At 43.1% G+C, this 72089-nt stretch overlaps 4 gene segments (V, D, J or C); all 4 read left to right on the top strand.

Annotated features, from left to right (window-relative positions):
* The first annotated feature begins 19709 nt into the window (after window positions 1-19709).
* On the top strand, window positions 19710-38710 carry LOC130366321 (Ig heavy chain V region 23-like). The segment is given in 3 exon segments: window positions 19710-19770; window positions 21828-22008; window positions 38572-38710. Coding segments are annotated over 3 exon segments (354 nt in total).
* A 12331-nt stretch (window positions 38711-51041) lies between these two features.
* LOC130366168 (immunoglobulin heavy variable 1-3-like) lies at window positions 51042-51536 on the top strand. The segment is given in 2 exon segments: window positions 51042-51084; window positions 51163-51536. Coding segments are annotated over 2 exon segments (417 nt in total).
* Window positions 51537-62363: 10827 nt separating this feature from the next.
* Window positions 62364-63945, top strand: LOC130277097 (immunoglobulin heavy variable 5-10-1-like). The segment is given in 2 exon segments: window positions 62364-63017; window positions 63097-63945. Coding segments are annotated over 2 exon segments (513 nt in total).
* Window positions 63946-69354: 5409 nt separating this feature from the next.
* Window positions 69355-70191, top strand: LOC130366013 (immunoglobulin heavy variable 5-10-1-like). The segment is given in 2 exon segments: window positions 69355-69714; window positions 69794-70191. Coding segments are annotated over 2 exon segments (441 nt in total).
* Window positions 70192-72089: the final 1898 nt, after the last annotated feature.

Below are 72089 nucleotides of genomic sequence, written 5' to 3'. Positions count from 1 at the left end.
AAAGAACATACTTTGTGCCCCCAATATAGCCTTCTTAGAACCTCTTTTGAGTTATACAGAGCTGAAATAAGTACTGTATCTTTGTATGTCTCTGAATTTTTTGGGAGGAAAAGAAAAAATATTGAATTCCTTTATTATACCTTTATGCTATACTATGGAGCTATTCCTTCCTAGAAAATATGAACAGGTATTTATAGTATCCCAATACACAATTGTTAGCAAGCAAAACCTAAATACAACCTTTATATTTAGGCACAAAATACAAAGTAAATCCTGCTCTTTTAAGCACTAACCAGCAAATTCATCCATATCTGGTGGCTTACTACCAGCCACCCAATAAATAGTCATCAGATATCAAAATGTTCCCTTTGAGGCCGAATACTTCATGAATCTAACTCCCATCAGAGATTTAAGTTTATCAAAGTTTCAGCATTCTAACTGTATTACACCTATTTAAAGCTGCCTTTAACACCTATGCTCATTTGGACAATACTGAAAACCAAAATTGGCCAGGAAGGGAATGACAGGCCTTACTACCAACCTGCCTATTGTTTGCTAGGGATCTTAAATAACCTTGATGAGCTTTAGGCTTCCTGAAATCCGGTGGCTACATATGACACCTACCTGGGGGGAATATAGCACTCCTCATCCACCATTTCTGTCAATGTCTACAAATAACAAACTAATTCTAATGTAGTCTAATTTAGCAGTCATTCTTTTTTGTCTGTTCAATACTTCTAGCTAAGCTACTAAATGTTTGTAGACAGATGGAAGAGAACATGACTGCAGAATCTTATTGTGAAGATGCATACAATTCCATTAAGAGCTACAGAAACAAAACTATAGGACATTTTTAATCATGACCTTTTGCAAAGTTTCTTTATTTCTTATGATGTATTTAGATTTTGTCAAACGAATGCACCTAAATTAAACCATGAGCTTAAAGGGGTACCCCGGCGCTAAGACATCTTATCCCCTATCCAAAGGATAGGGGATAAGATGCCTGATGGCGGGGGTCCCGCCGCTGGGGACCCCCCGTGATCTTGCACGCAGCACCCCATTATAATCAGTCTCCGGAGCATGTTTGCTCCGGGTCTGATTACTGGCAGTCACGGGGGCCGGAGCATTGTGACGTCACGGCCCCGCCCCTGTGTGATGTCACACTCCGCCCCCTCAATGCAAGCCTTTGGATAGAGGATAAGATGTCTTAGTGCCGGAGTACCCCTTTAATGCATTTTAAGCATGAGAAAGAATACCTAGAGAAAACAGCATTTGGGAAAAAAATAAAAGCTAACCCAAAAAATGTACCCAAAGTAATGAACTATTACACAAAGAGCATTGTTTGTTGTGCATTTTATATTTCTCTATTCACTTTGAGTTAACATTTGGCCACACCATTTTTCTGCTAAAAAATAAATAAATAAATAAATAAACACAGGGAAAAAGTGAGTAGGAAAAACATAAAAAAGTTTTTTTTTTTTTTTAAACACTATGGGGAAGATTTATCAAAACCTGTCCAGAGGAAAAGTTGCTGAGTTGCCCATAGCAACCAATCAGATCGCTTCCTTTATTTTTCACAGGTCTTTTCAATAATGAAAGAAGCGATCTGATTGGTTGCTGTTACGCCTAGCGCTCCGGGTCCCCGCTCCTCCCCGGAGCGATCACGGCGTCTTTCTCCCTGCAGCGCCCCGGTCGGTCCCGCTGACCGGGAGCGCTGCACTGTCTTGGCCGTTGGGGATGCGATTCGCACAGCGGGACGCGCCCGCTCGCGAATCGCATCCCAGGTCACTTACCCGTCCCGGTCCCCTGCTGTCATGTGCTGGCGCGCGCGGCTCCGCTCTCTAGGGCGCGCGCGCGCCAGCTCTCTGAGACTTAAAGGGCCAGTGCACCAATGATTGGTGCCTGGCCCAATTAGCTTAATTGGCTTCCACCTGCTCCCTGCCTTTATCTGACCTCCTCCCATGCACTCCCTGGCCGGATCTTGTTGCCTTGTGCCAGTGAAAGCGTTTAGTGTGTCCAAAGCCTGTGTACCTGAACTTCTGCTACCCATCTTGACTACGAACCTTGCCGCCTGCCCCCGACCTTCTGCTACGTCTGACCTTGCCTCTGCCTAGTCCTTCTGTCCCACGCCTTCTCAGCAGTCAGCGAGGTTGAGCCGTTGCTAGTGGATACGACCTGGTTGCTACTGCCGCAGCAAGACCATCCCGCTTTGCGGCGGGCTCTGGTGAAAACCAGTAGCCTCTTAGAACCGGTCCACTAGCACGGTCCACGCCAATCCCTCGCTGACACAGAGGATCCACTACCTGGAAGCCGAATCGTGACAGTAGATCCGGCCATGGATCCCGCTGAGGTGCCGCTGCCAAGTCTCGCTGATCTTCCCATGGTGGTCGCTCAGCAATCGCAGCAGATTGCCCAACAAGGACAGCAGCTGTCGCAGTTGACCGCCATGTTACAGCAACTTCTGCCTCTGCTACAGCAGCAACCATCTCCTCCGCCAGCTCCTGCACCTCCTCCGCAGCGAGTGGCCGCTCCTAACCTCCGCTTGTCCCTGCCGGACAAATTTGATGGGGACTCTAAACTCTGCCGTGGATTTTTGTCTCAGTGTTCCCTGCATATGGAGATGTTGTCGGACTTGTTTCCTTCAGAACGGTCTAAGGTGGCGTTCGTAGTAAGCCTTCTTTCAGGAAAGGCCTTGTCTTGGGCCACACCGCTCTGGGACCGCAATGATCCTGCCACAGCCACAGTCCAGGCCTTCTTCGCTGAACTCCGGAGTGTCTTCGAGGAGCCAGCCCGAGCTTCTTCTGCCGAGACTGCCCTGTTGAACCTGGTCCAGGGTAATTCTTCCGTTGGCGAGTACGCCATACAATTCCGTACTTTTGCTTCTGAACTATCCTGGAATAATGAGGCTCTCTGCGCGACCTTTAAAAAAGGCCTATCCAGTCGCATCAAGGATGTGCTGTCCGCACGAGAGATTCCTGCCAACCTCCAAGAACTCATCCATTTGGCTACCCGCATTGACATGCGTTTTTCTGAGCGACACCAAGAGCTCCGCCAGGAAAAAGACTTAGATCTCTGGGCACCTCTCCCACAGTATCCGTTGCAATCTACGCCTGGGCCTCCCGCCGAGGAGGCCATGCAAGTGGATAAGTCTCGCCTGACCCAGGAAGAGAGGAATCGCCGTAGGGAAGAAAATCTCTGTCTTTACTGTGCCAGTACCGAGCATTTCTTGGTGGATTGCCCTATCCGTCCTCCACGCCTGGGAAACGCACGCACGCACCCAGCTCACGTGGGTGTGGCGTCTCTTGGTTCCAAGTCTGCTCCTCCACGTCTCACGGTACCCGTGCGGTTGTCTTCTTCAGCCAACTCCTCCCTCTCAGCCGTGGCCTGCTTGGACTCCGGTGCCTCTGGAAATTTTATTTTGGAGTCCTTTGTTAATAAATTCAGCATCCCGGTGACCCGTCTCGTCAAACCGCTCTACATTTCCGCGGTCAACGGAGCCAGATTGGACTGCACCGTGCGTTACCGCACAGAACCCCTCCTGATGTCTATCGGACCCCACCACGAAAGGATTGAGTTCTTCATTCTCCCCAACTGTACCTCTGAGGTCCTCCTCGGTCTGCCTTGGCTCCGGCTTCATTCCCCCACCATTGATTGGACCACCGGGGAGATCAGGAACTGGGACTCTGCCTGCCACAGGAAGTGCCTCTCCCCCCCTCCCAGTCCCGTCAGGCAAGCCTCTGTGCCTCCCCATGGCCCCCGTCCTGGTGTCACACTGCCCCGTGCCAGGCCTCTCCCTCTGCCCTCCCTCCCCATTCCCACTCCTGCTGTACTGCCTGCCGTTGAGGAAACCCTCCATTCTTTCCCGGTGTCCTCATCCCAGGGGAGGCAGTTACCGGACAAAGAGAAGGGGAGACCTAAGGGGGGGGGTACTGTTACGCCTAGCGCTCCGGGTCCCCGCTCCTCCCCGGAGCGCTCACGGCGTCTTTCTCCCTGCAGCGCCCCGGTCGGTCCCGCTGACCGGGAGCGCTGCACTGTCTTGGCCGTTGGGGATGCGATTCGCACAGCGGGACGCGCCCGCTCGCGAATCGCATCCCAGGTCACTTACCCGTCCCGGTCCCCTGCTGTCATGTGCTGGCGCGCGCGGCTCCGCTCTCTAGGGCGCGCGCGCGCCAGCTCTCTGAGACTTAAAGGGCCAGTGCACCAATGATTGGTGCCTGGCCCAATTAGCTTAATTGGCTTCCACCTGCTCCCTGCCTTTATCTGACCTCCTCCCATGCACTCCCTTGCCGGATCTTGTTGCCTTGTGCCAGTGAAAGCGTTTAGTGTGTCCAAAGCCTGTGTACCTGAACTTCTGCTACCCATCTTGACTACGAACCTTGCCGCCTGCCCCCGAACTTCTGCTACGTCTGACCTTGCCTCTGCCTAGTCCTTCTGTCCCACGCCTTCTCAGCAGTCAGCGAGGTTGAGCCGTTGCTAGTGGATACGACCTGGTTGCTACTGCCGCAACAAGACCATCCCGCTTTGCGGCGGGCTCTGGTGAAAACCAGTAGCCTCTTAGAACCGGTCCACTAGCACGGTCCACGCCAATCCCTCGCTGACACAGAGGATCCACTACCTGGAAGCCGAATCGTGACAGTTGCTATGGGCAACTCAGCAACTTTTCCTCTGGACAGGTTTTGATAAATCTCCCCCTATGTGAAAAACAAACAACAACACAAAAAAAATTACTCAATGGCTAATTATATCCACCATTGCCATTCTGACAGCACCGGGTCCCTGCTGCTCTGCATTCCTCTCAACACTAGGAAGTGCACACCCAGTAAATCACTCATCACAGAGGTGACCCTCCTTATGTCAAGACCCAGACTAAGATGTGCTTAGCAGTGGCACCAGACACCATGTGAGTGGCAGCGGTGGCAAGTGAGTACAGGCTTTTTTTTTTACCCTAGCCTGACCACAGTAAAAAAATTCCAGACAATGCCTATAAAGCTTTTATCTGAAGAAGGCAGTAGTTGTTAGGCCATGCATAGCCGAAAGTCTGTCCCAATAATTGATATAAGATTATATATATATTTTTTTAATTCGTCCATTATTATATCATTTTTTTTTATTTTATAGATTTTTTTTTTACTTGTTTTGGAATAATAAACAGGCTCTCACACAAATCATTTTTGACTTTGGCTCAAAATGCTGAATGAAAAATTTCCAGAAAAACTGCCACAAAATGCTTATGTAAAAGCTTTTGGTCTTTTTATAGTCCGTACTTGAAAGGACAACAAAGGACATTGGAAAACTAGAATACATGTACAGTGTTTATAAATAGACTAGGGGCTATGCTAGGTCTAAAACCCAGAAGCTCTTTCCCAACCCGTCATCCTGGTGATCACATGATCAGACATGGGAGTAAAAGAGGCAATGATATTGCTGTAAAATTTTAGCAGGTGGTGTCATAAGTGGTAAGGTATACTGTTCAGAAGACCATATTTATGTAAGTCTCCTATGGATATTTATTATCTGTATAACTGAGGTTGGGTTCACACTATGTTTTGATAATATGGTCACCAGATCCGGTTGGGGGGAGTGAAAACCGGGTGCTCCCATATCCCAGCCAGACCCGACCCCGATCTCATTAATTTGAATGAGCTGACCGGAGTCATATAGTTACTCCGGTCAGCTAATTTTGCCCCGTATCTGGTTTTCTGACTGGACCTAAACCCGTGGTATACTGCAGTTTTAGTTCCGGTCAGAAAACTAGATACGGGGCAAAAATGAGCTGACCGGAGTCACTATCTGACTGAATGATATCGTGGATATCAAATGAATGATATCGAGGCCGGGTCCGGCTGGGATACGGAAGCGCCTGGTTTTTATTCCCCCAAGCCTGATCCGGTGACCGTATCATCAAAACGTAGTGTGAACTCAGCCTAAGAGAAAACTTTTAGGCTAGGTTCAAATGACAGAGCTTACAAAGTGGCCACAATGAGGCTTAAACACAGTGACTTGCTTGTCTGTGCCGTTTGTGAATTATCTTCAGCTACAAGGCAGTTTTTAACTGCTGTGCAGTAACGGTGTGTTCACATGTGCAGATTTTTAATTGTAATTGTTGAATGCCAAGCCAGAAATAGCTCAAAAATGTTGGATGTATATCAAGGAAACAATGGGACTTCTTTTAAGATCCATTCTGGCATTGTGTTTCACTCACACAAGGTCTTTGGCCGGCCCTGACTGTAATTATTATTGGAATCATTTTTATTAAAATTTGCCATGTACACTAAAAAAAATGTTTTTCTACTAAGTACAATACAATTATTATTAACTTCATGCTTGCAGCCATTACTACAGTACAAAAAAGAAATCTAACTGCTGAAACTTAGGGTCTTTCATGCTTCACTGCTCATGGTTCCGTGTGAATGATCACGTACAAGTCATTTCTAGAAATATCAATAATTGTCCTGTTTTCTGTTTACTGTTCATTATAGAGATGTGGCACAGCTGCATCCTGATTTCAGTTTTCATGTTAGAGAGCATTTTGTGAAAGGCCGCTAGGTGTCATTATATACTCATCTACTAATTCTATTTCTATTGTGTCAGATACAACTACTGTTATGTCAAGCACTCTTAGTGTCCAGAATGGAATTATGGATAATTTGCTTGTCCATTTCAATAACCCCCATAGATGTTAATCTTACTGTATTATGGCCTAAACAGAAAGAATAAATTCAAGGGACCACAGCTTTTTATATAAGTGAGGGAGATAAAGCTGGGACTCACACTTATCAGACATTATTGGACTATCCAATGAATATGCCATGACTTTCTAATTTGGGAAATTGCTTATATAATAATCTCTAGCATGTGTTGGCTGTATGACATGTTTATAGAGTCCAAAGGTTAAAGCATCTGTTGTAAACCAAGATGCTCATATGGATTTAGCTCTATAGTTAATCTGAAAAAGGGCATGAATATGCTTAAAGGGGTACTCCGGTTGAAAACAAATGTTTTCAAATCAATTAGTGCCAGAAAGTTATACAGATTTGTAAATTACTTTTAATGATTCATATTAATCCTTTAACTACTTATCAACTGCTGTATGCTCCAGAGGAAGTTGTGTAATTATTTTTAGTCTAACCTGAGTGCTCTATGCTGACACCTCTGTCCGTGTAAGGAACTGCCCAGAGTAGAAGCTAATCCTTATAGCATATCTCCCCTGCTCTGGACAGTTCCTGACATGGACAGAGGTGTCAGCAGAGAGCACAGTGGTCAGACTGGAAAGAACTACACAACTTCCTTTGTAGTATACAGCAGCTGAAAAGTACTAGAAGGATTGAGATTTTTAAATAGAAGTAATTTAAAAATCTGTATAACTTTCTGGCACCAGTTGATTTGAAAACATTTGTTTTCCACCAGAGTACCCTTTCAAGGAGGAAAGTCCTGTAAGTAAGTGGTACTCCTTCAGTGTTGCTGTAAAATAACTTTCTTTTATTGATAAGTATTGTGGTAGTAGTGGCTAGTTTAGGGGACTGTACAGTGGATATTCTGCAGCTGCTTGTTTACCATTTTATAAACATTTTGTAGATGCCTTTTTAAGCCATACTGCTTGTAATTTTTTGGGCATAATAAAATCGGTAGAAAACTTGTTGTCAATGTTATTAAGAACAGGCCCTGTTCATACATTTTGTTTCAGTATCAAAGACAAAGGGTTTGGGTTTCTGTAGGTAGGCCCCTGTAGGTAGTTACCCCCTGTGAGTAGGTCCCTTGTAGATAGTAGCATCCTGTAGGTAGTAGCTCCCTGTAGATAGTAGCCCTCTGTAGGTAGTTGCCTCCTCACTATGATAACAACAACAAAAAATCTAAAACACACATACTCAACTTCCCCTGCCGGATCCTGCACAGTCCATAGCAGGGTCTCTCCTCTTCCTGGCTGTCTTGTGGTTACCAGTCTGCCTATGCTGCTAAAATTCTGCCTCCACCACTGCACAATACTGAGACTGCACTCAGGCCCTGCGTCAGGACAAAGTGACAGTGGCACATGGAATGCCATAACAATGTATATACATGACTTTGTGATCTGGGGGAGGGACCTGGCCCAGCGGTTCTTGCAGTGTGAGCAATGGGGAAGGCTGTGGCTAATTGGAGGCACTTCAGTGAATGGAAGGAGCTGCTATCCTTAGCCTCCTGTCACTGATTTTTGCCTATCCACCTAATGTTTACTTGTTTTTACCATAGAACGGCTCGGAACCGGCCAGCCCTGCAGGACTGCTGCTAGCAGGAACATTAGTGCATTCTTGCAGGACTTGAGCCCTGATTTTAGGAGACATCAAGGGAGAGATGCTGCTAGCATCATATCACATCATTGGAGATAAGAGAACAGTAGGAGCATTTCAAATGTCAACAAATGTAATTAGATAGTATACAGGAGAAGGATGGCTGTAAGACATGGGGAGGATGCAACCCACATCCTGATACACTGGGGAGAGGAGTCATGTTGGGGACTAAGAATGAGAGGGGATGATATGCTGGAGGCCATAAATAAAGGGGGAGCCATGTTGGGGACAAGGAATAAGTTGGGTTGTCATGCTGGGGATCAAGGCTGAAATGGGGAGCCATGAGAAGTAATGCATAGGACAAGGAACAAGATCTGAAGCCAGAAGGGGACCAGAAATAAAATAGGGAATCCTGCTGGTAACAGGGAACTAGATGGGTAGCCATAGTTGCAATCAAGAATGAAATGAGAATGCATGATGGAGTTCTGGAATAAAATGAGAAGCCATGGTGGGAACGTTGAGACGGGAGCCATTCTGACAATAAGATTGAAATAGAAATGAGACAGTGGGGTACCGGGGATGAGATAGTTAGCCTCGCTGGAACTAAAAAATGAGGTGGAAAGTGATGCTCGGGGCAAAGGATGGGAAAGTATACTATGCTGGGGAAAAAAAGTCAATAAACACATGATAAATGCCATGAAGTTCTTTTATCATTTATCATTATTTATATTTATTTCAGTGCTGTACATGTCTGCTGACTTCATTAGAAAATTTAACCCCTTAAGGACCCAGCCAATTTTCACTGTAGGACACGGCCAATTTTTGAACATCTGACCACTTTCACTTTAAGCATTAATAACTCTGGGATGCTTTTTAACTTTCATTCTGATTCCGAGATTGTTTTTTCGTGACATATTCTACTTTATGTTAGTGGTAAAATTTTGTCGATTCTTGAATCGTTTCTTGGTGAAAAATTCCAAAATTTGATGAAAATATTTAAAATTTTGCATTTTTTTTTAACTTTGAAGCTCTCTGCTTATAAGGAAAATTAATATTCCAAATAAATTATATAATGATTCACATATGCAACATGTCTACTTTATGATTGCATCATAAAGTTGAAATGTTTTTACTTTTGGAAGACATCAGAGGGCTTCAAATTATAGCAGCAATTTTCAAATTTTTCACAATTTTCAAAATCGAAATTTTTCAGGGACCAGTTCTGTTTTAAAGTGGATTTGAAGGGCCTTCTTATTAGAAATACCCCACAAATGACCCCATTATAAAAACTGCACCCCTCAAAGTATTCAAAATGACATTCAAAAGGTTTGTTAACCCTTTGGGTGTTTCGCAGGAATAGCAGCAAATTGAAGGAGAAAATTCTAAATCTTCATTTTTTACATTCGCATGTTCTTGTAGACCCTGTTTTTGAATATTTACAAGGAGTAAAAGGAGAGAAATCTTACTAAAATGTGTAACCCAATTTCTCTCGAGTAAGGAAATACCTCATATGTGTATGTCAAGTGTTTGGTGTGTGCACTAGAGGGCTCAGAAGGGAAGGAGCGACAGTGGGATTTTGGAGAGTGAGTTTTTCTGAAATGGTTTTTGGGGGGCATATCGCAATTAGGAAGCCCCTATGGTGCCAGGACAGCAAAAAAAACAAAAAAAAAAACACATGGCATACTATTTTGGAAACTACACCCCTCAAGGAACGTAACAAGGGGTGCAGTGAGCCTTAGCACCCCACAGGTGTTTGACGAGTTTTCGTTAAAGTTGGATGTGTAAATTATTATTATTTTTTTACTAAAATGCTAGTTTCCCCCCAAATTTACAATTTTTGCAAGGGGTAATAGGAGAAAATGCCCCCCAAAATTTGTAACCCCATCTCTTCTAAGTATGTAAACACCCCATATGTGGACGTCAAGTGCACTGCGGGCGAACTACAATGCTCAGAAGAGAAGGAGTCACAACTGGCTTTTGCAAAGCAATTTTTCCTGAAATGGTTTTTGGGGGGCATGTCCCATTTAGGAAGCCCCAATGGTGCCAGGAGAGCAAAAAAAAACCCCTCATGGCATACTATTTTGGAAACTACACCCCTCAAGGAAGTAACAAGGGGTACAGTGAGCCTTAAGACCTCACAGGTGTTTGACGACTTTTCGTTAAAAGTTGGATGTGTAAATTATTTTTTCTTTTTTTTCACTAAAATGCTAGTTTTCCCCAAATTTTCAATTTTTGCAAGGGGTAATAGGAGAAAATGCTCCCCAAAATTTGTAACCCCATCTCTTCTGAGTATGGAAACACCCCATATGTGGACGTCAAGTGCACTGCGGGCGCACTACAATGCTCAGAAGAGAAGGAGTCACATTTGGCTTTTGCAAAGCAATATTACCTGAAATGGTTTTTGGGGGGCATGTCCCATTTAGGAAGCCCCTATGGTGCCAGGACAGCAAAAAAAAAACACATGGCATACTGTTTTGGAAACTACACCCCTCAAGGAACGTAACAAGGGGTACAGTGAGCCTTAACACCCCACAGGTGTTTGACGACTTTTCGTTAAAAGTTGGATGTGTAAATTATTTTTTCTTTTTTTTCACTAAAATGCTAGTTTTCCCCCAAATTTACAATTTTTGCAAGGGGTAATAGGAGGAAATGACCCCCAAAATTTGTAACCCCATCTCTTCTGAGTATGGAAACACCCCATATGTGGACGTCAAGTGCACTGCAGGCGCACTACAATGTTTAGAAGAGAAGGAGTCACATTTGCAAATTTTGCTGAAATGGGGGGGGGGGGGCATGTCGCATTTAGGAAGCCCCTATGGTGCCAGGACAGCAAAAAAACAAACACATGGCATACTATTTTGGAAACTACACCCCGCAAGGAATGTAACAAGGGGTACAGTGAGCCCTAACCCCCCCACAGGTGTTTGATAAATGTTCATTAAGTGGGATGTGAAAAGGAAAAATTAGATTTTTTTACACAAAAATGCTGGGGTTACCCCAAATTTTTCATTTTCACAAGTGGTAAAAGGAGAAAATGTCACTGTAAATTTGTAAGTACATTTTTTTGGAGTAAGGACATACCTCATGTCTGGGTGTAAACAGCATGCACACTGGTCTCAGAGGTGCTGGAGATCAGTCAGGGTCCTTGAGCTATGTATTTCTCCTATGGAGCCAGAACAGTGGGACCCCCCCCCCTCAAGGGGCATTACATGGGGTAAATAACTGGAGTACACTAAATAACTAAAATGGGGTACAGTGGGACATAAAATTATAAAACAGGTTATGTTCCCAGAATGATGATCCAGAGCATAGCCAAAACTAAAAAATATGCCCACCCCAAACCCTATGCTCTGAATCATCATTCTGGGAATGTGATGTGTGTGGCCGTCCCTAACCTGTTGCCTCAAATGCGCACCCCGCTCAGGTGGAGAGAGCGCTGCGCATTTGAGGCAACATAAAAAGTCCCTGATGATAGTGACTCAGTGACCCATGACCCATTTTTTTATAAAAAAAAATACCCCCAGAGGTCTTATCAGTTTTTTTTTTTTATTAAACATTTTTTTGGGGCAATTTAGTAGTTTTATGGGGTTAAAACTTGGAATGTACTCTGGACTTGGTACATTGGGGTCAAATTGTGGAAAATTAAAATGAAGAGGGAAAATTTTGTACTCCATGGAAGTGTGATACCCCCTAAAGCAATCCTTAATGCAGAGGCCTGGCTGATCAGGGCAAGTGTCACATTGAGTGATGGTGCCCTTCCGAATCCCCCTCTTGTAACACACTCTGCATCTTTTCTGGGCTCGTCCCTTCTTTCCAGTGTGGGGGACCTCCCCTGAAAAGTGTTGGCCTGGGACGATCCTGGCACCTATATTTCCAGTTCCTTGGGAAGTCCGGCCTGCTCTTTCCCGGTCGCCAAAGATCAGGACCTTTAGGACTTCTTCTTGGAACTGGAGGAATGTCCCTGTGTTGCCAGCGTACTGGGACAGTACAAAAGAGATGTACATGGCAACCTGTACCATGTAGACCTCAACTTGCTTGTACCCTACCTGTGTTTTCCTCATGGCGTTATATGGCTTGAGGACTTGATCAGAAAGATCAACTCCCCCCATATACCGATTGTAGTCCAGAATACAATCGGGCTTGAGGACCGTTGTTGTGGTACCTCGCACAGGGACAGGTGAGCTGCGGTTACCATGAATAGTGGTCAGCATAAGGACATCCCTCTTATCCTTATACTTGACCAGCAACAGGTTTTCATGGGTAAGGGCACGGGACTTACCCTTGGGAATAGGTGTCTTAACAAAATTTAGAGGGAGGCCTCTCTGGTTTTTCCGCACGGTCCCACAAGCGGACGTCGATCTGGCGGCAAGGGATGTGAGCAGAGGGATGCTGGTATAAAAGTTGTCCACGTACACGTGGTAACCCTTATCCAGCAATGGGTGCACAAGCTCCCAAACGATTTCCCGCTAACACCCAGAGTGGGGGAACAATCTGGGGGTTCAATACGGGAATCTCGTCCCTCTTAAACTCTAAACTTGAGAGTGTACCCGGAGGTACTCTCACAAAATTTATAGAGCTTCACCCCATATCGCGCCCACTTCGAGGGAATATACTGGTGGAAGATGAGTCTCCCCTTAAAACTGATAAGAGACTCATCAACCGAGAGCTCCCTAAGCGGTACGTAGGCCTCCAAAAATTTGGCCCCAAAGTGATCGATGACCGGCCTCACTTTGTAAAGCCGGTCATAGGCGGGATCACTTCGGGGTGGACATGCCACATTATCTGCATAATGCAGGCATTTCCAAATGGCCTCTAACCGCTTCCGTGTCATGACCATACTGTAAAGCGGGGTCTGGTATAGGACGTCCCTGCTCCAGTACTGTCTGACACTTGGCTTTTTGACCAGGCCCATATGCAGCAAGAGGCCCCAAAATGTCCTCATTTCTGCTGCACTGACGGCGTACCATTCATTGGACCTGGCCAAAAAATAATCCGGGTGGTGGGCGATGAACTGCCTGGCGTACAGATTCGTCTGCTCCACCATCAGATTGACAAAACTGTCACTGAAAAAATAACTGAAATAGTCAATTTCAGTGAATCCAGAATTGTCAATCCAGATTCCGGAGTCACCAACAAACTCCACAATCCGTGGCTTATAAGCCTCTGGGGGTCTCCAGACAGGTTCATCGGAAGGGGGGTCAGACTCCTAGTACGAGCGGCATCACCACTCGCACTAGTGCCGGCCACTGGGCCACTATCATGGGGGTGCGCGGCCTCGCCTGGAGGCGTCTCCGCCACCGTGCAGGGGGTTCATCATCAGTACTAGATGATGAGGAGGACGATGAAGAACACAGGAATGTTGGATCTTCATCGTCCTCACTGGCAGATTCGGAGTCGGAGGCAAGAAAAGCATATGCCTCTGCTACCGAAAATGCCCGGCGAGCCATAGCCTTTTTTCGACGGTGGCGGGGGGGGGGGGGGGAGGCGGTGTGTGTGTGTGTGGGGGGGGGGCTATGTACTGCGGGATGCCTGCTGAACGATTTCAGCAGGCATCCCTGTCCAATCTCCGCCCGGTGCACGGCGGGGACCGGAACTGCCCATGACGTAACTGTACGTCATGAGTCCTTAAGACCCAGGGTGTCGGGACGTAACGCTACGTCATGGGTCCTGAACGGGTTAACCTGCATTCTGTGTATATTTTTTTCTTTTACAGGACCCTCCCCATGAAGGATCACTTTTTGCGCCAATTTGGGTGGTCGGCTCAAAAAGCTTTCAATGTATTTGATTTCTATGCAATATATTAAACCACAGTTGTTAAAAGGTTCACAATACAGATTATCATGATGGATGTCATTATGTGTAATTTTCTCTCTTTTGTCCCATATCTCCTACCCTGCAGGCTTCCTTCATAAACTACAAAGGACCAGCTCCTAACAGCTCAGTGGACCAGCTCCTAACAGATCAGTGGGCCAGGTCATAACAGCTCAGTGAGCCAGGTCCTTACAGATCAGTGGGCCAGTTCCTGACAGATCAGGGGGCCAGTTCCTAACAGATCAGTGGGCCAGCTCCTAACAGATCAGTGGGCCAGCTACTAACAGATCAGTGGTCCAGGACCTTACAGATCAGTGGGCCAGCTCCTGACAGATCAGGGGGCCAGTTCCTGACAGATCAGGGGGCCAGGTCATAACAGCTCAGTAAGCCAGGTCCTTACAGATCAGTGGGACAGTTCCTGACAGATCAGGGTTCCAATTCCTAACTGATCAAGGGGCCAGCTCCTAACAGATCAGTGGGCCAGCTCCTAACAGATCAGTGGGACAGATCTTAACATATCAGGGGGCCAGCTCCTAACAGATCAGACGGCCAGCTCCTAACAGATCAGACGGCCAGCTCCTAACAGATCTGGGGGCAAGCTTCTAATAGATCAGTTGGCCAGCTCCTAACAGATCAGTGGGCCAGCTCCTAACAGATCTGGGGGCAAACTTCTAATAGATCAGTTGGCCAGCTCCTAACAGATCAGTGGGCCAGCTCCTAACAGATCAGTAGGACAGCTACTAACGTATCTGTGGGACAGCTCTTAACATTTCAGGGGACCAGCTCCTAACAGATCAGTGGGCAAGATCCTAACAGATCTGGGGGCAAGCTTCTAAAAGATCAGTTGGTCAGCTCCTAAAAGATCTGGGGGCCAGTTCCTAAAAGATCAGTTGGTCAGCTCCTAACAGATCAGGGGGCCAGCTGTTTAGGAACCTTTTGCCAGTCATTTCACTTTTAGTAAAATAGTAGCTGACATGCTGATTCAGTTTACTTTCATTTTCAAAGATTCCTGTAAATTTTTTGCATGGCTGTTTTTCTGAACATATCTTGTGGTGGATTCAGTTACACTCTTCTTTTTTTTAAGAAAACTGTCAAACATCTGTGCTTTACTTTAGACATGTAATACTATGAACACACCAAAGAGGGCAGCCTATACATGTGTATTGCTTGAAATGAGAAACGTGCTATTTTCTCAATGTCATTAAAGGGGTACTCCGGCACTAAGACATCTTATTCCCTATCCAAAGGATAGGGGATAAGATGTCTGACCGCAGGGGTCCTGCCGCTGTGGACTCCTGCAATCTTGCATTCGGCACCCACCTCTTTGAGCTGCACGCCGCGCTGCCAGCTCACAAACTGCCGGGTGCCGACCACGGGCCGGAGTATCGTAGACTTGCATAGCGGGGGCGGGGCGTGATCTCACACGGGGTCGGAGTTGTGACATCACGATACTCCGGCCCCGTGGTCGGCAACCAGCAGTTTGTGAGCTGGTAGCGCAGCGTGCAGCTCAAAGAGGTGGGTGCCGAATGAAAGATTGCGGGGGTCCCCAGCGGCAGGACCCCCGCAGTCAGACATCTTATTGGATAGGGGATAAGATGTCTTAGGGCCGGAGTTCCTCTTTAAATGAATCAGTCTAACATTAAGGAATTGCATATTTAGCATTGGCCCCAACCTAAAAAAGTAACAGACGATTCCATTCAAAATGAAGAAAATTGTCAGTTAATAGTCAGTATGTAGCCATTTTATTAGTAAAATATTAAGAGGATTAACAAAGCTGGATAAGAACACATATAGAGGCCATGATCCTGCTTCATCACTGTGATAGTGTCACTGGTGGTAGGACAGAGCCATCTTCCCCTCATATCAGATCCAGTCTTCTCTTTGTGATAACTCGCTCTTGCAGATAGGTGTGGTTGCAGTATAGAGGCAAGGAAATAGTAGTTTTCAAATCAAAGTTCAGTGTTTTATTCACACTTGGCAAACAGCAAACAGTCCATGCCATACGATAATAAGCAAGTCGTTTCCAAGCCTCCAGGCAGGCTGCTCACCAGCTTCCAAACTTGGAGAAAACGCAGGGAAGATTCCTCCTCACCACTCTGGCAGAGTGAGCTCCAACATGCAAATCCTCCTCAGCTCGTGAAGCAGGCTGCCTTTAAAGGGTAGTTCTCATCAAATAAACTTTTGATATATTTTAGATTAATGAATGTTGAATAACTTTCCAATAGCATGTTAATGAAAAATATGCTTCTTTCTATTTGTATTTTTCCCGATCAGTCCTGTCAGCAAGCATTTCTGACTCATGCTGGAGTCTTAAACACTCAGAGCTGCCAGCCTGCTTTGTTCACAGCCAATCATTCTGTGAACAAAGCAGGCTGGCAGCTCTGAGTGTTCTCCTTTGTGAACAAAGCAGACTAGCAGCTTATAGTGTTTAGGACTCCAGCATGAGTCTGAAATGCTTGCTGCCAGGACTGGTAGGGAGACCCCTAGTGGTCATTTCTTCAAAGGGGAAAATTAAATAGAAAGAAGCATATTTTTTAATAACATGCAATTGTAAAGTTATCTGCATACATTAATCTATAATATATCAAAAGTTTTTTTGATGAGAGGTACCCTTTAAGGCCAACAAAAGGCGGCCTGGATTGTGGGGAATGATCCCCACCCTACACTTGACCATTCCCAGTAAGAGCCATCCCGGATTGGCCTTCTAGCCATACTACGGCCATAGTGTCAGTCTCCATCGCAGCACAGACACTGAATAAATACCGGCTCTTACTTCACCAAGGCCAGGAGCCTTGGTAACACATATTGACCGTCCACTATTATCCCCTTCACCTTCTCACATCTTTTAAAGGGGTAATCCAGGAAAAAACGATCAGGCAGCTGAGTATAACTTATTTTTTTATGCCAATTTGAACACTTTTAGACAAAAAAAAAAATTCTAGCGCCAAACAACCCCTTTTTAAACTAGTGCAGAAGCTAAAGGAAGGTGTCTGATTCTTCCAAACACTCCGACCATGTTTTTGACATAACACACTTGATTTTTACCTGGAGTGTTTCTTTAAATAAGCAAACCTTATAATTTAAAATTGAATATAGCATAGTCCCGAATTACCATGAATTTATATCATGTTTGTAATATAGGCTTGTCATACTCTAATCTTGTGTTATAAAACATGAGAAAATCTCTTGCAAACTTCACAATACTTTTTAGGAAAAAAAAATCCGAATAATTTTCCTGGATGCTCTCATTTCCCTTCACTGGGATGTTGGTTTAATATAATGTATAATGATGACTAGTTAGCGAAAAATCGAACCACATGAGGGTGATGTTCTGTTGGTAAATAAACCATGGTGCATGGCCTTCTGCCATGACAACTGAGCAGTACAGCTAGCATGCAAATGAGATGTGCCACCAGCTTAAATAGCCAAAAGAACGAATAATTATAATTATAGTATTATATGTACTGTATATACTGTACATTTATTCAAGATGGCACTGTATATATTATATGGCATTTTGATGTTCATATCAGGTAAAACAGCACAAGGCCTACATATTGCTGTTAAAATATACAGAATTTTTTTCCCCCTAAATTTATTTGCACAGAACTATATATGTTATGTTTGTTTCTACAAGCCTTGCCACTGATGCTGTCGTCTGTCAGAAAGAATCAGAGCATAAACTAGTGGGAGACTACATTCTGTTACAATGTGAAACCAGTGGTTATGATATAAACAAGCACCATTTTTACTGGTTTAGAAAATCTCCAATGGAAGAATTTGTATGGATTTCAGGGTTTACAACTATCTACCTGATCATCTGAGCCAAACACTTGTCCCCGGAGGTTGCATGGTATGATTGGAGTACTTGTAGTAATAGAATAGAAATTTCGCCCATGTACCCTCCTTTATTAAAGGAGTACTCCACGTCTAGACATATTATAACCTATTCAAAGGATAGGGGATAAGATGTCTGATCGCTGGGATCCCGCCACTGGGGACCCCCATGATATCTCCGGCGGAGGTCCCCAGCGACGTCCCCAGTGACGGGATCCCAGCAATCAGACATCTTATCCTCTATCCTTGGGATAGGGGATAAGATGTCTAGGGGCGAAGTACCCCTTTAAGAAGAAATGTTCTAAGGAGCATTTGACAGGATCCTATCAAAATGTGACATCAATGTGACATCAAAAAGTGACATAGGAAGCAGAACATAAAAGAGACCAAAATCGTGATAATTTCAACATTTTAACACTATAAGGAACAGGCAGGTACACATGCATCTTGCCTGTATCTTTCTTGTTTTATTGTACAACAAGTAATTTGAGTTAAGCTTAGTAGATAACTACAGATAAAGCAAGTCCTTACATATAAAAGTAAGGAAAAGCTTCTGGCAGCTGAAAATCACTGTCTTTGTAGAGGGCAGGAGCTTCTTCAGCATCCTGTACAGTACACACAGTGTCCCATGAAATTAAAATGGAGATGTCCCTCACCTAGTGTTTAAAGAACCAGCAAACCCTGGCACAGGTAAAGAGTAGTACAAACATGTAGTACCTCCTTGTTCTGTAGGGAGGCGCTACCAGACAGCCAGTCACTGTGTGCACTTACCAGTGAAATGTCCATTCTGATTGATCAGTTCTTCCATCCATTGATACATTTTGCAGATCTGGACTGCCCATAGCATTGTATGTTATGTATTGTTTCAAGTTACAATGGCCCAAAAATTACCCTTGTATGTTAAGAATATTGTAACCTGAGGCCATTGTTAGTTGAGGATCCACTATATTAGTCTTTTAAATACAGCAGGAGGACAGTGCTTTACCCATAGTCCAATGGCTTTTTGTAAATATTTGCCTGACTTATAGTTTCACAATCCTAACCTTGTTACTAAGAGAAGCCTCCTGAATACATCCAGGATTGGCTGCTGAAATGCAGAGGGGTAAAAGTTGAAAATTTAGCTGGTCACTAAAGCCCTTGCAGGGCTGATCATTAAAGGGTACAATGTTGCAGATGCAATGTTGTGGTTGTTGAATCAGGTGGAAGATGCAGGTAAGGTATAGAAGGTACATTTTATCTATGTGAAGCTGATAAACCTAAGGGTAGGGAAAAGACTTAGCTTTGATGGCCAACCTGAAGGTTATGCCAGTTGTAATGAGTAGAGCTCATGAAAGAGAATCTTCATTTGAGCCATTGGCCCAGATTTATCAAAGAATGTCTACGGTAGAGCTATTTTCCCATGTTTATTTGAGTGGTGGGTTTGACTAGCGTGCATCTTATTTATCAAGAATGTGCAGCAGGATGAAGAATTTTGCACAGATCTGTTGTGGTGGGAAAAGCTCTACCACATACACTTTTTTCTGGACTTTTTCTTGTGAGGGAGGCTTTCCCGGGTCATGATTTTGGCAGGTTAGGATGTGTTTTTTTTACTTACTTTCACAGAGCTGCTATGACATTTTTACTTGCATTTTAAATGCTACAATCAAATTTGATTGTGGTGTCTAAGGGGTTAAAGCCGGGCATCACCGCGGACGGTGATGTCTGGCATTAGAGATGGGTCCTGGTGGCAGATAGCCACCAGGACCACCCAGCTATGACCCGCACTCAGCTGCTGAGCATGTGTCATAGTAGGGGAGTGGGACACTGTCGTCCACAAGAGGTTAAATGCTGAAGGTAGAAGTGATTCTCACGCCTACTGGTAGGTGGTGTAGCTTTGTGCCTAAAAAAGTACCTTTGCGCACAAAATAGCGACTTTTGACAAAAGTCGCAAATGATAAATACGTGACCACTGCATGGTCAAAAAGAAAATGTTCTACGGGTAGGAAAAAGAGTAAAACTGTCTATATGAAAAGATGCATAAAAGTCTCTAAATATGCTGCTTGCGCCTGAACTGCGCCTAAACATAGACACAAAAAATGATCTAAAAGCAATGATAAATCTTCCCCATTGACTCTCCTACAGTGGCTCTAGTGGACTGATAAGACAGTACACACCATCTCTAGATTGCTGTCTGACCACTTGTTGTGGGTCAGAAAGCTGGAAGATCTTACTATATGCATCAATGGATAACTGTCTGACATTGTACCTAATTCCTGCTGGGTTTGTTCTGGACACATGCTTGTGAATGAAGCTGTGCCCTTTAACACCCTTAATAAAATATCGACTTTTACATATGTTTACTGCAGTTGAAGTAGAGCTGGGGAATACAATATCCAAAAGTCATACTTGGTTGCATGTAACAATTGACCCATGTTTTGTCTCCCCTGTTTTTTATACATAGACTGATTTTGTTTAACCCACTTCCTGTACCCGCAAGAGCCAAATCCATGTTCACTGGGGCTATTGAGAGTCACAGTGGCCTCCTGTCAACCTTACTTTACCTATTCATTTTAACCATGACAACACCACTCAGATATTGCCAACTGCTGTGAAAACCTTATGGTACATGCTCACGGGCAAGTTCCCCGCTGCAGATTTGTGTTTTCTACTACGAAATCTCTGGAGTAGAATCTGATGCAGCCAAATAAGACTTGGGAACTGACTGTTAAGCTGACCCTGTCTTTGTACTGACTAATTGAATTAAGAATCCTATAAAATACCAAAAAATAAAAAAAAGTATCAATAAGAGCCCCATACTTAGAAAAAATGGCAGTTGTCTGCTATGACTTCTGACCATTTTAATGGGTACTCCGGTGGGAAATTTTTTTTCTTATAAACTGTCTCCAGAAAGTTAAACTGATTTGTAAATTACTTCTATTAAAATGTATTAAGCCTTCCAGTACTTATCAGCTGCTGTATGCTCCAGAGGAAGTTGAGTTGTTCTTTTCTGTCTGACGAGAGTGCTCTCTGCTGACACCTCTGTCTGTATCAGGAACTGTTCATAGTAGGAGAAAATCCCCATAGCAAACCTCTCCTGCTTCAGATAGTTCCTGACATGGACAGAGGTGTCAGCAGAGAGCACTGGGGTCAGACAGAAAAGAACAACACAACTTCCTCTGTAGTCTACAGCAGCTGAAAAGTACTAGAAGGATTAAGATTTTTAAATCAAAGAAATTTAAAAATCAGTTTTTATTTTCCTGGCACCAGATACTTTGGAAAAAAAAATCCATGGTAGTACCCCTTTAACCATTTCCTGTGGAGATCATTGTATGTTACAAAAATAAACCATTTGTGAAAACATTATGAACAAGGATAGCAGCACAAACTTAAAAAAAATCTAAAAGCCTAAAAAGTTTTATCTTAGCAAACACTGTATATTATTTATACAAAAATGCAAGAAAAATAAAACCCCATGTGTTATAAAAAAAAAAAAAAGTACCTAAGATTTTGTCCGTAGAAATCAGTTAAAGTGACTTAGCCATCGACACATATAATAAGCAGGTCATAAAAAATAAACTATGATACATGTATACTGACAAACATCAGGCTAAAATACTACATCAACAAAAATGAATTTGATGCCTGAGGTGTGGATATGTAAATATCATTGACAATATGCAAATAAGAAAAACACTAAATATATTTACAAAGCAGTACAGCACTTGAAAAAGGAGAAACCTAATGGTTAAACACTTAGTACTTACTAGTTACTCTGGTGCAATTGCTTTAACCACTGATATGGCATTATATATTTTGTGTATATTTTTGCTGTATGTCTCCGGTAAGTATACAGTACAGGGAAAAAGCTTTACATAAAATATAGTATGGTTCTTGTCTATATACAGTACATAGTAAACCATGTCTCTTATTTTTAAGATCACCCAGTAGGATCTGCTGCTGTGTTAAATCAGAAAAAGACAGAGACTGCACAGACTGGAAGATCAATTACATTAGAATGTGAAGTCCTTGGGTACAACATCAATGATCACCACATGCACTGGATTAGACAATATCCTGGCAGAGCAACTATGGAATGGATAGCCGCTTTTAGAACAGGGTATACCACTTATATAGGAGATAAGTTTAAGGACCGTGCCACACCATCCACCAGTGGATCTACAGGTCTGCTTAAAATAGATCACTTGGTAGAGTCAGACACTGCTGTTTACTTCTGTGCCAGAGACACCATGAGGAAGTTCTGCCTGCTCACTGTCAAAAAAAACTCACAATGATGTTCAGTCATGTTTTATGTGCTTTCTAACCATAGAATAACACTTGATAATTTTCTGATTCTTTAATTTCATGTTTATGGAGCCTTTGAGGGGACAGTGCTGCATCATATATTTACCATTTCCCAGCACCATAAAGTGCCTAATGACTTTTCAGACTTGTTATAAGGTGGTCATTGAGGATGTATATTTTTTACAGAGAAGCAAAAATTCTATAAAAAGAAAAAAGTTCTCTACTCAGACTGGTGGCTATGCTCAGTGTGAACATTGCTTATAACTTGTCTACAACCAAAGAGTTATAGCCCTAAATTGGAAATCTACCAGGTTTCCTAGTGTACAATGGTGGTGGCTAACTGTGGTAATGTGTCTGGAATAAGGTTTGTGATGCCAGGGTAGCGTTAACCTCCACACTCCGAAAGGTAGTAGCTTTCTGGGCCAAGCACTAGGGTAATAATGACCACAGATGCAGGGTTACATAACCTACTAAATGTTACTCAGGAACTTGCTTACTATACAGGAACAGTTCAACAGTAGTGCAAAGTTCACTGAAGTATGCTTCAGGGGTCACAGTTGATTCAGGGCACTATGGGACTTGAAGTCCTTGCTTACTAACTAGATTCTTGCTTGCTAAATTATGTTTAGACTTCTCTGGATTGGGTTATTTAGCTTGTAAAAGACTTAGGAACTGACCAACACTGACTTTACTCTCCGCATAGGTATCCGGAATTAAGGCTTAACGTCAGGGTTTATACTGTAGATTTATGGACTGGAGTTGCCTGAGGCTTTCAATCTCCTGTAATTAGGCTTTGCTTATGTGGTCCATGGGCTCACTTGGCTCTTCTTCCCACTGCAGACATACTTCTAAAGGTAATGGATGACCTGGTTGGTGGGATCCTGTGATGGGTGCTGTTGTTGTGAACAAATTAGTGCTGCAACTGGATCTTTTAAGCTTGTCCATGTGGTGAGGTACCGGTCCACAGCAGAGGTCTTATGACCTCCACTCACTCTCCTCTCCAGACTGAACTAACTCCACCCTGTCTAGCCAGACTTGTGGGAGGCAGAGCAGCAGCTCTGATTGGCTGAAGCAAGCATGTGAAATTTTAGCATCCTCCTGGACAGACAGATTAAGCTGTTAGGGCACAATAACATAAAGGTGCATTGACATTATATAACAAAGTACAACAAATTGTACATTTATACATAAATAGTATGCCCGGAGAAGACACGCTAGGTGACAACCACCTGACAGGTCAGAAAGACTGGTGTGCTCCACACCGGGATACCACACAGTCAGAAGTTAATTGGAGGGATAAAAAAAGATGAAAGGAAGGGGGCACTCCCTTCTGCATGCATCCCACCACTATACCAATGTGATATACTGACCTTATCAAGTTGTGCTAGCAGTAGGCACAACTCTATAGAGGATGTAGAAGATTAATTGTAGATGAGCTGCCACACTCTGACCAGATCTAGCACCTTATAGGCACAGATAAAGAGCAAGTAGATGAGCAATAAAAGGACAAAGTAGAGATGCTGCTCAAAACTTGCAAAAACACGACCACAGGCAATGCACAGGATGACAATGACTTTATTGGGTATGTAGCTGGTCAACGCCCTTCAGCACCTTCATGTGCCTTATTCAGGTCCTTCAGAATGACTGATGCAGTGTTCAGTCCTATATATATATGCAAGTCCAGAAAACACGGCAACAGGAGACCAAGGATTATGCAAAACTGGATAGGTTTATTCCCAATTCAATTGCGACGTTTCGGCAGCAGTAGCCTTTTTCATGCTTGAAAAAGGCTACTGCTGCCGAAACGTTGCAATTGAATTGGGAATAAACCTATCCAGTTTTGCATGATCCTTGGTCTCCTGTTGCGATGTTTTCTGGACTTGCATATAAAGATTCTTGGGCTGGCTGCCTAGGTGACCACGAGCACGGAGACCTGGCTCCAGTGCTGTCCTATTGTTCTTTGTATATATATTTCTAAGACAACTTATCTACCTAGTACTTATGAACTAAGGGCATACCTGTATGCCCTGAGTCCTTAAGCGGGCTTGAAGCAAGTGCAGAATCACGCTCACTGTTAATGAAAGTAGCTGGACACTCACTGATAATGACAGTGGCTGTTACATCACGAGCCACCGGCGCCGCACAAAGCGTTCTAAAAGAACGCTGGGTGCTGCACAGAGATCACAGGGGTCCCAGCAGCAGGACCCCTGCAATCAGACATCTTTTGGGTAGGGGATAAGATGCCTAGTGGTGGTGTACCCCTTTAAAGTCAAAATGGGCTTCGTCCTTATGGAGTTAAATGATTACACAGATACCATATCATACCAGTACACAAGGAGAAAATATTATCACCATACATATCGACCAAATCCTGCATACTAAGACAAATATTACAAATAATACCAGTCCAGAATATAAGGAGGAATATTATCACCATACATGTTACCAATTGTAACGCTGGTGGTCGGCAGACACCAGTGTGTACCCCATTCTGCTGCCTACCTTGGCTGAACTTCCAGCAAGGCTCCTCCTCCTCGCTGCAGGTTCTGGACTCTTCCCTCTGCACTGTCTCAGGCGGCGATGTCTGGTGGGCCGTGCGAGGTCCGTATCTTTAGGGGTCCGTCAGGGGTGGACTGACCTGCCGGTCCGAGGGCCCGGCTGGGTTAAGGGCCCGCTGCCACTACTGAGGATCCGGGAAACTCGTTCCAGATCCCTAGCAGACAGAGCTGCCTTCTCCAGTATGTGCGATACACATACATACAGGAGAAGGCGTTCCCCTTTGTCTGAGCCACATCTGCAGCTTACACAGAGGAGACGTGACCTCCGCTCCCCCACGCAGCATGCAGTACAGGCGCCGATTATGTCACTTTTGCGCCTGTACTGTGGAGGAGAGAAGATGCGGGCCCCCTGCTGCTGAGGAAATCGCTGCTTGGGACATCAGGTGAGCATCATTTTTTTTTTTACTCTGCCTACACCCATGGGGAAAGGGGAAGGGGAGTGGGTAACTCTGCCTATACCTATGGGGAAAGGGGGAGTAGCTCTGCCTATACCTATGGGGAAAGGGGGAGGGGGTAACTCTGCCTATACCTATGGGGAAAGGGGAGGGGAGGGGGTAACTCTGTCTATACCTATGGGGAAAGGGGAGGGGAAGGGGGCTAACTCTGTCTATACCTATGGGGAAAGGAGGAGGGGGTAACTCTGCCTATACCTATGGGGAAAGGGGGAGGGGGGGTAACTCTACCTATACCTATGAGGAAAACGGGAAGGGAGGTAACTCTGCCTATACCTATGGGGAAGAGGGGGGGGTAACTCTGCCTATACCTATTGGGAAAGGGGGGGGGTAACTTTGCCTATACCTATGGGGAAGAGGGGGGGTAACTCTGTCCATACCAATGGGGAAGAGGGCTAACTCTGCCTATACCTATGTGGACTGGGGGGATTACTCTGCCTATACCTCTGGGGAAAGGGGGGAGTAACTCTGCCTTTACCTATGGGGAAAAGGGGGTTTAACTCTGCCTATACCTACAGGGAAAGGGGGGACTCTGCTGCCTATACCTAAGGAGAGAGGGGGGTTAACTCTGTTCCTATACCTACTGGGAAGGGGGGTTAACTCTGCTGCCCATACCTATGGGGAAGGGGGGTTAAGTCTGTTGCCTATACCTATGGGGAAGGGTGGGGGGCTAACTCTGCTGCCTATACCTTTGGGGAAGGGGGATTTACTCTGCTGCCTATACCTACGGGGAAGGGGGAGTTAACTCAGTTGCCTATACCTGCAGGGAAGTGGGGTTAACTCTGCTGCCTATACCTATGGGGAAGGGGGGGGGCTACCGAACTACCTGCATACCCAACTACCTAACTATGTACACCCCTGGCCTTCATATATAGCTACCTAACTACCTAGCTAGCCCTCTACCTATTTACCTGGCTACCTACCTACCTACCTGCCCTTTTACTGTGCAGGACACCAAGGAGGGCATTGTTACAGTTTGTGGGCCTATAGATGGAAAGATTGTGTAGAGGAGGGGAGGGCACTGGAAAAAGGCAGAGTCTGACATGTTTGTCCTGCAGATGTTAAGAGATCGACATGTCGGTCTTATCCAGATGGAGAAGAAAAGGAAAGAGGACGTCGCTGATCAGAAAATACATAATTGTGAGTCCCAAAATGTAACTGTAATCACTTCTATGGTATATACACATCCTGTGTACAGCTCATATCTAGCACCATATGGTCCTGTATATAATCACTTTTATTGTATACAGATCCTTTATAGTATACTCATCTGTGTATAGTGTATGGCGGTATTATCCAGTTATTGGTTTTATTCAGTACAGTCTGGCAGTATTATCCAGTTATTGTGTGGTGGTATATATTTACTCTTGTATACCAGTATTATTGGTCATGGAAATTTACCTACGTTAAAGTGTTTCTTACGTATATAAATTTTAGTTTATTGTGTGTGGGATTTGGGTGCAATAGGGGCGTGGCAGAAGATTGATGAGCTGCAGAGCCAAGCAGTGTTGTCAGTCCGCCCCTGAGGTCCGTGCATGCCTCTGATTCTGATCCCCCACCAATCCCTGACCCACACCACCTATTTTTGGCCTCTCTGCCCCCCTTTCCTTGCCTGAGCAATATTGTGGTTTACTGTAGTACCTGTGTCATCTAATGTGTTTCCGTGTACCAGTTTTTTTATTAAGTCCCTTACAACGTCTCCCTCGGCTCCTGTTCTGCTTCTCATGGGTTTGACTATGGACTGTTTGACTTTGCCTCTCTTTGCAAGCAAGCTTGTTCCATCCTGCTGCACCTGAGCTATACAGTCCTGCTGTTTTAACAGCACCAGCACAGATAAATCACCAGACCTGATCTGCTGTGTCTGACTCCACCTGCTGTGATCTCCCATCTCCAGTGTCAGCCCACTCTCACCTGCCTGTATTGCTGTAGTTAAACTCCAGGGTGACTGGCCTGCTCGGCCAGCTGCTACTTATCGGGACCACTTTTGGGGAAGCAAACTGGTGTTCCCCTGCAGCTAAGAGCTTCTGCATCCTGGAGCGGGATAAAGGGTGAAAATCAGGAGAACACTTAGACTCCGCTCACAGGATTGGCCTTATGCCAAACCGATGTGTCACAGCGAGTCCACACCTGTGGGGGCGATACACCAATAATACTGTTACTGACAAAATTCTGATATACTGAGACCAATATTACCAATAATGCCAGTATATAAGGGACAAATAATGTCACCATACATATTAGTATCAGACTGTTACTAACCAAATCCAATATGACAAGAACAATATTACCAATAATATCACTGTACCGGGAAAAAATGCATACTGCCATATTATCATGACAATTACTACTGCTTAATGACTGAATAATACAATAATACCACCATAATGTTACTAAAAAGATCACAGTAAACTAAAACCAACATTACCAACAATACCAGTATAAAAGGGACAAATAATACCACCACACTATGACCAGAGACTGAATAATGCATCCATACATTTACTTAACCACTTAGGGACTGAGGGCATACAGGTATGCCCTGACGCCCTGGTACTTAATGACCCAGGGCGTACCTGTACCTGACCTGTAGGACCGGTGATTCCGGTCCTACATGTCACGTATGACCCGATGACCCAGAAATAGAAGGTGATCAGCGGTGTACCAATAACCTCCGGTAGCTTGGAGAAGGTGGCGATCCCGTCACCTCCCCAGGAGCGCTGCTCGTGTCCCCTTCTCTCGGCTCTGCTCGCCCACCGATCTCAGTCAGCAGGCAGAGCTGAAAGAAGAAGCCAGGGACCCCCACTCTGCCAAGATCTGTGCCCCTTAGGGCAGAGAGTGTGGCCTCCTGCCACCCTTAGTGCAGGGACAGCTAAAGTGAAGAAAAGGTAGGTGAAAGAGTTAAAAAAAGTAAGAAAAACAAAAACAAAAAATCCCCCCCCCCGGCCCCTAATAGGTCCCCAAGTGTTCGCTACCCAATTTTTGGTGTGACCCAGGCCCTATTAGGGGTTCAGGGTGCTACGATTTGCCACTTTTTTGGGGGGGCTGTAGTATTGTTTTATGTTATACTATAACGTTGTGTAACTTATAATCACACACCGTTATATAGTTTGCACCCAAGCACACACACACACATACATACTTCCCCCGCACACATCCCCTCCCCCCTTCACCGCAGAAAAAACAAGTGATGGCCCGCCGGGCATATTTAGTGGAGGAGGCATAAGCTTTACTTGCCTCCAACACCGAATCTGCCAGTGAGGACGATCCTACATTCCTGTGTTCTTCCCCGTCCTCCTCATCATCTAGCGCTGATGATGAGACCCCTGCACAGCAGCGGAAATGCCGCCAGGCGAGGACAACCCCCCCATGATAGTGACCCAGTGGCCGACAATAGTACGAGTGGCCATGCCACTCGTAATAGGAGTCCGACCCCCCAGATAAGCGTACCGGAGCCCCTTCCGGTGATCCTGTCTGGAGACCCCCAGAAGGATATAGGCCACGGATTCCTGAGTTTGTTGGCGACTCAGGAATCCAGATTGACATAGTTGGCTACACTGAAATGGACTTTTTTAGTTTTTATTTCAGTGACGACTTTGTCAATCTAATGGTGGAGCAAGCGAATTTGTATGCCCAGCAGTTTATTGCCCACCACCCTGATTTGTTTTTGGCTTGGGAGATGAGTCTCTTATCAGTCTTAAGGAGAGACTCATCTTCCGCCAGTATATTATCTCGAAGCGGGATCGGTATGGCATGAAACTCTACAAACTTTGTGAGAGTGCCTCCCGGTAGACTTACTAGTTTAGAGTATATGAGAGACAAGATTCCCGTATTGAACCCCCAGAATGTCCCGCCACTCTGTGTCTTAGCGGGAAAATTGTTTGGGACCATGTGCATCCATTGCTGGATAAGGGTTACCACCTTTACGTGGATAATTTTTATACCAGTATGCCTCTGTTCACATCCCTTGCCACCAGATCCACGTCAGCTTGAGGGACCGTGTGGAAGAATCAGAGAGGCCTCCCTCTAAATTTGATCCAGACACCTTTGCCCAAGGTTGAGTCCCCTGCCCTTACCCATGAAAACCTGTTGCTGGTCAGATATAAGGATAAGAGGGATGTCATTATGCTGACCACAATTCATGGTAACGGCAGCTCATCTGTCCCTGTGCGAGGTACCACAACAATGGTCCTCAAGCCCAATTATAAACTGGACTACAATCGGTATATGGGGGAGGGGGGAGTTGATCTCTCTGATTAAGTCCTCAATCCATACAACACCATGCGGAAAACATGGAAATGGTACTAAAAAGTTGCAGTCTACTTGGTACAGGTTGCCATTTACAACTCTTTTGTACTGTCCCAGTACGCTGGCAACACAGGGACATTCCTCCAGTTCCAAGATGTCATAAAGGTCCTGATCTTCCCAAGGAACTGAAGGTATAGGTGCCAGGATCGTCCCGGGCCAGCACTTTCCAGGTGAGGTACCCCACACTGGAAAGAAAGGATGATCCCAGAAAATATGCAGTGTGTGTCACAAGAGGGGAATACGGAAGGACACCACCACACAGTGTGACACTTGCCCAGATCTGGGCCTCTGCATTAAAAACTGCTTCAGGGAGTATCACACTTCCATGGAGTACTGAATTTTCCATATTAATTGAATTTTTCCATAATTTGACTCCAATGTTACAAGTTCAGAGTACCTGATAAGACCTCTGGGGGTATTTAAAAAAAATAAAATAAAAATGGGTCACTGAGTGACTTTCATCTGGGGGGGTGGGGGGTGGTTAGGAGGTTTACGTTGCCTCAAATGTGCAGCGCTCTCTCTCCATCTGAGCGGGGTGCGCATTGGGGGGAAACGGTTTAGAGATCTACCCTAACATCACATGATTCTGAGCATAGGGTTTGGGGTGGGCATATTTTTTAGTTTTGGCTATGCTCTGGGTGATCATTCTGGGAACATAACCTATTTTATCATTTTACTGCCCACTGTACCCCATTTTATTAATTCAGTGTACCCCATGTAATGCTGATTGAGGGGTGGTTCCGCTGTTCTGGTTCCATAGGTAACTATGTAAATGCTCAAGGTCCCTGACTGCGCTCCTGCTCTTCTTAGACCTGGTGTGCACTGCAGAGCTGTTTTCTTCCAAATATGAGATTTGTTCTTACTCCAAAGAAATGAATTTACAAATTGTGGGGGGTATTTTCTCCTGTTACCACTTGTGAACATGAAAAATTTTGGGTAACCCCAGCATTTTAGAGTAAAAAATAAAATGTTTCCTTTTCACTATATTGAACATTTATCAAACACCTGTGGGGAGTTAAGGCTAACTGTACCCTTTGTTATTTTCCTTGAGGGGTGTAGTTTCAAATTAGTATGCCATGTGTTTTTTTATTTTTATTTTTTTGCTGTTCTGGCACCATAGGGGCTTCCTAAATGTGACATGCCCCCCCCCCCCCATTTCAGCAAAAATTGCAAATGTGACTCCTTTGATTCTGAGCATTGTAGTGCGTCTGCAGTGCAATTGATGTCCACCCCTTGTAAAAATGTCAAATTTGGGGGAAAACAAGCATTTTAGCGAAAAAAAATTAATTTACACATCCAACTTTAACGAAAATTCGTCAAACACCTGTGGGGTGTTAAGGCTTACTGTACCCCTTATTACGTGCCATGAAGGGTGTAGTTTCCAAAATAGTATGCCGTGTGAGGTTTTCTTTTTTCTTTTTCTTTTTTTCTTTTTTTTTTGCTGTTCTGGAAAAATAATAGGGGCTTCCTAAATGTGACATGCCCCCCAAAAGCCATTTCAGCAAAATGTGATTCCTCTTCTGAGCATTGTAGTGTGCCCGCATTGCATTTGACATCCACACAGGGGGTATTTCCATCCTCAGAAGAGATTGGGTTACAAATTTTGGGAGACATTTTCTCCTGTTACTCCTTGTAAAAATGTAAAATTTAAGGGAGAACCAGCATTTTAGTGAAAAAAAATAATTGCACCATAGGGGCTTCCTAAATGTGACATGCCCCCCAAAAACCATTTCAGAAAAACTCACTCTCCAAAATCTCATTGTCGCTCCTTTCCTTCTGAGCCCTCTACAGCGCACGAACATTTTACATCCACATATTTCCTTACTCAAGAGATATTGGGTTACAAATTTTGGGGGGATACTTCTCCTTTTACCCTTTGTGAAAATTCAAAAACTGGGTCTACAAGAACAAGCGAGTGTAAAAAATGAAGATTTTGAATTTTCTCCTTCACTTTGCTGCTATTCCTGTGAAACACTTAAAGGGTTAACATACTTTCTGAATGTAATTTTGAATCATTGAGGGGTGCAGTTTTTATAATGGGGTAATTTATGGGGTATTTCTAATATGAAGGCCCTTCAAATCCACTTCAAAACTGAACTGGTCCCTGAAAAAGTCTGATTTTGAAAATGTTGTGAAAAACTGGAAAATTGCTGCTGAACTTTGAAGCCCTCTGATGTTTTCCAAAATTAAAAACATGTCAACTTTATGATGCAAACATAAAGTAGACATATTGTATATGTGAATCAATATATAATTTATTTGGTATGTCTATTTTCCTTACAAGCAGAGAGCTTTAAAATTAGAAAAATTTAAATTTTTCTCATTTTTCCTGAAATTTTGGAATTTTTCCAATGCAAGTATCAATGAAAATGTACCACTATGTTAGTAGAATATGTCACGAAAAAACTATCTTGGAATCAAATTCATAAGTAAAAGCATCACAGAGTTATTTATGCTGCGATGTGAAAAAATGCTCTGGTCCTTAACCCCTTAAGGACCGGAGGTTTTTCCGTTTTTGCATTTTCGTTTTTTGCTCCTTGCCTTTAAAAAATCATAACTCTTTCAAATTTACACCTAAAAATCCATATGATGGCTTATTTTTTGCGCCACCAATTCTACTTTGTAATGACATCAGTCATTTTGCCCAAAAATCTATGGTGAAGCGGGAAAAAAAATCATTGTGCGACAAAATTGAAAAAAAAACGCTGTTTTGTAACTTTTGGGGGCTTCCGTTTCTACGTAGTACATTTTTCGGTAAAAATTACACCTGATATGTATTCTGTAGGTCCATACGATTAAAATGATACCCTACTTATATAGGTTTGATTTTGTCGGACTTCTGGAAAAAATCATAACTACATGCAGGAAAATTTATACGTTTAAAATTGTCATCTTCTGACCCCTATAACTTTTTTATTTTTCCGTGTATGGGGCGGTATGAGGGCTCATTTTTTGCGCCGTGATCTGAAGTTTTTAACGGTACCATTTTTGCATTGATAGGACTTATTGATCACTTTTTATTCATTTTTAAATGATATAAAAAGTGACCAAAAATGCACTATTTTGGACTTTGGAATTTTTTTGCGCGCACGCCATTGACCGAGCGGTTTAATTAATGATATATTTTTATAATTCGGACATTTCCGCACGCGGTGATACCACATATGTTTATTTTAATTTTTATTTACACTGTGTTTTTTTTTTTATTGGAAAAGGGGGGTGATTCAAACTTTTAATAGGGGAGGAGTTAAATGATCTTTATTCACTTTTTTTTTTCACTTTTTTTGTGCAGTGTTATAGGTCCCATAGGGACCTATAACACTGCACACACTGATCTTCTATGTTGATCACTGGTTTCTCATAAGAAACCAGTGATCAACGATTCTGCCGCATGACTGCTCATGCCTGGATCTCAGGCACTGAGCAGTCATTCGGCGATCGGACAGCGAGGAGGCAGGAAGGGGCCCTCCCGCTGTCCTGTCAGCTGTTCGGGATGCCGCGATTAGCCGCGGCTATCCCGAACAGCCCGACTGAGCTAGCCGGGAACTTTCACTTTCACTTTTAGCCGCGCGGCTCAGCTTTGAGCGCGCGGCTAAAGGGTTAATAGCGCGCGGCGCCGCGATCGGCGCTGCGCGCTATTAGAGGCGGGTCCCGGCTTCACTATGACGCCGGGCCCGCCATGATATGACGCGGGGTTACTGTGTAACCCCGCGTTATATCAGAAGAGCAGGACCAAGGACGTACCGGTACGTCCTTGGTCCTTAAGGGGTTAAGGTGAAAATGGGCTTGGTCCTTAAGGGGTTAAAAGAACAAGACCAAAAATATCTTCATACAGTGTCTCTAGTGCATAGTGGTAAATACAGAGCACTACACAGGATCTACAGATCTTTTGTGATCAAAATCATTCTATTTCCTTTTGTTCTCCATCTAGCCCAGACCACAATGAAGACTTTTTTCCGTCCTGACTTGTTTGTCCTCACAGCCATGACATTGTTTATCCTGGTAAACATCTTAGGGTCTGCACTTTTCCAGCAACTTCCTCACTTCCTCCCTTTGCACAACCATAGTGCCCCAAAAGGTAATAATGCCCCCCTAGGTCCTTCTAGGTAAGTAGGTCCTTCTAATCGGTAAGAAGATAGATGCCCCAGAAGGTAGATAGGTCCCCCAGTAGGTAGATGAGTGTACCCAGTATGGATAGGTTCCCCCAGTATATAGCTTTTTTTCTCCCAGTATGAAGATAGGTGCTCTATGTAGATATGTCTATTAGTAAGTAGAAAGATCCCATACTAGATAGAAAGGGGTCCCCCCTTTGGGTAGGTGCCTTAGTAGGAAAACAAGAGCCCCAATAGATAGATAGACTACACTGCAGGGTGACAGAGTGCCCCCAGCCCTGTAGGTAGACAGAGAGACCCCCCCCCCCCTGTGGGTAAATAGGTGCCCCCCTCGGGAGGGTTAAATAAAAGAGACAGAAAGAAATTGATTAAAGGGGTTTTATTATATAAGGTGACTTTAATAATTAAGTTTCATACAATAATGGACATGCTTACCAAGGATCTGTGCTTGTGTTGGTGGTAAATTGCCATGTCCTGTGCCCCAAATTACACTGCTGGCTTGTTTTGTATCCTGCCTCTGAGTACAATCCTCAGGATCCTTTGTTTCAAGGTGGGAGGTTACTTATTTCCCTTGCACACATTTGTCGCCCTAAACGTTGCAGCACAGCCAAGCGGTGGATTTGGTAACCTCATCAGGGGGCGGGCTTCACACAAACAACAGACAAAGCAGCCAAGCTCCCTTTCAAAACTTGACTTGTGATGTATTGTCCTGGGCAACACAGCAAGCTGGGAAAGGTCCCAAATAACCACTCATTTTGTAGGCAGACAGTTTTCTTCTAGGGAAAAGAAAGGCAAGGAAATTTCATACTAGGCACCAAACACATGTAAGTGATGTATATTAGTAACATGACTAACCTTGCTCCTCTTGTCTTACATTCAAAGAACCAAAAATCCTAGAATACCCCTTTAACCCCTTCATGACCCAGCCCATTTTCACCTTCAGGACCTGGGCATTTTTTGAAAATCTGACCACTGTCACTTTAAACATTAATAACTCTGGAATGCTTTTACTTATCATTCTGATTCCGAGATTGTTTTTTCGTGACATATTCTACTTTATGTTATTGGTAAAATGTCACTGATATTTGCATCCTTTCTTGGTAAAAAATCTAAAAATGTCATGAAAATTTTGAAAATTTAGCATTTTTCTAACTTTGAAAGTCTCTGCTTGAAAGGAAAATGGATATTCCAAATAAATTACATATTGATTCACATATACAATATGTCTACTTTGTGTTTGCATAAAAAAATTGACAAGTTTTTACTTTTGGAAGACACCAGAGGGCTTCAAAGTTCCGCAGCAATTTTCCAATTTTTCTCAAGATTTTCAAAATCGTAATTTTTCAGGGCCCAGTTCAGGTTGGAAGTGGATTTTAAGGGTCTTCATATTAGAAATACCCCATAAATGACCCCATTATAAAAACTGCACCCCCCAAAGTATTCAAAATGACATTCAGTAAGTGTTTTAACCATTTAGGTGTTTCACAGGAATAGCAGCAAAGTGAAAGAGAAAATTCTAAATGTTCATTTTTTACACTCGCATTTTCTTGTAGACCCAATTTTTGAATTTTTACAAGGGGTAAAAGGAGAGAAATCACCCTAAAATTCGTAACCCAATTTCTCTCGAGTAAGGAAATACCTCATATGCGCATGTAAAGTGTTCGGCGGGGAGCAGAAGGGAAGGGAAGGGAAGGAGCGACAATGGGATTTTGGAGAGTGAGTTTTTCTGAAAGGGTTTTTGGGGGCATGTCCCATTTAGGAAGCCCCTATGGTGCCAGAACAGTGGACCCCCCCACATGTGACCCCCTTTTGGAAACTATACCCCTCATGGAATTTAATAAGGGGTGCAGTGAGCATTTACACCCCACTGGCGTTTGACAGATATTTGAAACAGTGGACTGTGCAAATCAAAAATGTTATTTTTCATTTTCACAGACCACTGTTCCAAAAATCTGTCATACACCAGTGGGGTGTAAATGCTCACTGCACCCCTTATTACATTCCGTGAGGGGTGCAGTTTACAAAATGGGGTCACATATGGATATTTATTGTTTTGCGTTTGTCAGAACTGCTGTAAAAATCAGCCACCCCTGTGCAAATCGCCTCAAATGTACATGGTGCACTCTCCCTTCTGGGCCTTGTTGTGCGCCCCCAGAGCACTTTGCGCCCACATATGGGGTATCTCCGTACTCGGGAGAAATTGCATTACAAATTTAGGGGGTCTTTTTTCCCTTTAACCTCTTGTGAAAATGAAAAGTATAGGGCAACACCAGCATGTCAGTGTAAAACATTTATTTTTTTACACTAACATGCTGGTGTAGACCCCAACTTCACCTTTTCATAAGGGGTTAAAGAAGAAAAATCCCCCCAAAATTTGTAAGGCAATTTCTCCCGAGTACGGCGATACCCCATATGTGTCCCAAAACTGTTGCCCTGAAATACGACAGGGCTCCAAAGTGAGAGAGCGCCATGCTCATTTGAGGCCTGAATTAGGGATTTGCATAGGGGTAGACATAGGGGTATTCTATGCCAATGATTTCCAAAAAGGGTGCCTCCAGCTGTTGCAAAACTCCCAGCATGCCTGGACAATCAATGGCTGTCCGGCAATACTGGGAGTTATCATTTTGCAACAGCTGGAGGCTCCGTTTTGGAAACAGTAGCGTACCAGACATTTTTCATTTTTTTTGGGGGGGGGGCTGTGTAGGGATATGTGTATATGTAGTGTTTTTTACTTTTCATTTTAGGTTAGTGTTAGTGTAGTGTAGTGTTTTTAGGGTAGAGTCACATGGGCAGAGGTTCACAGCAACTTCGCTGGAAGTTTGAGCTGCAGCGCAAAATTTGCGCCATCTCAAACTTGCAGCACTCACTGTAAACCTCCGCCCATGTGAGTGTACCCTGTACATTCACATTGGGGGGAGGGGGCAAACATCCAGCTGTTGCAAACTCCGAGCATGCCCTTTGGCTGTCCGTGCATGCTGGGAGTTGCAGTTTTGCAACAGCTGGAGGAACACTGGTTTGGAAACACTAAGTTAAGTAATAAACTTTCAAGTGTTTTGCAACCAAACTTAGTGTTTCCAAACCAGTGTGCCTCCAGCTGTTGCAAAACTACAACTCCCAGCATGCATGGTCTGTCAGTGCATGCTGGGAGTTATAGTTTTGCAACAATTGCAACAGCTGGAGGCACTGAGGTAGGAAACGGACAATGTTTCCCAACTAGTGTGCCTCCAGTTGTTGCAAAACTACAACTCCCAGCATGCCCAGACTGCCCAGGCATGCTGGAAGTTGTAGTTCAGCAATATCTGAAGGATCAGATATTGCCGAACTACAACTTCCAGCATGCTTGGGCAGTCTGGGCATGCTGGGAGTTGTAGTTTTGCAACATCTGGAGGTCCACAGTTTGGAGACCACTGTATAATGGTCTCCAATCTGTGCTCTTCCAGATGTTAGAGAACTACAACTCCCAGCATGCCTGGACAGACTGAGCATGCTGAGATTTGTAGTTTTGCAACATCTGGAAGAGCACAGATTGGAGACCATTATACAGTGGTCTCCAAACTGAGGACCTCCAGATGTTGCAAAACTACAACTCCCAGCATGCCCAGAAAGCCAAAGGCTGTCTGGGCATGCTGGGAGTTGCAGTTTTGAAACTCCCAGAGGCAGCAGTGAGATCGCTTTATGGCGATCTCACTGCTGCCAATGAAGATGCCGCACTGCTGCCGGAAACTCACCTCCGGGACGCAGCGCCGCCGGGACCGCATGGAGGACGTCGCTCGCGCCGGGACCGCTCGGGACACCGCTCGGACGGGTAAGTGACGCCGGGGGACGGGTCAGGGACACTTAGCAGAGCGGTGTGTGTCCCGATCCCCGTGATCCGGACTCACACACCGCGCTGCTAAGTATTCTGATAGCGAAACGCTGCTATCAGCTAGTCAGATTTGACCAGCTGATAGCAGCGATCGCTGGGGTGGGGGGGTGGGGGATGAAACCCCCCGTGGTCGCATGGTAAGATGGCTGGCTATCAGGGATAGCCACCATCTTTCCGGGCGCTGCGGGATGCCACGAGTAGCGGCAAAAATGTTCATGACGTACCTGTATGTCATGGGTCGGGAACACCTTGCCACCCATGACGTACAGGTATGTCATAGGTCGGGAAGGGGTTAAAGAAAACAACACAAAAAAGAAAAAAACAAACAAACAGATGGATATAATGAAACTCAGCTCAGACAGTGTGGAGCAAGGTAAGGAACCTCCCGCTATCCTCTCAGCTGTTCGGGATGCCGCACCACGGCGGTCCCGAAGAGCTCACTGAGCTAAACGGCAACGGCAATCTCCCATTTTAGACACCACAATCAACTTTGATGGTGGCATCTAAATGGTTTATACCGGACATCAGCCGATCGGCATTGTTCGGTATTAGTCGTGGATCCTGGTTGCTGATAGCTGCCAGGTATGAAGGGCGCTCAGCCCCTGAGAGCGCTTCACATATTGGGAGCCGGCACAGGACATAAATGTATATGTCATGAGTCGTTAAGGGGTTAAAGCTCAGAAACCTTTTGGAAATTCAATACCAATTTTTATTTAAAAATATATCATATTATACTTTTTATTTTATATTTTCCCTTTTATTGAAAAGTATGTGCACAAAAAAAGGACATCAAATCTGCATATATTTCAGGATGCTTCGATTGAACTTTTTTCACATCCGGAAATATGTAAATGTAAGCCAAGCCTACCGAGAGACATATGTCAGGTATAAAAACCAAAGCTGACATATAGTTTGCTCCATGAGTAATACTGGAGAAGGTTTACAACATGTTTCTCCTGCTTTGTGCCTTGTGCTTGTTTTCACTCCCTGGTAAGTCAGATACCAACATATAGAGCAGATATTACAGTTAGACCAGATATTACATTGTGTTACCTCTAATATATGGTATTTCATTCCTATCTACAGGTGTGTTGTCAGATCCACAACTTACACAACCCAGCTCAGAGTTGAAAAAGCCTGGAGAGAGTGTAAAATTACCATGTACAGCTTCTGGATACACATTTACCAGCTATGCTATATTCTGGATCCAACAGACTCCAAATAAAGAATTGAAATACATTGGATACATTGCTACTAATACTGGAAGCACAGATTATTCTCCATCATTCCAAGGAAGATTCACCATAACAAAGGAAGATTCACTTAGTTCATCATATCTAACAATTGACAGGCTGGCACTGGAGGACACGGCTACTTACTACTGTGCAAGATACACAGTGATAAAACCAAATAAACCAACAAGGTAAAAACCTCAGAAGAATATCTCTGTCATCTACTAGGTGGCAGCATCCCCCTGTATAACTGTGTCCTCCATCACACATCCTTTATAACTACAGTGTGAAGTACTGTATGAAATACATTGCAATACCATGTCTACATATATTCACTAAACATGGATTTAAAAATCCCATATTAAAAATATCCTACATCCTGTTGTCACCTTATTAGGTAGCAGAACTCCTTTATAGACAAGAAATAACACTGACTTTGGAATAAGATGGAGTGGTTTGGCTGTCTAAGAAACTGCAGATTCCCTAAAATTTCATTTAAAAACATTCTTAGATTAGAAGGTGATGAATGGCATTCAGTGCTGGGTTTTTTTGGTAAAAAAACACACAAAATCCATTGACCATCATAGAGAATCCAGTTCCACGGGAGAGAAACTTTTTATAAAAAAGGCCAAATCTGGTTAAAAGTGCTATGAAATTGTTATGGGACCACTTATTACCCAGAGAAATAGAAAATCGGGAGTAGCAAGGAGAGGCTGCTCAGGAATGGGCCATATATGTTGGCTGCTTGTGGTGCCACCTAGCAACTCTGCCTTAGTCAAGGTACATACTGTATGTGGTGGCAGTGTAGGTGGTGGGACATGACTGTATTAACCCATGGGGCAAGGTGTTATTAACTTCTAGTGTTCATGACGCCAGAGTGGTTTTTGGGTACCGGAATCACACGAACGGTATCTCTGCTCCTCCAATGACTAGTTAGTGAAAGGATGAAGGAATTCCCGGCACACGGTAATCGTTTTTCTCTGCTTTATTTCGCTGCCCAATGACTAGTAGTGAAATTAGTGTCCACAACCAGTTATGGTTTAACCCCTTAACCCCTTAAGGACGCAGGACGTAAATGTACGTTCTGGTGAGGTGGTACTTAACGCACCAGGACGTACATTTACGTCCTAAGCATAACCGCGGGCATCGGAGCGATGCCTGTGTCATGCGCGGCTGATCCCGGCTGCTGATCGCAGCCAGGGACCCGCCGGCAATGGCCGACGCCCGCGATCTCGCGGGCGTCCGCCATTAACCCCTCAGGTGTCGGGATCAATACAGATCCCGGCATCTGCGGCAGTTCGCAATTTAAATGAACGATCGGATCGCCCGCAGCGCTGCTGCGGGGATCCGATCATTCATAACGCCGCACGGAGGTCCCCTCTCCTTCCTCCATGCGGCTCCCGGCGTCTCCTGCTCTGGTCTGTGATCGAGCAGACCAGAGCAGGAGATGACCGATAATACTGATCTGTTCTATGTCCTATACATAGAACAGATCAGTATTAGCAATCATGGTATTGCTATGAATAGTCCCCTATGGGGACTATTCAAGTGTAAAAAAAAATGTAAAAGTAAAAGTAAAAAAAAAGTGATAAATCACCTCCCCCAATAAAAAAGTAAAACGTCCGTTTTTTCCTATTTTACCCCCAAAAAGCGTAAAAAACATTTTTTATAGACATATTTGGTATTGCCGCGTGCGTAAATGTCCGAACTATTAAAATAAAATGTTAATGATCCCGTACGGTGAACGGCGTGAACGAAAATTTTTTTTAAAAAAGTCCAAAATTCCTACTTTTTTAATACATTTTATTTTAAAAAAAATTATAAAAAATGTATTAAAAGTTTTTTATATGCAAATGTGGTATCAAAAAAAAGTACAGATCATGGCACAAAAAATGAGCCCCCATACCGCCACTTATACTGAAAAATAAAAAAGTTGTAGGTCATCAAAATAAAGGGATTATAAACGTACTAATTTGGTTTAAAAGTTTGTGATTTTTTTCAAGCACAACAATAATATAAAAGTATGTAATAATGGGTATAATTTTAATAGTATTGACCCTCAGAATAAAGAACACATGTCATTTTTACCATAAATTGTACGGCGTGAAAACAAAACCTTCCAAAATTAGCAAAATTGCGTTTTTCGTTTTAATTTCCCCACAAAAATAGTGTTTTTTGGTTGCGCCATACATTTAATGATATAATGAGTGATGTTATTACAAAGGACAACTGGTCGCGCAAAAAACAAGCCCTCATACTAGTCTGTGGATGAAAATATAAAAGAGTTATGATTTTTAGAAGGCGAGGAGGTAAAAATGAAAACGTAAAAATTAAATTGTCTGAGTCCTTAAGGCCAAAATGGGCTGAGTCCTTAAGGGGTTAAGGACTGAGCCCTTTTTCACCTTAAGGACTGAGCCCTTATTTGCAATTCTGACCACTGTCACTTTAAGCATTAATAACTCTGGGACGCTTTTACCGATTGTTTTGATTCCGAGACATATTCTGATTTAACACAGTGCTACATTTTCGTTGTTACTTGCATCCTTTCTTGGTGAAAAATCCCCAAATTTCATGAAAATTTGGAAAATTTTGCATTTTTCTAACTTTGAAACTCTCTGCTTGTAAAGAAAATGAATATTCCAAATAAATTATATATTGATTCACAAATTCAATATGTCTACTTTATGTTGGAATCATAAAGTTGACATGTTTTTACTTTTGGAAGACATCAGAGGGCTTCAAAGTTCAGCAGCAATTTTCCAATTTTTCAGAGACCAGTTCAGTTTTGAAGTTTCACAGGAATAGCAGCAAGATAAAGGAGAAATTCAAAATCTTAATTTTTTACACTCGCATGTTCTTGTAGACCCAGTTTTTCAAATTTTACAAGGGGTAAAAGGAGAAAAAGCCCCCCAAAATTTGTAACCCAATTTCTCTCGAGTAAGGAAATACCTCATATGTGTATGTCAAGTGTTTGGCGGGCGCAGTAGAGGGCTCAGAAGGGAAGGAGCAATAATGGGATTTTGGAGAGTGAATTTTGCTGAAATGGTTTTGGGGGGGCATGTCACATTTAGGAAGCCCCTATGGTGCCAGAACAGCAGAAAAAAACCTAAAAAATCCCCCACATGGCATACCCTTTTGGAAACTACACCCCTCAAGGCACGTAACAAGGGGTCTAGTGAGCCTTAACACCCCACATGTGTTTGACGACTTTTCGTTAAAGTTGGATATGTAAATATTTTTTTTCACTAAAATGCTGGTTTCCCCCCAACTTTTACAATTTTACAAGGGGTTATAGGAAAAAATGCCCCACAAAATTTGTAACCTAATTTCTTCTGAGTATGGAAATACCCCATATATGGATGTTAAGTGTTCTGAGGGCTAACTACAATGCTCAGAAGAGAAGGAGCGCCATTGAGCTTATGGCAAGATAATTTGTTTGGTATGGAAGTCAGGGGCCATGTGCGTTTATAAAGCCCCCCGTGGTGTCAGAACAGTGGACTCCCCCACATGTGACCCTATTTTGGAAACTACACCCCTCACAGAATTTAATAAGGGGTGCAGTGAACATTTACACCCACTGGCGTTTGACAGATCTTTGGAACAGTTGGCTGTGCAAATGAAAAATTAAATTTTTCATTTTCACGGACCACTGTTCCAAAAATCTGTCAGACACCTGTGAGGTGTAAATGCTCACTGCACCCCTTATTACAATACGTGAGGGGTGCAGTTTCCAAAATGGGGTCTCATGTGGGGGGGGGGGTCCACTGTTCTGGCACTATGGGGGCTTTGTAAACACACATGGCCTTCAATTCCGGACACATTCTCTCTCCAGAAGCCCAATGGCGCTCCTTCTCTTCTGAGCATTGTAGTTCGCCCGCAGAGCACTTTACATCCACATATGGGGTATGGTCTTACTCAGAAGAAATGGGGCTACACATTTTGGGGGGCTTTTTTCCTATTCTCCCTTGTGAAAATGAAAAATGTAGGGTAAAACCAGCATTTTAGTGAAATTTTTTTTTTCATTTTCACATCCAACTTTAACGGAAATTTGTCAAACACCTGTGGGGTGTTAGGGCTCATTATACCCCTTGTTACATTCCATGAGGGGTGCAGTTTCTAAAATGGGGTCACATCTGGGTATTTATTGTTTTGCGTTTATGTCAGAACCGCTGTAAAATCAGCCATCCCTGTGCAAATCACCAATTTAAACCTCAAATGTACATGGCACGCTCTCACTTCTGAGCCATGTTGTGCGCTCGCAGAGCACCTAAAGCCCACATATGGGGTAGTTCTGTACTCAGGAGAAATTGTGTTACAATTTTTGGGGGTCTTTTTTTCCTTTTACCGCTTGTGAAAATTAAAAGTATGGGGCAACACCAGCATGTTAGTGTAAAAAAAAAATTTACACTAACATGCTGGTGTAGACCCCAACTTAACCTTTTCATAAGGAGTAAAAGGAGAAAAAGCCACCAAAATTTGTAATGCAATTTCTCCCGAGTACGGAGATATGTGGCCCTAAACCCTTTCCTTGAAATATGACAGGGCTCCGAAGTGAGAGAGCGCCATGCGCAATTGAGGACTAAATAGGGTATTTGAATCAGCCACAAAAATACCCTACGGCAGTGTTTCCCAAACCGGGTGTCTCCAGCTGTTGCAAAACTCCCAGCATGCCTTGACAGTCAGTGGCTGTCGGCAATACTGTGAGTTGTTGTTTTTCAGCAGCTGGAGGCTCCGTTTTGGAAACACTACCGTACAATACGTTTTTTTTTTATTGGAGAGGGGGGAGGGGACTAGGGGTATGTGTATGTAGTGTTTTACCCTTTATTATGTGTTAGTGTAGTGTTTTTAGGATACATTCACACGGGCGGAGGTTTACAATGAGTTTCCCGCTGGGAGTTTGAGCTGCGGCGGAAACCTCCAGCTATTGCAAAACTACAACTCCCAGCATGCATTGACAGACCATACATGCTGTGAGTTGTAGTTATGCAACAGATGGAGGCACATTGGTTGCAAAACACAGAGTTTGTTACTTAACTCAGTGTTTCGCAACCAGTGTGCCTCCAGCTGTTGCAAAACTAGAACTCCCAGCATGCACAGTCTCTCAGTGCATGCTTGGAGTTGTATTTTTGCAACAGCTGGAGGTACACTGGTTGCAAAACACTGAGTTATCTAACAAACTCAGTTTTACAACCAATGTGTGTCCAGCTGTTGCAAAACTGCAACAATCAGCATGCATTGACAGTCGAAGGGCATGCTTGGAGTTGTAGGTCCTCTTCTCCGGCCCGGAGCGAGGAAGAGGACGTCCCGGTGAAGATGGACAGCCCGGAACGACTAACCCTCCCCACCAGACGGTCCCTGCAGCATAGATGGCCCGGATCAGCTCCCCCTTCCTTCCCACCAAGGGGAGGTGAGTAGAAAACTAAAGGGGGGTCTGGATGATGACGAAGGCTGCAGTGGTCTTCAACCTGTGGACCTCCAGATGTTTCAAAACTACAACTCCCAGCATGAAGACCGCCAGGTTGAAGACCACTGATGAAGGGATTGACAGGCGGTGATGATGAAGGGGGGGGGGATGATGACGAGGGGGATGATGACAGGGTGATGATGACAGGGTGATGATGATGGGGGTGTTAATGACGGGAGTCTGGATGATGACAGGGGGGGATGATGTATTTCCCACCCTAGGCTTATAGTCAAGTCAATAACTTTTCCTGGGTTTTTGGGGTGAAATTAGGGGCTTTGGCTTATATTCGGGTCGGCTTATACTCGAGTATATACGGTAAATGGTGCAATGCAGGACTTGAAATAATAGTATATATGATGTTCCAAAAATTTGTACGTTGAATCAAAATCTGCAGATAAATAGGCAACACAGCACCTGGGTATATTGTTCATGTTTTGGTCATATGTTGTCTTTCAGTATCGAAAAAATATTATTATTATAATTATAATATTATTATCATAATTTTAGACATGATTTGATGTCATCACTAAAGCCTAGCTGCCCTCAATAGGTATGCTTTATCTAATTTTTGCCCAAAAGTTTGCAGATACCTTTTAGAGGGCGGTTTCAATAAAAACTTAGAGGCTGGACAAATACTGTGCCCTTAACCCCTTAGTCACTGCCAATCTGACTTTTAAAAGGGGTACTCTAATTTTAAAAAACTGTATCCTCTATCCAAGTGTCTAATTGCAAGGGAGGGGGTCTGGCCACTGGGACCCCCCACTATATCTTGTATCTGTATGGGGCCCAACTCTAGCCGCTAAACTCACCCGCTGCTTCATTCCTGAGCATATCATCCCCCAACTTTGGAGACGTGTTTGTGCTGCTCCAAATGTGTGTGTGGGGGAGGGGAGGTCTGGCTTTCTATTACAACCAATACTCTCCTACAGTAGCCAAAGGAAGGTAATTAGTATCTAACTAAGGTCCTCAAACTACCCTGATACCATAGACTCTATTAGCAGAGGCATAGTGTGGGGGGTGCAGGGGGGGCCGGCCGCACCGAGCGCAACATCTGGGGGGGCGCCCTCGCAGCTCTCTGCCCCTGCCTGGCTCACTCACTCTCTCTGCAGTGCTGGCTGTGTGAATCCGATCCGAGCCGCCGGGTTGCCGCCCACTGTGGAGGCAGTGGCGGATCCAGGGGGGTGGGGGGCAATGGGGCAATTGCCCCCCCCCCGAGATTGTTCCCCCTCTTCCTAACTATCGCATGGTGGAGCGGGAGCTGTCGGCTGTCCTGCTCCACCACCCCTTTCTCACGCCCATCCCCTTGCTATCACACGCCGCGGCTGCTCCATTCCTGCAGTCAGTGAGAGCCAATCACGGCAGGCGGACGCGATGACATCACATCATCACGCCAGCGCCCGGAGATCACGTCCCCGCGGCTCTCACTGACTGCAGGAATGGAGCAGCCGCAGCGTGGGAGAAAGGTGACGGGCGTGAGAAAGGGGAGGGGGAGCAAATTATAAGTGAGAGGGGCAAATGATGAGTAAGGGGCACATGTCAGGGGGGCATTATATGTGCACCTCATATATAATACCCCTTTTCATGTGCCCCTCACATATAATGCCCCCCCTGACATGTGCCCTTCACATATAATGCCCCCTGTCCTGCCCCCTCAGGGGGCATTATATATGAGGGGCACAGGACATGGGGCATTATATGTGAGGGGCACAGGACAGGGGACATTATAAGTCAGGGTCACATATCAGGGGGGCATTATATGTGGGGGCACATGACAGCGGGGCATTATATGTGAGGGGCACATGTCAGGGGGCAATATATGTGGGGGCACATGACAGGGGCCCCCTGTCATGTGCCCATATAATGCACATATAATGCCCCCCTGACATTTGCCGCTTACTTATAATACTCAAAGTCATGTGCCTTGGATCATCTCCAGGGTATGGTTCCATTTTGATGTTTAGTTTTTGTTATTGATATTTTTTGCCGTTTACGATGGTTGTGAGACGACATATAATAGCATGGCCCATGCTAGGTTACTAAATTTGTAGATTTGTATTCATAGACCTGCTGAAAATGTGGAGAATGTGTAATGCATGTTCGCACTCAATAAAGTGTTTGAAAAGAAACTTGGATTTAGATGCATTTTACTTTAATTACATCAGTATTTTCATAACAAACAATACATGTGCTTAGGGGGTAAGGGTTCCTTTAACTAATCTAGTGGAAGAGACTCGAGTGCTAAAATCCATGGGTTAGGGGGCGCAAATTACCGTATTTATCGGCGTATAACACGCACTTTTTAGGCAAAAATTTTTAGCCTAAAGTCTATGTGCGTGTTATACGCCGATACACCCCCAGGAAAGGCAGGGGGAGAGAGGCCGTCGCTGCCCGCTTCTTTCCCCCTGCCTTTCCTGGGGTCTAGAGCGCTGCTGCCGACCCTTCTCTCCCCCTGGCTATCGGCGCCGCTGCCCGTTCTGTCCCCCTGACTATCGGTGCCGATAGCCAGGGGGAGAGAAGCGGCACCCATTGCCGGCGCCGCTGCCCCGTTGCCTCCCCCCATCCCTGGTGGCATAATTACCTGGGTCGGGTCCGCGCTGCTGCAGGCCTCCGGCGTGCGTCCCCGGCGTCGTTGCTATGCACTGCACGGCGCGGCGCATGACGTCAGTGCGCCGCGCCGTACATAGCAACGACGCAGGGGGCGCGCGCCGGAGGCCTGCAGCAGCGCGGACCCGACCCAGGTAATTATGCCACCGGGGATGGGGGGAGGCAACGGGCAGCGGCACCTTTCTCTCCCCCTGGCTGTCGGTGCTGCTTCTCTCCCCCTGGCTATCGGCGCCGGCACCGATAGTCAGGGGGACAGAACGGGCAGTGGCGCCGATAGCCAGGGGGAGAGAAGGGCCGGCAGCAGGGGTCTATACCCCAGGAAGGGCAGGGGGAGAGAAGCGGGCAATGACGGCCTCTCTCCCCCTGCCTTTCCTGGGGGTGTATCGGGGTATACACGCGCACACACGCACCCTCCTTTTACCATGGATATTTGGGTAAAAAACTTTTTTTACCCAAATATCCTTGGTAAAATGAGGGTGCGTATTATAGGCCGGTGCGTTGTATATCCTGATAAATACGGTACTTGCCTTGCCCCGGGTGCTGACAACCCACGCTACGCCACTGTCTATTAGTACTACTATTACCTGCTAGCTTTGCACAACTCCCATCTGTACATTTAGTACATAAAAAATCCAAGTCATATTCTCCTGCCTTGATCCTTTTCAGCTGCCATTCAGATGCTCCCAGTTGCTGCTCCTCACTGCTGCGAGGACTGGGAGAATTAGGCTACATTCATATCACGATTTTGCCATATTATTTTGCATTAGTTTAATTTTTTTTAGCAGAACGTATGCCCTAAAAACTGACAAAACTTGATGCAAATGTGTGCTCTGAAATTAAACTGCATATGGTTTTAAACCGTATGTGGTTTGAATTTAGAGGTCCAGTTGCATCAGTTTTTGTAATAAAAAAAAACATATACTTTTTTGGGGTTAACACTTTAGTGCAATAAAGTTTCAATTGTTTTATTGAAATTCCAAGGAAAGTGGGTGTGGTTTGCAAGGTACAAGAAAAAAATGTATCCCCCCCAAAAAAATGGCACTGTAGAAGCATCCACTTTTCATTGACTTCAATGCAAAAAAACAAAAACAGTTTGTATACAGTTTTTAAACAGGACACAAAACCATTGTAGGGTATGTTCACAGAAGCGCATTACTTTGAAACTTACAGCATGTTTTTAGCTGCGTGTTTAAAAGGGGGCAAGCTCTCCCCCGGCTGTCCGTAGCAGATTTTCAGCTGTGGATTTACACTGTTGAAAATCCGAGGCAGACCCTATTGATTTCAATGGGGTCTGTGGTGGATTTTCCTCAGTGGAGATTCTGCTGCTGAAAATTTCCTGCAGGCAGCTGTCGGAGAGCCCGTCCCCTTTAAAACTCGCAGCAGGAAACTTGCTGTGAGTTTGAAAGTAAGAAGTTTTAGTAAATTCCCATTTCGCTCTATACTATGTGAGACTGGTAATGCCACCATACAATGCTCCGTTGGGTGTCATATTAAGGCTAAGTCTTCACTTGTTTTGTTTTTTCAAAATGCAAAGAAAAACGCCAATTCTGCCACATGGCCTTTTTTTCGTCAAAAAATGCTGCGGCCAGATGTTAGCTGTAAATCAATGAGAAATCGCAAATTTCTAATTCCACTTTGCGATTTTTCACTTTGGCGTTTTTTTTAATCCTTTTGCCGTTTTTTCACTTTTTCTGCGTTTTCTCCCGCTCTTTGGCGTTTTGAAAAAAACGCTGCAGTTCCCTCAAACCGGCGTTTTTTGTCAAAATCGTGGCGTTTTGCTCCAATAGAAGTCTATGGGAGTGAGAAAACACCAAGAAAAACACTATGTGGATTTTAACTTTGGCGTTTTTGCAGGCGGTTTTTAATCTTTTTTGGACTTTGGACAAAAAAGATAGCTAGATAGCTGTTTTTAATAAAATTTCGTAGGGTACCATTAACATTTTTTTTTCCAAAAATATACAGTAGTGAAGGAAAAAATTGTATCTAACGAAATGTATATTATTGAAAAAAAAAAAACTATTACTTTTTAAACAGGGATCAATTTATGTGTGCGGGGAAATAAAAATGTAGCCGACAATTATAAAAATGTATTGTGTGTGTGTTTTTCACTTTTTTGCTTTATTTTTTACATTTTTTTTTAGTTAGTACTACTACTGCCAGCATGGAACACACTGTTCCATGATGGGAGTAGTACTACGGTACCTGTACTAATAGACAGATCGCCCGCTGCAATCTTTCTGTATAATATATAGATGCGGCGGCCGCTCTTCTATGGTCCCCTGCCCTGACGTATATTTACACTTATTCATATTTCCCACAGAGCTGTGATTGGCCAGATGGGTCCAGCCAATCACAGCTCTCTGTGAGAAATAGGAACATGTGTATATATACAGCCGTGCAGGGGACCATGGGAGAGCGGCCGCTGCATCTATACATTATACAGGAGGATCACAGCGGCTGTCAGAAGTGATACCCGTTGTGATCTTTCCATAACTGCAGCTACTACTACTCCCAACATGGAGCACACTCTGCCTCATGCTGGGAGCTGCATTAACGGTTATAAGGAGTAAGAGTTTAGACATATCGTGTCATTTTATTGTCTATTTTTCTATGTTTGATATTTTTGGTTTTGTACATCATTTATATCCCTTGTCCCTGTCCACACGTATTCTAGTCAGGGTAAGGGGCTAGACTAGGCAGGGTCGGTTAGGTCAGGTTATTCACCTGTATCCTATACCCCACCCTGGATTTATGTCTTTCATCTTGTAATATATATATATGATGCAACTTTTTTGAGCACTTTATTGTGAGGCAATGTCTTTTTATTGTGACCTTTAATAAAAGTTAACATTTTAGCTCATTGTGTATATATTTGTGGCCTCATTGGTAGATTTAAGTGGATTGATTTACTATAATTTATCTCCAAGGGTGTACGTATCAGTGGTTGAAGGACCATATATTTCCTTTGCTTGGTTAGTTTTTGAGCTGCATTAATAGACAGATCACAGCGGGTGTCAGAAGTTACACTTGCTGCGATCTGTCTATTAATACAGGTACTACAGCTCCCAGCATGGAGCAGAGTGTGCTCCATGTTGGGAGTAGTAGTGCCTGCTTAAGGACACATCACAGTGGATGTCACTACTGACACCCTCTGTGACCTTCCTGTCTATAGCAGAGATGGAGCGACTGTATACATCGCTCGCATCCCTGCTCTGCACTATACTCCGGGCCGGCCACTCATTCATTCATCTTTTCCTCAGAGCTGTGATTGGCTGTAACCATCCGGCCAATCACAGCTCTGGGTGGGAAATATGAATTTCTGTTGACATCAGTGGCCGGAGTATAGTGCAGAGAGGCGAGCGATGTATAGACTCCCCGCTTCTCTGCTATATTATGGACAATATATGTCTATAGTACAGATACTATCACTCCCAGCATGGAACAGTCTGTTCCATGCTGGGAGTATTAGTACTACATAAAAATGTATTTAAAAAGTGAAACACACAATTTATTAAAAAAAATAATAAAAATTGGGTTATTAAATATATACATTGCGTTTTTGTTTTTTTGTACCCAAGAAATTTTGGGTACCAAAAAAAAAATGCCAAGGTGCAATTTCCACACAAATGAAAAAAAAAACCCCGGAAAAAAACGCAAGAAAAAATGCATGATGACGTCACTTGCACTGGCAATTTTTGCAGGCTTTTTTTTAATCCCTAAAAACGCAGGGCAAAAAACGCAGGGCAAAAGTGGAGACTTAGCCTTAAAGAGATATTCTCTCCTAGAGGTAATACTTTTAGATAAGAAAAACTTCAAATAAATTGCATCAATGGTGCAGTCCACATTTGTTTCTGATTTATTTGTCCCCCTCTGTATGCCTCTTATTTCATGTGTACAGATCCAAGTCTATGGGTGCCTTATTATGCTTGTATAACTGTGTTATTGTGTATTTACAAAAGTTTTCTTGAATTTTTTCATGTTGTTCAGGTCAGAAACCAGAACAGTCCCCATCTATTTATATTTTCTATATTTAATATTGCTTCATTTTGCTAAATATTGGCCATTATATTGGAAAATATGTACACATAGCATTTACAACAAATCTGCATATAATTAAGGAGGCTTTCAATGACTACAACATTTTATACCCCAAAATATGCAAATATTATACAAGCTTCCTGAGTGACATGTCAGGTATAAAAACCAAAGCTGACATGCAGTTTCCTACATGAGTAGTTCTGGAGAAGAGTCACAAGATGTTTCTCTTCCTTTGTGTCTTGTGCTTGTTTCTGGTCTCTGGTAAGTCAGATACCATTCCATAGACCAGATATTACATTGTGTTACCTCTAATATATGGTATTTCATTCCTATCTACAGGTATTTTGTCAGATCCACAACTTACACAACCCAGCTCAGAGTTGAAAAAGCCTGGAGAGAGTGTAAAATTACCATGTACAGCTTCTGGATACACATTTACCAGCTATGCTATATTCTGGATCCAACAGACTCCAAATAAAGAATTGAAATACATTGGATACATTGCTACTAATACTGGAAGCACAGATTATTCTCCATCATTCCAAGGAAGATTCACCATAACAAAGGAAGATTCACTTAGTTCATCATATCTAACAATTGACAGGCTGGCACTGGAGGACACGGCTACTTACTACTGTGCAAGATACACAGTGATAAAACCACATAAACCAACAAGGCAAAAACCTCAGAAGAATATCTCTGTCATCTACTAGGTGGCAGCAGTCCCCTGTATGTATATAGATATATATATATATATATATATATATATATATATATATATATTTATATATGTATTAGTAGGAAAGCAGCACAATCCAATAATAAAGCGATGCAGTGTGCACGCAGATGCAGACCTGGGTCAAGGGTCCATGTGGTATACAAAAATTAAGATGAATCCGCAGAACACATCTCTCATGAAAAAAAGTGTTGATTTATTCCATAGTTAGATAAGTGTCCAAAGTAACGTTTCTGCCAGCTCACCTGGCCTTTTTCAAGCTCAAGCTGACAGGTAATTTGAAGTATACAATGGAAATATACTTTTGTGGTATCCCGGTACCGTATTACATACCGTACCTAGTGTAGAGGTCCCCAAAGTCAGAGTAACTACGTTCAGGTAGGGTTCCTCAGGTGGGACAGCCCCTAGTCGCATCTCCGCAAGTCTAATTCTCTAATGTTAATACGTTTATATATTTAATAATACTATATATCTTATAATAATGTATAGTACCTACTTTGTTTAGCGTCTTAGGACCTTCGGTCATGTGACCATGTTAATAACCTCTATGGTATGTTGGAGGACCTTTGGAGGTCCCTGGGTCACGTGTTACCCACAAATCTTTGTAATGGTAATTGACATCAGTATGGACCAATTAGCACTAGTCCAGCCCCTGCCCATATAAGGGAGCTGTGTCCAATTATCGCTCTCTTGGGTTGCTGCTCTCGTGGATGCCGGACTAACAGGACGGTTCTGCGCAACTTTCAAAGACACACTAGGCCTGAAAACCTACCAGCCTCAGCTGAACCAAAACCATGATTTTTAATCTAACCCCCCGCTAATGCTAGTGTGACTACTGGACCGCAACTAAATCCCCTAAATCCAGTGGAACAGCACACAATACCTAAAGACTCTAAATTCTAAAGTCCCATCCATTGTCAATCTCCAGAGTAAGCAGTTGTATACCTAGAGACTGTTCTGTTATTGAAGCTTGCAGAAAATCTTCAGTAAAAGTTAATCCTGTTTCAGAAAACTCTCCGATTGTGGACAATCTATTATTATATACCTCCCTAACGCTCTTGGGAAGGGTGGTGGTAGGACAAGCATTACTGATGAGCCCTCACCCTGATGTCACAAATAGCAAGGGTTAACAAACACCCTTTAATTACCGCACAGCTACACTCCCAATACCCTACATGCCCCAGGCTATCACACTTTCTTTTGCCACTTCATAAAGTACCGCTATATATCTTATCAGGTTGTATGGCAGTGGATGCATTTCTAAGAGTTGTGGCTTGGCCGCAGTGAGAGATGGCTGCATGATCTGCAAGCTCCTGCTTTAAGCGACTTACAAAGTTGCCCAGACCCTGTTTGGCAGCTGATTTCTGCACACAATTCTTCTAAAATTCTAAAACCCTCCGCTACAAATGGCATCAAGAAGAAGAGGTTAAACTGACAGGAAGCCTAAGAAATAACTGATTTTTTTCAGCTCCTGCAAGACGCTCTCCCCAAGATGGCGTCGAGACTTCCTCATATAGTGCATTCACAGCAAGCCATGATGGCTCACATCCTCCTCGCCTGCTTAACTCGTTCAAGACGAAAGGCGTACCTGTACGCCCCTTGCCCGGTACCGGTGTGCTACCGATAGCCAGGACCCTGGGCTAATAGCGTGCGGCACCGATCGTTGTGCCGCGCGCTATTAACAATTTAGACGCAGCAAACAAAGTTGATCGACGCGTCTAAAAATGAAAGTAAGCGCTTCCCAGCAGCTCAGTCGGGCTGATCGGGACATTGGGATAAAATCGCGATCAGCTAGCCCCTATCTCGCTGATCCATGCAAAGCTATGGCTTTGCAGGGATCAGGGTAAAAGATCAGAGTGTGCAGTGTTATAGGTCCCTATGGGAGCTATAACACTGCAAAAAAATGTGAAAAATAAAAGTTACAAAGGTCATTTAACCCCTTCCCTAATAAAAGTTTGAATCACCCCCCTTTTCCCATAAAAAACTGTGTAAATAAAAATAAACATATGTGGTATTGCCGCATGTGGAAATGTCCGAACTATAAAATATATCGTTAATTAAACCGCACGGTCAATGGCGTACGTGCAAATAAATTCCAAAGTCAAAATTGCGTATTTTTGGTCACTTTTTATATCATGAAAAAATGAATAAATGTTACCGATAAAAACTTCAGAACACGGCGCAAAAAATGAGTCCTCATACCGGCCCGTATGCAGAAAAATAAAAAAGTTATAGGGGTTAGAAGATGAGAATTGTTAACATATAAATTTTTCTGCATGTAGTTATGATTTTTTCCAGAAGTACAACAATATCCAACCTATATAAGTCGGGTATCATTTTAACCGTATGGACCTACAGAATAAAGATAAGGTGTTATGTTTACCGAAAAATGCACTGCGTTTTGCCGTGGATTTTTGGGTAAAATGACTAATGTCACTGCAAAGTAGAATTGGCAGCGCAAAAAATAAGCCATCATATGGAATTTTATGTGCAAAATTGAAAGCGCTATGATTTTTAGAATGTGATGAGGAAAAAATGAAAATGCAAAAACGGAAAAACCCTGCGTCCTTAAGGGGTTAATCATCACGACGCAGTGCTTACTTACCTCCTTCTCCCGGAGCTGCCTGTGATGTACACCCGCTGGCTACATCTTCTCATTATGCTGAGCTGGATGCCTATGGTCCCCCTTCCAAGCAACATGGTGCTCCTATGTCTCTCACACCCCCTCCCACAGACTTGCATTAAGGGGTTTGGCGTGACATCAGGAACCGCCATGGAGCAAACTTAGCTCCGTACAGCTGAGGACTCGGGGGGCTGCAGGAGAGATTGTGGGAATCCCACTGCTGGTGATCAGACATATTATCCCCTATCCTTGGATAGAGGATACGATGTCTAAGGGCAGAGCACCCCTTTAAGGACCAGGCCAATTTTATTTTTGCATTTTCATTTTTTCCTCCTTACCTTCTAAAAATCATAACTCTTTCATATTTCCATCCACAGATCAATATGAGGGCTTCTTTTTTGCATCATCAATTTTACTTTGTAATGACATCATTCATAAGGCGCAAAAAAAAAAAATTATCTATGGGGGGAAAAGAAAACTGCATTTTACGAAATTTTTGAAGGTTTTGTTTTCACGGTGTACACTTTACAGTAAAATTGACATGTTTTCTTTTATCTATGGGTCATTACAATTAAAATGATACCCATGTTATATGCTTTTCTTTTATAATTCTATGACTTTACATAAAATCTTAAATTATTTTAAAAAAAAATTTATGTTTAAAATTGCGGGATCATTTGAGGGCTCATTTATTGCAACGTGATCTGTAGTTTTTATTGGTACCACTTTTGCTTAGATTTTACTTTTGAATCACTTTTTATAAAAAAAAATTTGGAGTAAAATGTGACAAAAAAGCAGCAATTTTTGACTTTTTAAAAAAAATTTTTACGTTTACTCCGTTCATTATATGGTCAAATTAAAGCGTACCCGTTTTTTAATATATCACTAAAGTACCTAATCCGGACCATGTACATCTAATTTTTATGTGTTTAGCACCTTTATTTATTTTTTATTACACTTTTAATTTAGCTCACTAGTCTGAATTCCTCTCAAAGGGAGCGGGCATGTCCTTGCTGTTCAGTTCTCTGTCCCCTCCCTCACTATGCTGTCTGCTCACATCTCCCCTAGCATTAGCAAAACTACAACTCCCAGCTTGTCCTCACTGACAGTAGCAGGACACAAGCTGACAGTGGGAGGATTTTTCCTCCAGCTGTGAGCCCTGCACTCACAGCTGTCAATCAAGGAAGTGTGTCCATGACATAGTGATGATGCATGGACACAGCAGGATAAGTATGTGTCCAAGCAGACAGGGGTGCAGTTGTTTGACTGGCTTTCTCAGTATGAAATACTGAACATTTTCTAATGAAAGCAATTGCAAAACCTATTGGTTATACATGCTTTACAACATATCAAAAGTTTTTGTATCTGACAGTGCCCATTTAACATTATATTTTGAAAGTTTGGACATTATCACCTGCGCGGGTAAAATAGGAAAAAGGGACAATTTTAAATTTTATTGGGGGAGGGGATTTTTCAAATTTTTTTTTTTTTAACTTCCTTTTTTACACTTTTTATGTCCCCATAGGTACTATTTATTGCAATCATTTGATTGCTAATATTGTTCAGTGCTATGCATAGGCATAGCACTGGTCAGTGTTACCGGCAATCTTCTGCTCTGGTCTGCTCGATTTCAGACCAGAGCAGAAGACCCCTGAAGACAGACGGGGGCAGGTGAGGGGATCTCTGGCCACCATGCTGGATGATCGGATCCCAACGGCAGTGCTGCAGGCGATCAGATCATCCATTTTAAGTGTCACACTGCTGCAGATGCCATGATCTGTATTGATCACAGCATCTAAGGGGTTAATGGCGGACATCAGAGAGATTGCTGATGTCCACCATTACCGGCGGATCCTTGGCTGCTGACAGCAGCCGGGGCCTGCCATGCATGATGCAACCACCAATCCGGTGCTCGCGACATGTACATGGCATAAATGTAGTCATGGTGTGCTAAGTACCACCACACCATGAAGTACATTTACATCCATTGTCGTTAAGGGGTTAAACACATGTTGCTAATGTTAAACACCTCTAATTCTGCCACCATCACTTAAACACTGCTCCCTATACATTTGATACTTGAAAAATTTGAATATTGTGCAAAAGTTTATTTATTTTAGTAATGCAATTTAAAAGGTGAAACTAATATATGAGAGACTCATTACATGCAATGAAAGATAGTTCAATCAGTGATTTGTCATAATTGTGATGATTACTGCTCATTAAAAAAAAACAAATCCACAATGTCAGAAAGTTAGAATATTACATGCAATCAAGAAAACAAGGATTGTACATAGAACAATAGCACCTCCGAAAAGTATAAACATGCATACAGTATGTACTCGGTACTTGCTTTGGGACTCTTTTGCAGCAATTACTGCCTCAATGCAGCGTGGCATGGAAGCTATGAGCCTGTGACACTGCTGAGGTATTATGGAAGACCAAGATGCTTCAGTACCGGCCTTCATCTCTTCTGCATTGTTTGGTCTCATACCTCTCATCTTTCTCTTGGCAATGTCTCATAGATTCTCTATGCGGTTCAGGTCAGGTGAGTTTGCTGGCCCAGTAATCCCATGGTCATTGAACCAGGTTTTGGTGCTTTTGGCAGTGTGGGCATGTGCCAAGTCCTGCTGGAAAATGAAGTCAATGTGTGGAAGGAAGCATGAACTGCTCCAAAATCTCCTGGTAGACAAATGCATTGACCCTGGACTTAATGAAGCACAGTGGACAAACACCAGCAGATGACATGGCTCCCAAAATCAACACAGACTTTGGAAACTTCACGCTGGACTTTACGCATCTTAAAATGTGTTCCTCTCCATTCTTCCTCCATACTCTGGGTCCTTGGTTTCCAAATGAGATGCAAAACTTGTTCTGATCAAAAAAGAGGACTTTGGACCACTTAGCAATAGACCAGGTCTGTTTCTCTTTAGCCCAGGTAAGACGCTTCTGACGTTGTTTGTTGTTCAAGAGCAGCTTTACAAGAGGAATATGGCATTTAAATCCCATGTGCAGGATCTGTCTGTGTGTGGTGGCTCTTGATGCTCGGACTCCAGCCTCAGTCTACTCCTTGTAAAAGTCCCCAACACTTTTGAATGGCCTTTTCCTGACAATCCTCTCCAGGCTGCGGTCATCCCTGCTGCTTGTGCGACTTTTTCTTCCACACTTTTCCCTTCCACATAACTGTCTATTAATGTGCTTTCATACAATTCTTTGGGAGAATCCTACTTCATTTACAATTACCTTTTAAGGCTTTCCCTTATGGAGGGTGTCAATGATGGTTTTCTGCAAAACTGTCAGGTCAGCAGTATTTCCCATGATTGTGATTGCTACTGAACCAGACTGGGAGACAACTGAAAGGCTCAGGAACCCTTTGCAGAGGTTATGGCTTAATTAGATTATTGCAGTGGGAAACTGTGAGCCTGGAATATTGCACCTTTTCACACTATTCAAATGTTCCAAGATTGTGGATTTGGGGTTTTCATGAGCCGTAAGCCATAATCACCCCAATTTTGGCAAATCACGTCTTGTTAATAATGATCAGGAATCAGATGTGCAAGACTTACATGCAAAAGTTGCTGACCTGGAAGAGACGCATTCCAGAAGAAATCTCCGTCAAAGATTTCCAAGCATTTCTCAACTACTTTATGTCAGCCATGCTGCCTAACAACCCGCCGAGGGATCAATAGAGCTCACAGAGTTCCCCGACCTCAACACCTGGCAGATGATGTCCCTAGAGACGTCTTGGCAAGGATTCACTTTTTCCATGTCAAAGAAGCATTAATGGCAAAATCCAAACAACGAGAACATTTCCCTGAGCAATTCAGTACAATGTCTCTGTTCATAGATCTCTCTGCTATCACCTTATAGATGCGACAAAATTTGGCTCCCATAACTGCTGCACGCTATAATCGCTAAATTATGTACATATAAGGCTGGGATCACATATGTCTGGCTTCCGACATAGATGAACTCAGCCTTGATCTCGATGCAACTGATGCCATAAATGATGACAACGTGCATCAGTTGTATGGCATCCGGCAAGCTGCGTTCCCCTGTCCTGTGCCATCTGGCATGTCCAACCATCCAGCGTCAAAATTGAAACACCGGATGATTGTGACCTGTCCCATTCAAAGGAATAGGATCAGTTTTAGCATCAGTTTTCCTAAAGTGCACGCCAGAGGGAAACTATGCCGGACGCCTGACATGACATGTGAACCTAGCCTAACTGTGTTTTGTTTTTTTCCTCTCCTTTTCCCTTTATTTTCAGTTACTTGCTTTTGTACAGACTTTTATGTTATGTTGGGAGACCATCACTCCAGATCTGCTAGGCGTATTGAGGAAGCCTCCTTCACTGTCGGGTATTCCACTGTAAATATCTTATCCCCTATCCAAAGGATAGGGCATGAGATGTTAGATTGCGGGGATCCCACCGCTGGGGACCTCAGCGATCTTGGCTGCGACACCCCTGTCATTCTGTTACATGGAGCGAACTCTGCTCCGTGCCCGATAACTGGCGATGCCAGCCACCATGCCCCCTCCATTCATGTCTATGGGAGGAGGCGTGACGGCTATGTACTCCCATAGACATGCAGCTGCCGTAGACATGCCGCTGCCAGTCCGGAGATCGCGGCGGTACCCAGCAATCTATTCTTTGGATAGGGGATAAGATGTTAACAGCGCAGTGCCCCTTTAAGGTTGTGTCATTAAATGTCAATGGCTTAAATGCTCCACAAAAACATGCATACATGTGATCTGAAGCTAAATCCCTGTGGTGTGACGTGCTCTGTGTACAGGAAACTCACTTGTTTGTGTCTGATGCCTTTTGTGTCAAAAACTGTGTGTTTCCACATTTATCACTCGCATTACTCAGCTAAATTGGCACCCTACTTATAGAACTGAACTGATGGCAGATTTATCTAGGTATTTTTCCACTAATTTCACACAACTTACAACTGTGTGGAATGACCATAAGGCAGTCATTAGGGAATTTTTTATTAAATGGGGACACATCCTAAAAAAGGGCAGCTTGTTGATTTTAAATAATCTCCAGGCAGAAAAAAAAAGCTGGTGGAAGACATGAACAAGTCAGCGCCATCTCCCAAATTGGCAGAGAAGCTTCGCCTTATTAGACAAAAATTGCACAGACACTTTTATGTCGACCATGCTAGGAAAATGCACAAAATAAAATCTTAGTTTTATGTCTTCGTCAATTAGTCTGGCAAATTATTGGCTTCCCATCTCGGGGGGAACGCCATATTTAGCCGAAGATTCCTTGTCAGGCAGAGTCCCTGCATGTCCCCTGGGTCCCCCTTATAGTATCACCATATTATATATAGGTTTGCATCATTTAATGTACTGTTTCTTTAATTGTAAAACCACATGATTGTTACCCAGGAGGCTCCAGTGACCAGGTGACCCCCCCCCCCCCCCCCTAAGTGACCTATGGGAACCTTGCACAGCCCCCCTATATAACCAGGGGAGGGGCTGCAATATCTCTCTTCTCTTCTGCTGTATGCTGAGGTCAAGTCCAGTCAAGTTGTTCCTGTGTCTGTTTCCAGAGCATTTGAGGCCTCAAGCCTAAAGTCCTGCAGCCATAAGTCAGTCATCAGTAAGTCAAGTCATCTTATTGTCAGTCACCATCTCTGTCAAGTCCATCTGTAGTCACTGTGGCCTGCACTAAAGTCAGTCTAACTACTGCAATTCCCAGCAAGCCTGCGAGGTCCCCCTGTACCACTGGTAACCCCCTGGGATATCTGGCTGTACTGCAAAGACTATATCACCTGTCTTGCCTCAGTAAAGCTGCCGTTATCCTTAATCTGGTGTTGGTGTCTTCATTGCCCCTGCCTAACCCAGGACCAGCTGTATTACCTTCAGGTGGTTAAGGATAAACCACACCCTGGAGTCACGACAAGAAGGGGTTAATACCATCTGCCCCTTGGGACATAACATCTGCCCTGAATCTACCCTGCACCTCGCACCCTGACACCACACCTTGCTGGCACTTATGGTGCTTTTCACCCACTTTATTGATATAGACTTTAGATTTGAGACTGGAAGATATCCCACGCTGACTAGGGTTCTGACAAGGTCCAATTACTATCACCGCCAGGGCTTGACTCACTGCTGTACAGGGGAATGCTTGCAGAATGGCGGGAAGACTTGAGAAGATATTATCTGTAGGCTTCCCTAAGGATTCTCCACACACGTCTTCCACCTCCTTTCCACACTATACTCAGAATGGAACTACTCCAGAACTGGGGCAACTCCTGCCTCCCTACACTATATACATGAGAATTTTGAGCTTGCCATTGGGCAGACATGATCACCTGATTATCACTGCATCTCTAACTTAAAGGAACACTGTAAACATTTTCACAGTGGGCTCAACACAAGAGCAGCAGGCATGCCCGAGAAGAACCGAAGCCCACAGGACAGCCTTTGGTGTTGGGAAACAACATATCTTGCACCCCTGTGTCACCAAAATGATATAAATGTACGTTATGTTATGTATTGTACCAGGATGTACATTTATGTCATAAACATGGAGCGAGTGCAGGAGCTGTGCTTACTTCATGAACAGCAGGTCCCATCTGCTATTAACAGCCAGAACCTGACAGATAATGGCATACATCAGTGATCATGCTGATGCCTACCAGTGACCTTTTGGATGCCATGATTAATACTGATCAGGGCACTAAGATGCAAGAAGTTGTAGGCTTTGTGAGACTTATCGGAGCACATGCAGCGAGGGGACATTCTTGTATGGACTGCCATTTGACAGACTATACCAGTAGATTTCTGCTTGTACTGATAAGCGCTATACCAATGCATTGCACTGAACAGTAATATGAATAGCTTGCTATAAATAGTCTGTAACGGTGTAAACATTAATCATATTAAAAGAGTCAAAAATTGCAGATTTTTATCACATCACATCCCAGAAAAAATGGAATACAAAGTGATCAAAAAGACACATATAAGCAAAGTACCAATAAAAACTGCAGATCGTGGCTCAAAAAATGAGCCCTCACACAGCTACAGAAACAGAAAATTAAGAAAGTTATAGTGGTCAGAACAGGACAATTGTAAACATACTTATTTTCTTACAAAAAGTCTTCTTTTTAACCCCTTAACGACGCAGGACGTATATTTACGTCCTGCGCCGGCTCCCGCGATATGAAGCGGGATCGCGCCGCGATCCCGCATCATATCGCGTGGGTCCCGGCGCTAATCAACGGCCGGGACCCGCGGCTAATACCACACATCGCCGATCGCGGCGATGTGCGGTATTAACCCTTTAGAAGGGGCGGTCAAAGCTGACCGCCGCTTCTAAAGTGAAAGTGAAAGTGACCCGGCTGCTCAGTCGGGCTGTTCGGGACCGCCGCGGTGAAATCGCGGCGTCCCGAACAGCTGATCGGACACCGGGAGGGCTCTTACCTGCCTCCCCGTTGTCCGATCGACGAATGACTGCTCCGTGCCTGAGATCCAGGCAGGAGCAGTCAAGCGCCGATAATGCTGATCACAGGCGTGTTAATGCACGCCAGTGATCAGCATTAGAGATCAGTGTGTGCAGTGTTATAGGTCCCTATGGGACCTATAACACTGCAAAAAAAATGTAAAAAAAAAGTGTTAATAAAGTTCATTTAACCCCTTCCCTAATAAAAGTTTGAATCACCCCCCTTTTCCCATAAAAAAAATAAAACAGTGTAAAAAAAAAAAAAAATAAACATATGTGGTATCGCCGCGTGCGTAAATGTCCGAACTATAAAAATATATCATTAATTAAGCCGTACGGTCAATGGCGTACGCGCAAAAAAATTCCAAAGTCCAAAAAAGCGTATTTTGGTCACTTTTTATATCATTAAAAAATGAATAAAAAGTGATCAAAAAGTCCGATCAAAACAAAAATCATACCGATAAAAACTTCAGATCACGGCGCAAAAAATGAGTCCTCATACCACCCCATACATGGAAAAATAAAAAAGTTATAGGGGTCAGAAGATGACATTTTTAAACGTATAAATTTTCCTGCATGTAGTTAGGATTTTTTCCAGAAGTGCGACAAAATCAAACCTATATAAGTAGGGTATCATTTTAACCGTATGGACCTACAGAATAATGATAAGGTGTAATTTTTACCGAAATATGCACTGCGTAGAAACGAAAGCCCCCAAAAGTTACAAAATGGCATTTTTTTTCGATTTTGTCGCACAATGATTTTTTTTTCCGTTTCGCCGTGCATTTTTGGGTAAAATGACTAATGTCACTGCAAAGTAGAATTGGCGACGCAAAAAATAAGCCATAATATGGATTTTTAGGTGGAAAATTGAAAGGGTTATGATTTTTAAAAGGTAAGGAGGAAAAATCGAAAGTGCAAAAACGGAAAAACCCTGAGTCCTTAAGGGGTTAAAGTAGTACAGTAACAGAAAAGCATGTAAAGATGGCTACCAGAAAAAGAGAGAACATGTTAGTTTTATAGCAGAATCCCCAAAGAGTAGCAACATTACATTTTTCAATTTCCTCCTACAAATAATAAGAAAAACATATTTTTGCACATATTAGATTGTGATATCACAATATTTATCTCTGGTCATATCTTACATTATACATTATCCTAGTGACATAGTGTAAGATGAAGTATAGCTGACACAGGGTTTCCTGTCAGGATTTTATAGGATGAAGCACCACATGCAAATGTCTTTCTACAGGTCATATGTGTTATAGGTTAAAAGCCGCCTGTCACCCAGGATGTGACTGCGAATCACTGGATTGCAGGGACACTATACAACATGTTGCTGTTCTGGTGTGTGCTGTGTGTATCCTCACTGCAGGGTAAGGCAGAAACCAATAAATGGATCAGGTCTTATTCACATTTGTCTTCTGCTGACTTGTGGTATTTTATCCATCACAGGAGTGTTGTCACAGGCGCAGCTTGTTCAGCCATCCGCAGAAGTCAGAAAGCCTGGAGAGAGTGTGAAGATGTCCTGTAAGACGTCTGGATTTTCATTCACAGGCTCCTATATACACTGGATTCAACAGGTTCCTGGAAAAGGATTGAAATGGGTCGGAAGAATTGACCCTGCAGATGGAAACACAGTATATTCCTCATCCTTTGAAGGACGATTCACAATAACAACAGACAATTCCATCACCACAGCCTATTTACAGATAAACCGCCTCAGTCTGGAGGATTCAGCCACATATTACTGTGCAAGACACAATGAGAAAAAGAGGCCATCTGCCATACAAAAACATACACAAACAATACCAGCATTGACCAGATGGGGGCAGCAAATAGTCACAGTTTCATGTTTTAGGGTACGTTCCCACACGGCGTATTTGCTGCGTATTTGCTGCTGCGTATTTTATTTTCCCTGTTGAAGTCAATGGGTAGGAAAATACGCAGCACCAAATACGCAGCACAATACGCCGTGTGGGAATGCACCCTTAGGGAATAAAAGATTACAGATATACATGGAATTAATGGAGACATTTGGAAGAGTAAAGTCACTTAGGGCTTTACAGCAATGTTAAGCAATGTTTAGTAACACAATAAATAAACAACTTGATCAGTAATACTGTGATCAGTAAACCTATACTGCTACTAGCATGTCATACTAGAGGACAGATTATATTACAGCCTGTCTATCTACTGGTACAGATCAACACGGACAAACCATTTGTTCATTGTCATCATCACTGGGCCCTTCTGAAGATTATAGACCAGCTATGACCATGACCACTAGACGTACCACCACAAAATGCCAATATATACCACCATATTGTTACAAGCCTATGGCCTACAAGGGCTACTGAGAAAAGAAGAGGCCTTCATTGACTTACTGTACTACTGTACTTCCCAGCTGTGTGTGCATCATAGGCCTATGGTCACACTGTGTATTTTCAGGCACATTTCATTGTTAATAAAAATAAAAAAATAAAAGTTTTGTGTCCATATTTTTCATGTGCTCTATGTAAGTCTATGTGAAAGTAGTTGTCTGTGCACACAATGGCCCTCATGTACTAAGCTAAAACCGACTCGTTTTTTGTCAGTTATTTCAAGTTATTTTGGCGCATATTGTCTGCAACATTTCTGTGCCAGTGTGTGACAATGTTCGATAGTGTGCGAAAAAGCCGACAAACCCGACATTGCATTGTGAAAAGCCGAAAAATGGGGCATGGTCTGTTGCAAAGGGGGCGTGGTCAGCTCAAAAGGTGGTGTGGTTTCACAACCCAACCTATTTACTGTTGAATTTACAGAAAATCCTGTGAAAAAATGGCGGGAAATGTCCACCAAGAAATAGCTGTTCAGAAAATGTTCCAGACTTTTAAATCTGTGAATCCCAATAGTAAATAGAGAGGAATCTTGCAAGTCTGAAACAACATTTCACTTTAGTAAAAATCCCAACACTCTTAGTAAATAAGGGCCAATATGTAAATAACTGACATGTTTTTTTCCATTTGCGTAAAAAAGTGACATATCACCTATTTGAGCGAGTGTAAAAAATAATTACATTTTTTTTTTCTATATTGTGTGCACAGACAATTACTTTTCTTAGACATAAACATTAACGACAACGGACGAAAATGTACATACTGCCGCCCTGGTACTTAACACACCAGGACATATATTTACGTCCTGTTTATGATGGGAGCTCCGGAGCAGATGCACGCCATAAACCCTTCCGATGCCATGATTAATACTGATCACAGCATCAGTGGCATTATCAGGGGTTCAAAAAGGGCACTCATCATACCACCCGAGGCGCAATCGTGGGGGTCCAATGAGTCAAAATGGGCACTGGAGCTCTATTTACCAGCTCCTAGCCTACACCAGAGAAGTAGATTGCCATTTTTGCTGATCAGTGCTATGCCTATGCATAGCACTGAACAGTAAAAGCAATCTACTGATTGCTATGAATAGTCCCCTATGGGGAATAAGCACTTTCCCCTCATAAAAATGAAAATGCCCTTTTTCCAATTGTAATAAAAAATATGTAAAAAGATTATAAATACATAAACATGTTTGTTATTGTTGCATACATACATGTCCAAAATATTATCATATAATGTTAATGATCCCATACAGTGAACAGTATAAACGTAAAAAACAAAAATAAAAGTCAGAAATTGCTGCATTTTGGTCACATCACATCCCAGAAAAATTAAGATAAAAATGGAATGAAAACTCACATATACGCAAAAGTAGTACCAATAAAAAAGAAAGATCACAGTGCAAAAAATGAGCCCTCATACAGCCCTGTATACAGAAAAATAAAAAAGTTTTAGGGGTCAAAATATGACTATTTTAAACATACTAATTTTGTGAAAAAGTTTTTTTTAACCTCTTAAGGACTCGGCCCATATTGGCCTTAACCCTTTAAGGACTCAGGGTTTTTCCGTTTTTGCACTTTCGTTTTTTCCTCCTTACCTTTTAAAAATCATAACCCTTTCAATTTTCCACCTAAAAATCCATATTATGGCTTATTTTTTGCATCGACAATTCTACTTTGCAGTAACATTAGTAATTTTACCCAAAAATGCACGGCGAAAGGGAAAAAAAAATAATTGTGCGACAAAATTGAAAAAAAAACGCCATTTTGTAACTTTTGGGGGCTTCCGTTTCTACGCAGTGCATATTTCGGTAAAAATCACACCTTATTATTATTCTGTAGGTCCATACGGTTAAAATGGTACCCTACTTATATAGGTTTGATTTTGTCGCACTTCTGGAAAAAATCATAACTACATGCAGGAAAATTTATACGTTTAAAAATGTCATCTTCTGACCCCTATAACTTTTTTATTTTTCCACGTACGGGGGGGTATGAGGACTCATTTTTTGCGCCGTGATCTGAAGTTTTTATCGGTATGATTTTTGTTTTGATCAGACTTTTTGATAACTTTTTATTCATTTTTTAATGTTATAAAAAGTGACCAAAATACGCTTTTTTGGACTTTGGAATTTTTTTTGCGCGTACGCCATTGACCGTACGGCTTAATTAATGATATATTTTTATAGTTCGGACATTTACGCACGCGGCGATACCGCATATGTTTATTTATTTATTTTGTTACACTGTTTTATTTTTTTTTATGGGAAAAGGGGGGTGATTCAAACTTTTATTAGGGAAGGGGTTAAATGGCCTTTATTAACACTTTTTTTTTCCTTTTTTTTTGCAGTGTTATAGGTCCCATAGGGACCTATAACACTGCACACACTGATCTCTCATCCTGATCACAGGCGTGTATTAACACGCCTGTGATCAGCATTATCGGCGCTTGACTGCTCCTGCCTGGATCTCAGGCACGGAGCAGTCATTCGTCGATCGGACACCGAGGAGGCAGGTAAGAGCCCTCCCGGTGTCCGATCAGCTGTTCGGGACGCCGCGATTTCACCGCGGCGGTCCCGAACAGCCCGACTGAGCAGCCGGGATACTTTCAGTTTCACTTTAGAAGCGGCGGTCAGCTTTGACCGCCGCTTCTAAAGGGTTAATACCGCACATCGCCGCGATCGGCGATGTGTGGTATTAGCCGCGGGTCCCGGCCGTTGATTAGCGCCGGGACCGACGCGATATGATGCGGGATCGCGGCGCGATCCCGCTTCATATCGCGGGAGCCGGCGCAGGACGTAAATATACGCCCTGCGTCGTTAAGGGGTTACGGACTCAGACAATTGCATTTTTACGTTTTCGTTTTTTCCTCCTCGCCTTCTAAAAATCATAACTCTTTTATATTTTCATCGCCAGACTAGTATGAGGGCTTGTTTTTTGCATGACCAGTTGTCCTTTGTAATGACATCACTCATTATATCATAAAATGTATGGCGCAACCAAAAAAACACTATTTTTGTGGGGAAATTAAAAAGAAAAGCGCAATTTTGCAAATTTTGGAAGGTTTCGTTTTCACGCCGTACAATTTACGGTAAAAACAACATGTGTTATTTATTCTGAGGGTCAATATGATTAAAACGACACCCATTATTACATACTTTTATATTATTGTTGTGCTTAAAAAAAATCACAAACTTTTTAACCAAATTAGTACGTTTATAATCCCTTTATTTTGATGACCTATAACTTTTTCATTTTTCCATATAAGCGGCGGTATGAGGGCTAATTTTTTGCGCCATGATCTGTACTTTTTTTTGATACCACATTTGCATATAAAAAACTTTTAATACATTTTTTATAATTTTTTTTAAATAAAATGTATTAAAAAAGTAGCAATTTTGGATTTTTTTTTTTACATTCACGACGTTCACCGTACGGGATCATTAACATTTTATTTTAATAGTTTGGACATTTACGCACGTGGCTATACCAAATATGTCTATTAAATTTATTTTTTACTCTTTTTGGGGGTAAAATAGGAAAAAACAATGTTTTACTTTTTTATTGGGGGAGGGGATTTTTCACTTTTTTTTACTTTTAATTTTACATTTTTTTACATCTTTTTTACACTTGAATAGTCCCCATAGGGGACTATTCATAGCAATACCATGATTGCTAATACTGATCTGTTCTATGTATAGGACATAGAACAGATCAGTGTTATCGGTTATCTTCTGCTCTGGTCTGTTCGATCTCTGGGAGCTGGACAGAGGCAGGTGAGGGGACCTCCGTGCAGCGTTCTGAATGATCGGATCCCCGCAGCAGCGCTGCGGGCGATCAGATCATTCATTGAAATCGCGTACTGCCGCAGATGCCGGGATCTGTATTGATCCCGGCATCTGAGGGGTTAATGGCGGACGCCTGCGAGATTGCGGGCGTCGGCCATTGCCGGCGGGTCCCTGGGTGCGATTAGCAGCCTGGATCAGCCGCGCATGACCTGGGCATCACTCCGATGCCCGCGGTTATGTACAGGACGTAAATGTACGTCCTGGTGCTTTAAGTAACACCGGACCAGGACGTACATTTACGTCCTGCGTCCTTAAGGGGTTAAAAAGTTGTACACTAATAGTAATGCGTGTATGCAAAAGTATCAATTAAATTGGAAAAATAAAAAAGTTATGGCTTTTAGAAGGTTAGGAGGAAAAACTAAAATGCAAAAATGAAGCTGGCTGTGTCCTTAAAGGGGTACTCTGTAAGAAAACAAATGTTTTCAAATGAACTGGTGCCAGAAAGTTAAACAGATTTGTAAATTTCTTTGATTTAAAAATCTTAATCCTTTTAGAACTTATCAGTTGCTGTATGGAAGCTGTATAGTGCTTTTCAGTCTGACCAGAGTGCTCTCTGCTGACACCTCTGTCCGTGTCAGGAACTGTCCAGAGCAGAAGAGGTTTTTCTAGGGATTTTCTTTTCCTCTGGACAGTTCCTGACAGGACAGAATTTTCAGAACTTTCTCTGGCGCATACAGCAGAAATGGCATGTGAAGAAAGCCTATGGCTGGTTATATATACATATCAATCTATAGTGTTTTTTAGTAAAAACACTTTTTGTGGTGTCTTTCTTGACATTTTTTCCACAGTTAAATAATATGGTCCACAAAAATTATATTATCAGATGATCATCAGCTGGAAAAAAAAATCAGAAATAAAAACAAACACTACAAACAAATCTTTTTTGTTTGCTTTTGATCACTTTAGGTTTTTCTGTTTAACCCTTAGTTGACCCATAATGTTTAACCCATTAGCGCACAAGGATGAACATGAAGCAAGTGCAGGAGCTGTGCTTGCTTTATACACTGTAGGTCCCGGCTGCTATTAGCAACTAGGATCTCACAGATAATGGCGGACATCAGTAACCCTTTAGATGTCGGGATCAATGCCAATACAGGGATACAGGGTACCTAAAATAGTTGCGGGCTTTGTGAGACTTATTGGACCACATACAGCATGATTGAGGGAGTCCAATGAGTCAAGATGGCAGACAAAACTCTGCTCATCTGCCCCGGATTCTCTAAAAGAATCTTCTTATATAGTCTGCTATCTGGCAGACTATACAAGTAGATTGCTGATTGTGCTAACCATGCCTATGCATAGCACTAAACAGTAATAACAATTCAAATTATGCTAAAAATAGTCACCTGCAGGGGACTTAGAAAATTTCATGAAGTAATATAAAGTTTAAAAAAAATGTGAATAAGACCCTCCCCCAATAAATATGCAATTACACCCTTTTTCCATTTAACAAATAAAATCAAAAGGAGTAATAGAGGGTCAATATAAGGCAATTTATTTTCTTATAAAAAGTTTTTTTTTTAAGTAGTTTAGTTACAGACAAGCATGTAAAGATGGTTATAGTTTTAACACTACTGACCCACAGATAAAAAAGAGATCATGTTAAATTTACCGTAACCCCTCCCCCCAAAAGTTGCAATAATGTAAGATGAAGTATAGATGACACAGGGTTTCCTGTCAGGATTTTATAGGATGAAGCACCACATGCAAATGTCTTTCTACAGGTCATATGTGTTATAGGTTAAAAGCCGCCTGTCACCCAGGATGTGACTGCGAATCACTGGATTGCAGGGACACTATACAACATGTTGCTGTTCTGGTGTGTGCTGTGTGTATCCTCACTGCAGGGTAAGGCAGAAACCAATAAATGGATCAGGTCTTATTCACATTTGTCTTCTGCTGACTTGTGGTATTTTATCCATCACAGGAGTGTTGTCACAGGCGCAGCTTGTTCAGCCATCCGCAGAAGTCAGAAAGCCTGGAGAGAGTGTGAAGATGTCCTGTAAGACGTCTGGATTTTCATTCACAGGCTACTATATAAACTGGATTCAACAGGTTCCCGGAAAAGGATTGAAATGGGTCGGAAGAATTGACCCTGCAGATGGAAACACAGTATATTCCTCATCCTTTGAAGGACGATTCACAATAACAACAGACAATTCCATCACCACAGCCTATTTACAGATAAACCGCCTCAGTCTGGAGGATTCAGCCACATATTACTGTGCAAGACACAATGAGAAAAAGAGGCCATCTGCCATACAAAAACATACACAAACAATGTCATCCTCAATCCACTTGGGGGCAGTACATAATAACATTTAGCTTGTTTCTTTTAACCCCTTAATACTACATGTGTTTTACATTTAAAGAGCCTAGCTTTTTTTTTTTTTTCCCATTCATATGTTTTTAGATACTCAGTAAACAAGTTCAAGGGGGGTCTGGATGTTTTTCTGAAAAAAATATTACATTACAGGTTATGGATACTAGATTTATGGGGATAGAACGTTGATCCAGGAATTTATTTTGATTGCCATATTTGAGTGGGAAAGGAATTATTCCTCTTTTATTGTGCAATTGGAATCAGTCTCATGTTATTTTTTTTCCTTCCTCTCAATCAACACAGTTGGGTTTGAGGTTGAACTCGATGGACTCGTAACTATGTTATTATGTTAATATGTTACTTTGTTTTCATTCATTTTTGTGCATCTAAAAGACTTGAAGCTGCATTATTGCCTTCATTGTTACACTAACACACATTACTATTTGGCAATTCCCTGGCATGCTCTAAAAAGCAGATGCTTGTGACAGACCTGGGGGCCTTTGTTAGCCTCACTATTGACCACAACATCAAAGTGGTAAAAAAAAAAATGGACACCAATTGTATTGGTCAGTGCCCTTATACTCAAGGGGGATTTATCAAAACCTGTGTAAAGAAAAAGTTGACCAGTTGCCCCTTGCAACCAATCAGATAGCTTCTTTTTAAAGGGCCTTTTCAAAAATTTAAGAAGCATATTACTGATTGCTATAGGCAACTGGTCACCATTCCTTTGCACAGATTTGATAAATCTTCCCCAAGGAGAGTAGAAACAGCCTGGACATCAATATTGTGCTCTAAATGTGCCCTAAATGAAAAACAACATGAAAACCTGGACGTCTACTATGTGTAATCCAGCACCACAGGGATGAATGAAGACTGATCACTTTATATTAGTTCCATAATAAACTATGTCCAGGCCTCTGAATATATTTTGAGCAACACCTTACTCTTACTCAGCCAATGCCACCCTGCACAGACAATAATGGAGTATTGATATGATATTCCAGAAATGTTCTTCATTTCGCTTCCTTCTCCATAATTAAAGGGGCCCTCTGTCATAGAAAATGTCCTACCTGTAAGAAGTCTCCCTTGACAACTAGCTGATAATAAAGTGTTCCCCTGCTGGGATTTCTAGTAAATCAATTGTTATCTTTGGTGAAAGCTTACAGTATGGATTCAATTTCCCTGCAGCGCCACCACAGGGGAAATTAAGTATAACCCAGAACTCATTCATGTGGTGCATTAACATTACAGGACAGGCCCTCCAGAGCGAGAGATGATCCTTGTAACACAAAAACTGGTTAATATTTAAAATACATTTACACATATGCTCAGGGAGTAGAGATGAGCGAAGTTACAGTGATTCGATTCTTCACGAACTTCTCGGCTCAGAAGTTGCTGACTTTAGCCTGCATAAATTAGTTCAGCTTTCAGGTGCTCCGGTGGGCTGGAAAAGGTGGATACAGTCCTAGTAGAATTTCCTCCTAGGACAGTATCCACCTTTTCCAGCCCACCAGAGCACCTGAAAGCTGAACTAATTTATGCAGGCTAAAGTCAGCAACTTCCGAGCCGAGAAGATCGTGACGAATCGAATCCCTGTAACTTCGCTCATCTCTATCAGGGAGGAATAATTTTACGAAAAAAACACGAACACTTACTTTCCTTGCTCCTGTGCTCCCGCCGGTATTATGGAGCCCCAGTCCCTGGTCTGCAACATTTTTGGTTTGAGGAACATGACTTCACAGACCCGCTTAGCCAATCAGCCACAGTGGTGTCCCACCAAAGCCACTGATTGGCTAAGCAGGCCAGTGACATCATGTTCCTGAACCTGGAAGTGAAAAGGGCGTGCATTTTTTCTTTTAATAACCCACTTTCTGAGCATACATGTAAAAAAAAAAACTAC

Source organism: Hyla sarda, chromosome 1, assembly GCF_029499605.1.
Source record: "Hyla sarda isolate aHylSar1 chromosome 1, aHylSar1.hap1, whole genome shotgun sequence".
NCBI classification, from domain to species: domain Eukaryota; kingdom Metazoa; phylum Chordata; class Amphibia; order Anura; family Hylidae; genus Hyla; species Hyla sarda.
This window is presented reverse-complemented; position numbering and strand designations above follow the sequence as displayed.